General features: G+C 47.1%; 1 protein-coding gene across 1 annotated transcript; it reads right to left on the reverse strand.

The window, feature by feature from the left end:
- Positions 1–15,764: 15,764 nt before the first annotated feature.
- On the reverse strand, positions 15,765–49,550 carry LOC100276350 (CASP-like protein 13). Its single transcript, NM_001150159.2, has 3 exons — positions 49,231–49,550; positions 42,834–42,966; positions 15,765–16,273 (listed from the first exon to the last, which is right to left on the reverse strand). Exons 1-3 carry the CDS (start codon positions 49,359–49,361, stop codon positions 16,073–16,075), a joined length of 465 nt encoding a protein of 154 aa, NP_001143631.1. The 5' UTR covers positions 49,362–49,550; the 3' UTR covers positions 15,765–16,072.
- Positions 49,551–72,089: the final 22,539 nt, after the last annotated feature.

A 72,089-nucleotide genomic window follows, 5' to 3' on the forward strand; every position in this document is an offset into this window, starting at 1 on the left:
GGGTATGCACGATCTGTCGATTCGTCTTGCACGCACCATGGTCCACCGTTCAGTGAGTGCGGGTAACTGTTGAGCGGGTACAGGCGACTTGACAATTCACCTTCACACCTACATCACTATATAAACAGACGGGTAGGTGTGAATTTACCACAGCATTCATTGTCATTGCGATGTTGTGCTGCTAAAAAATTTAACCATAGCCGAAGCTTTCTCATCGCATTTTCAAGCAAAGCATCACTTCGATCTAGCTTCGTCATAAGAAGGAGCTTCGTCAGAACTACAAAAATCATCATCAAACTGCAAGAAATTCAACACCTGATGGTCAGAGTTCGTTCAACTGCTAGGGTGACCCGTGATGCAGAAGAGATCGAAGCCACAGAGACTGCCCCGATCTCTGAAGTGATGAAACAATCGGGAATGGTTGTGACAAAGGGAGCTGCTAATGAAGGTGCATCTGCTGCCGAAGCTGAGTACGCTGACATTGAAGAAGATGTTATTGATGAAGAAGAGGAGGATTATACTCTCATGCCATCCAAACCCAGCCACTTGGACTTTGGAAAATCTACCGTTTCTGAGGCTGATATGCCCATGATGATAAAGCTAGGCTACTTCGGAGAAACTGAGAAGAAGCTGATTCGTTTTGGCAGGGAAGAAACACTCCGACACCGGAAAATGATGAGGTGGTAATTTTCAGTAGTTTCTTTAGAGCAGATTTGAGGTTTCCTTTAAATGAAATGATTGGGGAAATTTTGAAGGATTTTGAAATCTATCTTCATCAGCTGACTCCTAACGCTATCGTTAGGCTCAGTGTCTTCATCTGGGCACTCCAAGGTCAATGAGTAGACCCAAATGTCGAAGCTTTCTGCCAAGTGGACGAGCTTCACTATCAGACGAAGGCTAGAGAAGATGGTCTTCATGAGAATTTTGGTTCTTACAACTTCGCCTACCATAAATATATGAAGACTCTGGTAGTTAGCTATCGCACCAAATGGCCAACTGGTTGGAAAAATGAGTGGTTTTATGTGAAGGCCGATGAGAAGAAGAGGGAGAAGCTCAAGACGCTAGTACTGAGCCCTCTGAGCTTAAGCTTTGGGTTGACTAGGCCTCTGTGCGACATGCTGCCTGGGTCACCATACCGACAAGCTGTGGGAGAATTTAGAGTAGTAGCTGAGCAGATCAGCACCAAAGATCTAGTCCAAGAATATCTGGCCTATAAAGTGTTCCCGATGTTGAGTGAATGGAACATGCCGAAGCTAAAGGGGACAAAGGAGAAGAATGAGCTTGTACGACTACTTTATAGGTTCAAATTCGAGAAACAGTTCAAAAAACCATGCCAAGAATGGTTAGAGATGATAGAAACCATGTGCAATGAAATTTTGGGTAATTTCACCAAAAAGAAAGATCAGTTGATGACAGCGGCCTTCGGCACCCGACCAAAACGAAGGTTGAATCGGGTGATGGATGCCCTAAACTTTGAATATCCTAACTATGAGCGATTGAACAAAGGTGCCGAAGGGCAAAAAAGAAAAAGGATTGTTAGCGTTCTGAGCAGACAAGCTGCTAGAATGGTGAAAGAAGACAAAAAAATTCTGAAGAGGAGAAAATCGAGCCCTGAACCGAAGGTGGCTGCTCCGAGGAAGAGGAAGGTTGTGGCTCCGAAGCCAAAAACAACTGAGATTGAGGAGGAGACTCCTTCAACACCCTCTGCTGCTGACGTGGAAGAAATTCTTAAGGTAATGACTGAATCCTTGCCTATCACGCAAGTCCACTGGGGCCACATCTGACGAAGCTTTTACAGAAGAAGGGGGAGCTCTCGACAGCGAAGAAGTCTGCTGGGCCAAAAAGGTTGAAGATTATTACTGTGATTGAAGCTATTGAAGAAACACCACCGCCGGCCTCGGCGTCAAAAACACCAACTGCCGAAGACGCTACACCTACCGAAGCGGCCCCCGCCGAAGCTGCAACGGCCAAAGATACAAGCCTGGAGGGCACATTTTCTGATATTGATAATATGCTTTTGAATATGGCCGCGGAAGAAGCTGCTACAGCTGCCGAAGAGACACTGGCCACAGTGCCTGGGAAAGAGAAGGAGATTGCCGAAGATACTACGGAGCAAAAGATTTCAACTTTCAAAACATAATTGGTCAAAAGTTGTCTAAGGCTAAGAAAGAAGAGCTGAGAGATTATGCAATATCATGCGGCTATCAACCAGGACCATTGCTTTTTGGCGGTATTGACGATGAAAGCTTAGGATGCCTCTGAGACCGAACTAGAGCGAAGGTTATCAGTACTCTGTCAAAGAGTATTGGTTTCCCGAAGCTTGAGGCCGACATCAGCCGCTACCGACGACAACATATCGTCGGTAGTTTATTCTATTCTAACTTCAAGGTGAATTTTTTTCTTCAGCTTTTCGTTGTTTTAACGACGAAGGTGTTTTCTAACGAAGGTTGTTTTGCATAGAGTATGCTATTAAGTAAAGCCTTAAGGATGCAACAGGACCTTGAAGATAAAAAACATGAGGTTGTAATTGAAGGCTTAGAGAGCAAAATAAAAGATCACGAAGCTGCTCTTGAGAAGAAGGATTTTTAACTTCAATCAATGGAAGGCTTACTGGCGGAAGCCCAAGCTAAAATTGCCAGATTGAATAGTGAAAACTCGTCGGAAAGACAGAAAGCTTCGAACAAGAAAAGCAGAAATTCGATGCGAAGTTTGAGGCTGAAGTTGAAAAAAGTTTAAATTTACAGAAATCATTGAAAGAGCTTCAAGATAAATGTTTAGACTTTGGCAACCGATGCGTGCAGCGGCTGAAGCAGATCTTCAACTCAGTTGGGGCCAGTTCTGAGAAGTTCAAACCTTCAGTTGAAGACCTGCCAGGGACCTTCGAACACATTGAGGGCAAAGTTGATGCTCTTGACGAAGTTATAGCCGGGCACGGCGATTTTTGTGCCCTGCTAGCTTCTTGGGGCACAGCTGTTGCCTTCATGAAAACTAGTTGCATGCATGGGAAAATCGTTAATAGACCAAACTTCAGTTTATCACCAGCAGATTTAATAGATATCCCCAGTCTGGCTCGAAGCATAGGAAACAGATTCATAACACAAATCTAGACGAAGGGTGGATGAAGCTTAGCTGGTGACGAAGCTCGAAGTCACCTCAAGCTAGCAATACACTCATACCTGATGCTCACCTTCTCCTTGAAACTTGAGTTTACCTTATAATGCTTTGTTATGTACAGGATGATGAAGCCGAAGAGCAATGACCCGAAGCTTGGCGGATGATGATGAAGCTGAAGACACTACTATGAAAAAACTCTAGAGAAATTCTTGAATTGTCTTTGTAAAAAATATTGTAATCAGATACTACTCTGTAAATTTGTCCGTACCTTGTAATATATTTTTACCTTTCCGTCCATGTGTGAACTGCTTTGATGTGGACGAAACTTGTATTTTTTTGAGCCGAAAGCAAAAAAACACCTTCCCTTCTTTTCGTACACAACGAAGCATGAATCTACTTTTTTTCTCGTCGAAGCATTGTCATTAGAGCCGAAGCAACTGTCTATACTTCTTATGATATGATAATGATGATCCTACGAATGTCTAAATGAATGTATATGAATGCAATGAATGATGTGATGTATTGTGCAAATGAATGTCCAGACACACGATTACGAAGCCATATCCAAACCCTTCATTCCCTTAGAAATGACTGAAATCTCTTTGTCGTTTATTTTTCGGCTGCACCACTTATTTTTCGGTGTAAGTTCTGCATCCCCTTAGGAATGTCTTTTGAACTTCTTCGCCTTCTATTTCGGTGGTATAAGTTCTGCATCCCCTTAGGAACGTCTTTTGAACTTCTTCGCCTTATATTCCGGCGGTATTTTGGCTCTGCATTCCCTTAGGAACGACTTTTGAGCAGAAAACTTACGCTGCGCTCCCTTAGGAACGACTTTTTGTAGCTTCGTCGTGCTCTGCATCCCCTTGGGGATGACTTTTGAGCTTCTCCTTGTTTTTTTTCTCTCTGCACTCGATGGTGCCCGCTCAGATGTTACATTTTACATTCTTTTGGGGGATTTTGCTCTCGTAGAGCTGAATAAGAAAAGAAAAATTACAAGCTATGGCCCCATTAAAAACATTTCTCCCCCTTTTGGAAAGGAAAAGGGTGCTGTAGGGAAAAACGAAAAAAGATTACATCAAATTACACATAATAACGTCGGATCTCATCCGCATTCCAAGATCTAGGAATGTTGTTGACGTCCATATCCTTCAACCTGTAAGAACCGGGCCTTGATGAAGATACCACCAGAAAAGGTCCTTCCCACTTCAGCTGTAGTTTGCCTACTATGTCTGGATTAGCAACTCTCCGAAGCACCAAGTGCCCTGGTTTGATATTTTTCAACCGGACTTTTCTGTCGCGGCATTTTATTGTTTCGGCTTGATATTTATTGATGTTTTCCACAGCCTAAAGTCTGGTCCCTTCTATAGTATCTTTTGCCACATGATAATCAGCTTCGTCTTCTGCCGAAGCTGCTGTTCTTATTGACCCCGCTTTAGCTTCTTCTGGGGTTATAGCTTCGTCACCAAACAATAACTTGAATGGCGTAAAACCTGTTGATCTTGATACGGTCGTATTGTGGCTCCATACCACTTTAATCAACTCATCTGGCCACTTTCCTCTAGGCTGATTAAAGATTAGATTCATTATTCCTGTCATTATAATACCATTTGCTCTTCCGACAAGTCCATTTGACTCTGGATGACTGACTGACGCAAAATGAATTTTCGTGCCAATTTGATCACATAATTCCTTGAAAGCTTCGGCATCAAACTGTGTTCCGTTGTCCACAGTTATAGCCTTTGGCACGCCGAAGCGACAAACAATGTTTTGCCAGAAGAATTTCTGGACTGTGACCGAAGTTATTGTGGCCAAAGGCTTCGCTTCAATCCACTTGGAAAAATATTCTACAGCTACCACAACATATCTTAAATTGCCTTGTGCTGGTGAAAGTGGACCTAACAAATCCAGGCCCCATCTTTGCAATGTCTAGGTTGGTTGTATTAACTAGGTTAGCGACGAAGGTTGCTTCTTGTCTCTTGCACATTTTTGACAATTTTCGCACTTTTAAACCAGATCTGCTGCATCCGAAGCTGCCTTCGGCCAATAAAATCCTTGTCTGAAGACCTTCCCCAGCAAAGGCCTAGACCCAATGTGAGATCCACACAAACCTGCATGTATTTCCTTCATCAGCTCTATACCTTCGGTTCTGGATAAACACTTGAGAAGTGGTGAGCACACTCCATGTTTGTATAACTCCCCTTCTATTATCACATATGGTCTTGTTCTTGCCTCCATTCTCTTATTATAAGCTTCGTCATCTGAAAGACAATTACCTTGGAGGAAAGATATAGTTTCAGTCCTCCAATCTTCACTATGTACCGGAGAAATAATAAGCACTACTCTCTCCATGAGTTCAACCGAAGGGGCCTTTATTGTTTCAAAAAATACTTCTGAAGGTAGAGGGAGCCCCTGGGCAGCCGATTTGGCTAGTAAATCTACGTGCTCATTTTCACCTCTTGGGATATTCTTGACAGAAAAACCTTCGAAAGAAGCCTCCAATCTTCGAACTGTATCCAGATATCTTTCAAGATTCGGATCTCTTGCCTTGCTACTTTTGTCCACATGGCCAGAAATAACTTGAGAATCAGTTTTCAGAATGGCCCTTTTTATTCCCATTGCCCTTAACTTCCGAAGCCCCAACAGAAGTGCTTCGTACTCAGCAATATTATTTGTGCAACTGAAATTAAGCTTTGCTGCATAACATGTTTTGACCTTTGAAGGTGCCACTAGGACCACAGCCGCTCCTGCACCGAAGGTTCTCCAAGAACCATCACAGAACACTGTCCAAGCTTTGGCATCTTTGTTTACTTCTTCTTCATGAGCCCCTGGCGTCCAATCAGCGATGAAATCTGCTAACGCTTGGGACTGGACTAAGGATCTATGCACATAATCAATGGTGAATTCATTAAGTTCTGCAGCTCATTTCCCAATCCTTCCAGCAGCTTCTCTGTTCCTCATAATATCCTTCAGAGGCTGTGACGAAGGAACAATTATGTGATATGCTTGAAAGTAATGTCGAAGCTTTCTGGAGGCCATTAACACAGCATATAGCACCTTTTCCAATTCTATGTAATTTTTCTTTGACAGACTCAAAACTTCGGAGACGAAGTACACTAGAGCTTGCTTTTTGACTTGGCCATCTAGCTTCTCCTGTACAAGTGCCACACTTACTGCAGAATGTGAAGTTGCGACATATAAGAGCAATGGAGCCCCTGGCGAAGGTGGAGTTAACGTTGTTAAATCAATCAAATATTGCTTCAACTCTTCGAAGGCCTTTTGCTGAACTAGACCCCATTGGAAGACTTCGACTGACTTTAGTATTTCAAAGAAAGGTAGATTTCTTTCTACTGATCTGGATATAAATCTGTTCAATGAAGCTAATCTACCTGCCAGCTGTTGAGCTCCTTTCTTTGTGCTTGGCGGTTCCATACGAAGGATAGCTTCAATCTTGCTTGGGTTAGCTTCAATTTCCTTCGTTGATACTAAACAGCCAAGTAACTTGCCCTTCTTTACCCCAAAAACACATTTTTTTGGATTCAACTTCAAACCAGCTTGTCTGAAGTTGGCAAATGTCTCTTGCAAATCAGCAATGTGATTTTCTTGCTTTGTGCTTTTAACTATGATATCATCAACATAAGTCAACACATTCCTACCTATTTGAGAATGAAGGACTCTGGCTGTCATTCTGCTGAAGCTTCCTCCAGCATTTTTGAGCCCCTCAGGCATCCAAAGATAGCAATATGTGCCATTGGGGGTTATGAAGCTAGTTTTCGGCTAATCTTCCTTCTTCATCAAGATTTGGTGGTAGCCTGAGTAACAATCCAGTAGACTCATGAGCTCCAACGAAGCTGCTGCATCTAGTAGAGAATCTATCCTTGGCAATGGGAACTCATCTTTTGGACAAGCTTTGTTAAGATCTATAAAATCAATGCACATTCTCCACTTACCATTGGCCTTCTGCACCATAACAGTATTAGCTAGCCACTCTAAGTATTTGACCTCTCTGATAACTCCAGCGCTAAGAAGCCTCTTTACTTCGGCCCAAGCACCTTCAACTTTGTCATCAAACATTTTCCGAAGCCTTTGTTTTCTTGGCCTGAAAGATGGATCCACATTGAGTGAATGCTCAATGACATCTCTGTTGACACCGCAAAGATTATTAGCTGACCAAGCAAAGACATCTTTGTTGTTGAATAGAAATCTTAGCAAATTCTTTTCCTGTTCTTTACATAACTGAGACCCCAGCAGTACCTTTTGTTCTGCTATATCTTCACATAGAAGCATAGGCTTCGGCTGATCCGCCGAGGCAGCCTTCTCTCTTTTGTATCGATACTGCTCACAGGCTTCGGCTCCATCTATGTTATGGATTGCCTTTGAATCTGTCCAGTTTCCTTCGGCCTTCCTGGCAGCTTCTTGACTGCCATGAACAGCAATGGGCCCTTGTTCCAATGGTATCTTTATGCATAGATATGCTGGATGAAGTATTGCTTTGAAATCATTAAGTGTCCCATGGCCAATGATTGCATTGTAGGGGTACTCCATGTCAACAATGTCAAACACAACCTGTTTAGTCCTTGTATTGTGAACAAAGCCGAAGGTTACTAGCATTGTGATTTTGCCAAGTGCTACAATTTGCCTTCCTCCGAAGCCACATAAAGGATGTGTAGCATCATGAATCTTATCTTCTGGCTCTTGCATATGTCTGAATGCCTTAGCAAATATGATATCCGCTGCACTGCCTGTATCAACCAGAACATTGTGGACCAAAAATCCCTTAATGACACAAGATATGACCATAGCATCATTATGTGGGTAATCTTTGAGCTGAAGGTCCTCCTGGGAGAAGGTGATTGGGATGTGGGACCATTTTGACTTGATGAAGGGTCCCTGCACCCCAACATGCTGCACCCTTCTCTGTGCTTCCTTCTTCTGCTTCTTGTTAACCGGCTCTGAACCTTAGCCGCCTGTTATCGGGAGCACCAGCTTCATAGCCGAAGATGCTTCGGCTTGGTTGCTGAACGAAGCCATCAGCTCAAGAGTGGAAGTGAGTTCACCGGAGGTGGGCGCCAATGTTGTGGACTTGTTCTCAAATGCTTCGGACCAAGAACAAGGCAACACAGAATGTTAAATGTTAATGCCCTTCGTCCTCCAAAGCATTATCTCCTTTAGGATATAATGATCTTCAGACGAAGGTCATGAAGGACATACCTTCATCATCGTAGTATATGTTAATAAGAGAAGAAGTGTATGAAATATAAGAGACAACATAAACGATCATATAACATTATTAATTCATCCTCATTAACGATCATCTAAAGGGTGCACGATTAGCTCATCGTTCTCACGGACACCTTCTTTGTGCCATCGCATGTGCATAGCGGTTTTTTAGATAGAAACAACTGTTTCACTCGAGGAGTTAGTGGCAAGTAACGAAGCTGCTTATGTGCAACATCTGTCATCACCTTGTCACCCTCATCATTAACAACTTCCACAAATCTAGATTGTCCACATTTCAGACATTTTTTCTCTCCCACATGCTCCTTCATGAAAAGCATACAATTATTTTTGCACACATCATTCTTTTCATAATCCATACCGAGACCTTTGATAATTGTCTTTGAATGGTACATGTCTTTAGGCAACTTATTGGGATTTGGCAGCATGTCTCCTAATAACTTTAAAATCTCGTTATAACAGTTGTTCGAGAAAAAAAATACTTGGACTTAATGGCCATGAGCCGGGTCACAAAGCGAGTATACTCACATCTGTGTGTTCATGCAATGGCTCTTCAGAGTCTTTTAGTAGTTTAAAAAATATGGAAATCTCTGGTGTGGCAGGATCCTCGAAGCTTAGGTTTAACTCTGGACGTAGCGAATCTAGCATCTCATGCATCGCATAATCGATAGCCCAATCATTGTTCTCCTCCTCTTCTACATTCAGGTTGGGTACTACATCACCATGATGTTCCCACACCTCATATCCGGGCATAAATCCAAACTGACAAAGATCTATGCTAACTCTTTCCTTATTAAGAAATATATTGTTTTCGTGCTGCCTACAAGGGCATCTGACAGTGCATGTTAATGACAAGAAGAATATGTGGTCCACAAAATCTTTGGTCTTAGCTACCCAATCATCAGAATGACATCCATTCGTACTCCAGCCATTGTACATCCATGCACAATCTTCATCCATGCCTGAGACTATTAAACCGGACCATATCGTGAAAACATTATTCAACTTTGTCAAGGGTATCGGTCCTATATGTATAGGCAAGGATAGATTCTAAACCCACAGCAAGCTAGCAGGACCCAAAAAACTTTCGGCAACATAACCTCGCCGCCACTGAACAATATATTACTTATATATAAAACAAAGAATGATATACTATTAATCAAATCAAACTAAGTACCACATTCCCTAATAATATAACTATACTACATACCAATATAATGTACTTGTAAAACTAATAATATAATAGTACCACATATTAATATGAAATTAATGCCACAAATACAATATGCTCCTAATCCCTAAACCACATATACCACTAATATATTAATGAAATCGAACAAAACAATAATACTAATTACACACACTAATCAAACAAACGCAATTACAAATATATACTAATTTCGGTGGTAATTAAATAACAGCCGCCAAAATATAGAATAAAATACGCAAAAAATTAACCTTTTGATAGGGAAGAGCTCGACGACGACGGCTGAGTGGTGGCAGGAGGAGGGCTCGGCCGCGGTCGGTCGACGGGAACCAAGGGCGGCGGCGCGGGGGCGGGCGGCGTGGCGGTGCACGGGAGCTGGGCCGGGCGACGGCGCGGAGGTGAGCTGAGTAGCGAGAGAAGAGAGAAACAGAGAGCAGCCCGGTGGCCGTTTTAAAAGGCTTATTTTTGGCAGCTAGGGTTTGGCCGCCGAAAATAAGATATTATTTTAGGCGGCAAGCTTGGGCCGCCGAAAATAACATTTTATTTTCGGCAGCCAAGCCGTGGCCGCCAAAAATACTCTTTGCAACCGAAAATAGTGTACAGTGCTGTTGTGAGATCTAATAAAAGGCAAACACTCGCTTGGATAAATTGTTTAAAACGGTAGTAGTCATGAATATCTGGTCAAAATGACATAAACCTTTTTTTAGCTAACTGCTGATTAGTGTTTAAAATAGTTTCATGTGCAATGGAAGAGAAAAAATTGAAAACGCCAATGGCAGGCCATACATGTTAGATAGATGCAAATATAACTAAGTGTATCCATATGCAAACAATACACCTACTACTGAGACATCTAAACATACATGTTAAATCAGTTGACGAACATGATAAACTACAAAGAATCTTCTTGAAAAAAGCATAAGACAGGTAAAAAGATGCACAACACAGGTAAAAAATAGACATATATACTTACTGATTAGACATATTGTTGATATTGCACGCTGCAAAAACAAAAAAACATATTTATGATATAAACCTGAAAAGGGAGAATTAATAGAAAAGGCAAAGATAGGCAAAATAATGAAAATAATACTAACGAAAAATGATTGTCCTTGCTTAAATTGTTATGGTATAGAAAAATTGAGGCAACAAGGAATAGGAAGGTTTTTGGACTGACAGTTTACTTTTGGTGACTAGTTTAGTACCCTGGAATTTTTTAAAAAGGTCTTTCCACCTTCGTTCATGTGTCATGGTTACACGGTTGCACCAATTACCTTGGTTGCATCATACATTCCAAAGGAAACAAAGACAAATATACATGCATTCAATCAAAATCAGTGGTTTAATTTCTATATTCTGGCTACCAAAGAACTTAATCCCATAAAGTTGGAACTACCACCATGTGAAAAAAATCAATAAAATAGTAAGGCAATCCACTAATAATCATCAAAAGAAGCTAACTAGTAACACGTCAGTAGCTTTCTAGGATATTCGACAAAGGATAGTATGCCTTACAAAATTTTAAGCCTCATGCTTGACCTTGCGTGAAATGTTTTCCCCCATTTAGTCGTCGTACAGGACTGCACGACAAAGATTTCCACACATCCTATTATGTTATTGTAAGATATCATCCATGTTATGTAAGGAGAACAATTCATGCATGCTAGCGTTTTTCATGAACCAAAATAGGCGCAAAATGATGTTTAGGAAATTAAATTAAAACTAGTGTGTTGCCTTCACGCGGATAAGCCATAGTGGTATATTGGATGAAGTGTGGCGCCTTCTCTTGCTCTTCATCGGCTTGTTGCCTCGCTGCTTGTAAAAGCGCATAGCGTTGGAGAGTTGCGACAGTGGTTTGAGAAGCTTAAGCGGGAAAAGAGATGGAAAGTTGGAGGTTAATATACGACGACAACGGCGAAGAGGAAGACTAATGGGGAAGGTCGATATCCTCTATAGTGGTGTGGAAGAGAGCCGATGACGGAGAAAGAGTTGTGGGTTAATATACAATGCCAACAGCGAAGCAGAGAGGAAGCGCTCACGGTGGTTGCATGATTGGTTGGGCATCCTGATAGAATGATGCGGCCTAATCTTCCTAGAGGTACGATAAACTTGATTGGGTGAAAGTCTCGACATTGATGATCTAAGGCTATGACAAATGGCTCCTCGCAAGCACTACATCATCACCGCTCTACTAGTAATCACCGGTGACAGACGAGTGACCTCGCCATGAAGTCTTATCCCTGCAAACGCAATCAAGAACACAAGCAAGAACAGAAAAGGCGCAATCAAACTAGTATTGATCACGAGGTGGGGTCTCACAAACTAATGAACAACGACACTGTTCAAAGACATATTGAATCTAAAGCAAAACCCAACCTAAATGGTGGTGGCGTCCGCTGATAAAATAGGGTTTAAGGGTGTCCAAAACCCCTAGACGCACTTCTAATGGGCTACAACACGATACACGAGCCAACAACCCAAAAGATGGTGTTGCACCATCGAAACAAAATTTGGACACAGACTTGTTTCGACAATTCCCGTTGACTCCAAAGGAATTTTGAGATGAGACCAATTGGATTAGAAAGATTATCTCCTTAGCTTTCCATTCATATAAAGAACGTCAAAATAAAGTCTGTATGTGTCCTTGGCTTCAGTTTTAATGCGAGTTGGTCTTGGACTCCAAGATGAAGTCTAAGTTGAGTTGGACATGAACTATCTCTTGTTGTGGACGTCCTAGCTTCTCGTCCTTGTCGCATAGGCCCTTTCCAAGTCATTGCTGGTCTTCTCCAAGATTCCTAATCATCAAAACATCATTGACACCAAACGTAAGCTCTGAGACACAATTCACTATGTTAGAACGAACCTGAAGATTCAACTACGTGCACGTGCTCGTGTTATCGGTTCATGCATTGTATGTATATGAGTGATGTCCTCATCACGTACTAGAGATAAGGCTCATCAGTGAGACAAGGCTTATCGGTGAGATGTGGGGAAAAAGATATATATATGCAAACAACGTCGATGAGTAGGGTTGGATATTGAGTCAGCTCTGCTTGGCTCATTCGAGCTCAAGCTGACTCGTTAATGTAGCGAGTTGGCTCGGCTCGTTAAGGAACCAAGTCAGAGAACTAGCTTGACTCAGTTCGTTTGCAAGCTTGAGCTGGCTCATTTAGCTCGTGAGAAAAAAAACTATATATATATATAATCAATTGATAATTAATTATAAACCAATTTAACACTAGAAAAGAGTAACATTGATCATAATTTCACATACCACATAAATTCAACACTAAATTAATATAGTTCATCACTTTTTAGTTCATCGAATATAAGTGGAGGCTTTGTTTTTTTTGAAAGATCAGGAGGGGGGAGCCCCTACTGTAATTTTTTTTTATTAATGTTAAATTACAACACATCGTATGTACAAGAGATAATAATGCGCTAGGAAATTCTAATTATGACTGCCATTGAACAAACCAGTTCGGGATTGAGGTATCATATCTTCCTCTCGCTCTATGGATGATCAAGAGTAATTCCTTTGCGAATTTATTCTTGCAGTGTTGCACCGTTGGGTCCTTGTTCTCAAATAACCATGCATTTCGTCATTTCCAGATACTCCAAGTCATGAGGATAATTATCTCCATAGAGAAAGAAACATTGAGTTGCTGCTTTAGGTTGGTCGATGCCTCCTCCGGATTAGCAATTCTGGGAGGTGTCAAACCAATGGAATTCCAGCAGGCCTTTGCAAAGTTACATCTAAGAAATAGGTGATAAAGTGTTTCTTCCTTTTGCCAAATACAGTTTTCACACGAATACGACTCCAGGGTCATGTTTTTCCTTCTCAGTAGGTTTCTTATGTTCATTATCTTTTTGAGCCATAACCAGTAAAAAACTTTATGCTTTGGCTAACATTTGCTTTTCCACAGTGACTTATAAATAGAATGAACGTGGGCATGCCCCATTAGGTGTATGTAGGTCTTTTTTGTTGAATAAATATCAGAACCCCAAATATATCTCCATCTGTCCTTCGATTTATTTATGGTAATTTGATCCCAGGCTTCATTTAACTCCAAATACTGCTCATAAGCTTGCTCAAAGAGGGGTAGCTGAAAAATTTGAGATAGGTGCTCTTGTAGTTTAGCCTCTGCGATAGAAAGTTTTGTGTTGCATGCAAAAGACAATAATTCTGGGTATTGTTGTGTTGGGATGCCCCTATTCCATATGTCTTCCCAAAAGAGAATGGTTATACCATTGCCAATGATTGGAAATGCCAGGCCCTTGAAATTTTGTAGAAGTTTTAGTAGACTTTTCCACCAAAAAGAGACAATTCTTCTATGCCCAGGAAGTCTGTCTGTCGTATAATAATTATTCCAAATGATATTTACCCATGGCAAGTCATGATTGTTGAAGAACTTGTGCAAATATTTCAGGAGTAGTGCTTCATTTTGGGTCTCCAATCTAATCACCCCGAGGCCTCCATTGTCTTTTGGCCTAGTAATCATGTTCCATGCAACTAGTGGTGGCTTCTTTGAGGTCATGTCATTCCCTCTGCAAAGGCAATGTTTCCTGAATATGTCTATCTGCTTAATGGTAGTAGCAGGAATTTTAAGCATGCACATAAAAAGGTTGGTAAAGATGAGAAAACCGAGTTTACCAACTCTAATCTCCCAGCTTGGGAAAGGAAGTTAGAGAAACATGATAGTCTCTTTTCAATACTTTGGATTAGGGGTAAAAAGTGTTGAAGTCAAGGTTTTGCAAGGCCCAGAGGCATTCCAAGATAAGTGAAAGGCATTGACCCTGTCTGACAGTTAAAGGTTCTTGATAGAATCTCCATTTTCCCAGGGTTAACATTGATCGCGTACATACTTGATTTGTTATAATTCACCCTGAGACCAGTTAAAGTTGCAAAGGAATTGAGAATGGCTTTTAAGAAGAATAATTGCTTTGGACAGGCTTCAATTATCAAGAGAGTGTCATCAGCATATTGAACAATAGGAAAATCTTGCCCACATCTTTCAGTTAGAGGTAACTGAAGCAAATTCAGTTGTCTAGCTTTATTGATAATGCTCTGAAGAAGATCTGCCGCCAAGACAAACAACAGAGGTGATAGAGGATCTCCCTGTCTGACCCCTCGCTTACAATGAAAGGTTTTCCCTGGGACACCATTGAGCAATACCGATGAGGTGCCAGATTGAAGGATACTTCGAGTCCAGTTAAGCCATTTGGGTCCAAATCCTTTATGAGTTAGTACTTGAATAATTAGCTCATGCTCTAAAGTGTCAAAAGCATTTTCAAAATCAAGCTTCAGCACAATGATTTCTTTTTTGGAAGAGTGACATAAATGAATGTATTCATAAGCCCAAGCCGGACAGTCTTGAATGGTTCTCCCTTTTATGAAGCCATATTGATTCTTATGAACTAATGAAGTCATCACTGTCTATAGGCGATTTGGCAGAAGTTTCGTGATAATTTTCATACTGTTATTTAGAAGCGAAATTGGCCTGTAATCTCCTACCTTTTGTGGATTATCCTTCTTCGGAATCAAGACAATGAAGAACCCATTAATGCTTTTTAAACAAACCTCTTTTTGATAGAACTTATCACATAAATCATAGAAATCCTGAGAAATGATATGTCAGCATTTTTTTACAAAATTGGTGTTGAAACCATCAGGACCAGGGGATTTATCCGAAGGAAGTGCTTTAATAATGCTATCAATCTCTTGCTTAGTGAAGGGTGAGTCCAACCATTGTAAATCATCATTCCTATTTAAAAGATTTGGCAGATCGAAATCAATTCCCAAGAAATTAGAAGTTCCTACTCCTGAAGGCATTCCACATAAGGTCTGCTTTGTGATCGTGCTCCGAGAAGTTTGTCCCATTATCATCTGTAAGCGAGGCGATTGAATTTCGCATGTGCTTTAACGTTGCATGTGCATGTGGAGGCTTTGTTTGCTGACAAATGTTAGCTCGTTCGAACTCACGAGCTGGCTTTTGTTCGGTTCGAGCTGGCTCGTTAACAAATCGAGCTGAGATGCTAGTTCAGCTCGTGACAAAATTAAAACGAACCAAACCGAGCTGGTCACGAGCCGAGCAAGCTAACGAGCTAGCCCTATTGAGGAGGAAACACTCGTGGTGATTACATAGTTGGTTGCATATGCAAACTGTAAAATTCATCTTATCTTGTTTATGGTTGTTAAAGACGTGGGGAAGAAAAACACAGATATACACGACAACGACGCTCGACACACAAAACTTGTGTTTAAGGAGTAGAGATAGAGAAAGATGATGGACCACATTCAACATCGAAGGTAAAAAAAGAAATAAGAAGATAAACCACCTCATTGTTTTAACAAATACACTAGATAATTTCTCGTCTCCAGCAGAGTACATCCGGTTAAGATCAGGATCCTGATAGTTACTTAAGCACACAACCCAGAGCGACCCAGGGCATCAACCAGCTGCTGAAGCAAACGGATCTAAACAGGACGACACGGCAGGCTCCTTCCGTGCCACATCAGAGCGACGGCAGCAACCAGAACATGGAGACAGCAGAAGTTGCGATGAAGGACCAGGTGATGAACGCCAGCACCACCGAGAGCGCGTACCGGCCGCACGACAACTGCGGGTACATCCTGCAGAAGTGGACGTCCCTCTCGAACAGGATGGTCACGCCCGCGGACGCCGACGCGGCAGCAAACGACAGAATTGCAGTGACCTTGCAAAGGCGGGCACATCATAATGTTCCGTTAGAGTTTTCTTTAGATAAATGTTCACGGTAGAATTGAAATCAAGTATAATAATGCCACTACAATTCAGTTGCCCCTTTTCCCAGAAGAAATGTACACTTGTACTGAGTTCTCTAGAAAAAAAATAGAATTTTTTGCAAAACGTTGAAGACCCAGGATAACAAAATGGCCTAATTCTTATGCATTCCTTATCAAGTTGATTTTGAATCTTCTCAACATGTATCCATAGTTGCATACAAAGAACATTCCATATCTACAAACTGTGCGTCATATGGTTAATATTCATTGTCTTGTATCTAAAAAAGAAAAAAATTCTCGAACCGTTTAGGACGCGCGCCTGTATCCCTCTGTAGACATTATTACACAGTGAGGGACATTTTCTAGTGCAACCCAGGATTTGAACCCAAGTTGGCAACATTCCAACTAGAGGACCTACCACCACGCTATAGGCACGTTTGCATTCATTGTTTTGTATCATGTCATGCCATCCAACCTAGGCCACCGATCTTTGGAATCTAACACCGTATATCCATTTTTCTTTTACCTCCCTTTACTCCAGACCACAATTGCCGGAGTTTCTTTAAACCTTGAGACAACTGGATTTTACTAAATCTCAATCACTCCATGTCCAGCTCTAGAGAGACAAAAATCTTAAACTCTATTAATACTACAATACTAATTGAAGTAATTTACATTCTCTGGTAACAAGTGTCTCGCAATGCCTATTCCATGTTCCCATTAATACTTTAAAGTAACGGCAACCATTGGTCCAACAGGAGGAAAGGCCGTTCCAGAAACAAAAATAATGCCAAACATGCTAACAGTTTGTTATCTCTAAGGGCTTGTTCGGTTAGCTCTCAATCCATGTGGATTGAGCGGGATTGGATGGGTTTGAATCCCAAACAAGTCAAACTTCTTCACAATTTTTTCCAATCCCATCCAATCCATGTGTATTGGGAATAACCGAACAAGCAATAATGTGGAAAGGAAAGTTTAGGGAATGTGCATTACTTATTCAAGGCATACTTTCCTCAATATTATATTCTCAAACATGCAAGGGAGCTGCATGGACGAACAGGTAAAATCATACAACACTCGAAAGAAATTACATGCACACTGCTAAGAAGAATAGTTAGAGAATGGAAACCCTAACCCTAACAGGGGTTGGGTGATCTATTAATAGACTGGAGTAACTGGGCCAGGCCCATTACAGAGGGGTGAGACAGTAATTACACGGGGAAAATCCCAAACCCTAATCGAGTATTCTAACACCCCCCGCAGTCACAACTCTATTTTATACAGATGTTGAGACTAGAGAGAAAGTCTAAAAATACATTCGACGGTAACCCTTTGGTGAAGATGTCGGCGAACTGCAGCGTGGTGGGGACGCTGAGAACCCGAACGTCACCGGCGGCGACACGCTCCCGGACAAAATGCAGGTCGATCTCCACGTGCTTCGTGTGCTGATGTTGCACGGGATTGGTGGAGAGGTAGACTGCGCTGACGTTGTCGCAATAGACGAGGGTGGCGCGCTAGAGGGGACTATGGAGCTCGTGGAGGAGCAGTCGCAACCAGGAGGCCTCTGCCACGCCGTTGGCCACGGCGCGGTACTCGGCCTCAGCACTGGAGCGAGAGACGATGGGTTGCCGCTTTGCGGCCCAGGAGACGAGGTTGGCGCCCAGGAACACGGCGTAACCGGAGGTGGATCGACGCGTGTCTGGACAGCCAGCCCAGTCGGCGTCGGTGTAGACCACGAGTTCCGACGTCGAGGATGGTCGGAGTAGGAGGTCGTAGTCGAGGGAGCCGCGGAGGTAGCGCGGGATCCACTTGAGAGCGGTGAGATGAGGCTCCCGCGGGGTGTGCATATGCAGGCACACATGCTGGACGGCGTAGGCGATGTCAGGCCTGGAGAAGGTGAGGTACTGGAGCGCGCCGGTCAGGCTCCGGTAGGACGTCGTGCTAGACGGCGTAGGCGATGTCAGGCATCGGCGACCGGGGGCCCGTCGTCCTCTGAGAGCTTCGCCTGAGTGTCGACAGGCGTGGAGCAGGGCTTGCAGTCGGACATGCCAGCCCGCTCCAGTATGTCGATGGCGTACTGGCGCTGATGGAGGAAGAGACCCTGGGACCGGCGCTCGGCGGTGATGCCGAGGAAGTAGTGGAGGGGCCCCAGGTCCTTCATCGCGAACTCCCGCTGCAGGGCGACGATCGTGCGTTGTAGAAGATCGGCGGTGGATGCCGTGAGCACAATGTCGTCGACGTAGAGCAGAAGGAAGACGGTGTCGTCGCCGCGGCGGTAGATGAAGAGGGACGTGTCCGACTTGGCCTCGACGAAGCCGATGGAGGCCAAGTAGGAAGCGAAGCGACTGTACCAGGCCCGCGGCGCCTGCTTGAGACCGTAGAGGGAGCGGTTCAGCCGGCAGACCAGATCCAGATGAGCTTCGTCGACGAAGCCAGTGGGCTGGCTGCAGTAGACAGTCTCCGTCAGAGTGCCGTGGAGGAAGGCATTCTTGACGTCGAGCTGATGGATCGCCCAGTCCCAGGAGAGGGCGAGGGAGAGGACGGTGCGAACAGTGGCGAACTTGACGACGGGGCTGAAGGTCTCGTCGTAGTCCACTCCGGGGCGTTGGGTGAAGCCCCGAAGGACCCAACGGGCCTTGTAGCGGTCGAGGGAGCCGTCCGAGGTAAGCTTGTGACGAAATAGACACTTGCCGGTGACCACGTTGGTGCCTGGTGGGCACGGCACCAGGTCCCGGGTGTGGTTGACCAGGAGGGCAGCATACTCCTCTATAGCGCGTCGCCAGTGTGGGTCGGCGAGAGCGGTGCGAACGGAGGAGGGGACCGGGGAGGCGTCTGGTGGAGTGGTAGCCGTATCAGCTGCCAAGATCAGCCGGTCGACAGGTCGAAGAACGCCAGCGGCGCGCCGGGTCACCATCGGGTGGACGTGCCCAGGGTCGCGGTGGATGGCGACCGGGTGGTACACCGGTGGCTCAGGGCGGTCTGCCGGGACGTCGGGGGCCGCGGGCGTGGCCGACTCACGGCGGTGATAGACGACAACGGGGTCAGCGAAGCGCACTGGGCTCGTCGACGGGCTCGGGTCAGCAGGTGCCGAGGTAGTGACGTGACAGCGGTGGTGGTAGACGAGCGAGGGGTCGGCGAAGCGAGTCGTGGGCGTCGACGGGGCCGCGCATGGTGCAGGAGGGGTCGACGGGGCCTCGCGAGGCGCAGGCGTGGGCGACGGGGCCGCGCGTGGCGCAGGCATGGTCGACGAGGCCGCGCGTGGCGCAGGCGTGATCGACGGGGCCGCGCGTGGCGCAGGCGTGATCGACGGGGGGGTCGGCGGGGCCGCGCGAGGCGCACTCGTGGTCGACGGGGCCGCGCGTGGCGCAGGCTTGGTCGACGGGGCCGCGCGTGGGTGCGGGTAACGACGCAAGGCGGGGCACTTGGGATCAGGGGGAGACCGGACCGGACTCGAGGAGGGAGTCAAGGTCGGTGGGTGGGGAGGGGCCAGCAAGGGGAAACACATCCTCGTCGAAGACAACGTGACGAGAGATGATGATGCGGTGGGAGACGAGGTCTAGACACCGATACCCCTTGTGGTCAGAGGAGTAGCCAAGGAAGAGGCAGCGGGTGAAGCGAGGAGAAAGCTTATGAGGGGCAGTAGCGGAAGTGTTAGGGTAGCAGGCACAGCCAAACACACGAAGGTGGTCGTAGGTGGGGGCTGTGCCGTACAGGGCGAAGTAGGGAGTAGGGTGGCTCACCGCCTTGGAGGGAAGACGGTTGAGGAGGTGGGTGGCGGTGTGCAGGGCCTCTGCCCAGTAGCTGGCAGGGAGAGACGCCTGGAAGAGAAGGCAGCGGATCATGTTGGTGGTGGTGCGAATCATGCGCTCTGCCCGTCCGTTCTGGACAGAGGTGTAGGGGCACGAGAGACGCAACTGAATGCCACTGGTGAGGAAGAATGACCGAGAGGCGTGGTTGTCGAACTCGCGGCCGTTGTCGCACTGCAGTGCACGGACCGGGCGCCGGAACTTGGTGGATACCCAGGCGAAGAAGTGAGTGAGTGTGGTAAACGTGTCGGACTTCAGTCGAAGGGGGAAAGTCCAAAGAAAATGGGAGTAGTCGTCCAGAATGACCAGATAGTATTTGTAGCCGGAGAGGCTAAGGACAGGAGACGTCCAGAGCAACCTCTAACCGTCAAGGAACACGAGGTTCCAAGAGTAACAAATCCGCACAAGGTTAAGTTTGCAACGAGCTCAAGAACAAAGAGAATAGGAGAATCGAGATGAAATTAACAGCGTGTTAGTTCGAGTTCACCTCACACCAAGGGTCCTTCAAATGATTGAAGGAGAAGCGATTGCGGGTGTGAGAGGTGAAATGAATGCACTTGTTGAGAGTTTGGTCAGCCAAGATTTCGTGGGAAGGGCAGAAGTAAATAAGAGAGAGAGAGTGTGGGGGTATATAAAGGATCCCCCAAAAGCTGGCAGCCGTTGGGAGAAAAGGGGTAAAAACCGGTTGAACCGGTTTTCAGACCGGTTGAACCGGTTTCCACCAGGAAGATCCCGGTTCACTAACCTACTCAGCCGGAGACTCGACCGGATTCAAAACCGGTTGAGTAGGGAAAAAATCCAGTTGAACCGGTATTCCCAAAAGATCTGTAACGACTTTTCTGACAGCTCTGACTGTTAGACAGGTCAGAGCAGGGATGGCAGAGGAGCAGTCCCAAAACCAGTTGAACCGGTTTCTGGACCGGTTGAACCGGTTTCCAGGGCTGAAAACCAAGTTTTGAATATTTTGAAGAGAACAAAGGTGGAGTTTTTGTGGGAAGTAAAATGGTTTTTCTCAAGGGCATTAATGATCTGGAAAAATGTTCTCGAAGATGTTTTCAAAAGATTTTGAACTTAGCTCATTGCATAACTTACTTAACCATTGCGGATCTCTCTTAATTGCACGGCGATTCCTATAACTCAAGAATTATAAATTGAGCACTGCCGATGTTTCTAAGCACTTGGAGCACGCCATTTGATGTAGAATTTTAAATCCGCTGTGCTTTCTATTTTTATGCTCGTAAGATATGTGCTTCTCCTGTCTGTAAAATTACTGTGTACATGCTAGTAGCAAACTTGTTAGAATCTCTATTTGTTTTGTCATTTAATCACCAAAACCCTCAATTAGGGTTGATTGCACTTACAATCTCCCCATTTTTGGTGATTGATGTCAAAACAAACTAGAGTGGAGATAAAAATTAAAAATTACGAATACTTGCAAGATAAAAGCATTTGTGTATGTGTAGCTCCCCCTAAATATGTGCATGAGTTTTGTGATATTAATATTAACTTGATATGTCAATTTGCAACATATTTAGAGAGAGTGAACAATCAACACCATACACAAAACAATGAGGGATTTAACACAATTATAGAGTGTGATGATAGAAAGAGTAAAATTACACATACAAACTCATTATTGCAAAGCATAAGATATGAAAAGTTACTACTGCTATTACAATAATGATATCACAGCTCATCACATCATTAAAAAAGTTTATGACTTCAGAGCCATGCATGCATCACAAGATAGACTAATAATTATTACAAACCGATGTTCATTACATAAATAGAAGGTACTGTCAAGATAAGAAACCTTCTCCCCTTTTTGGCAACAAGAACCAAAAGAGCAGAGAGCCACCAACACAAAGATCACCAGTTAGGAGGAGGCTGATGCGGAGCGAAGAAATGGTGCGCCAGATGAGATGTGAAGTGTTCTTCCCAGACTAATCCGGGGGAGGAGCACTTCCAGAAGGATCCTGGGGCGGAGGGTGAGAGGATGATTGACCCGGATCCCCATGGTAGAGAGGCGGGGCAAACTGCTCGCGATCACCAAAGTAGGCTTCTTCTTCTTCGTCGTCGTCTGCTGACATAAATGGCACCCCGTAGGCCTGCTGGTGCCACTCATTGATCTCCGGGAGAGGCGGATGGAGAGGCACGTCAGGCGAGCGAGGGGCAAAGGGCATACCCATAGTGGAAGCTTGACGACGAAGATTGTCGTCAGTCTCCCGCTGACGCCTTGCCAGCTCATGTACATCAGCAGAAATGTTCCGGCACATAGAGAAAAATGCCGCAATCCTATGGGCCAAGTGGGCACCCATCCCTCGGCCACGACCTCGACCACGACCACGACCACGTGGCGTGGGAGATCTGCGGCCAGGGGAGGGACGCGAGACACCGGCAGCAGCAGCAGGACCAGCAGACGGACCAGCAAGGGTATGTGTACGGGAGCTGGAAGGGGCTTTCCTTAAGCGCCCTGCTGGATTATTGGGGTCAATCCAGAAAGGGGTATAAGATTGATGTCTTGTACCTTTATCATATCGAAACTATGTCACAACTTCAATCATCTTCATGATAAAAGGTGCATGAAGACATCCCTTCAGTGAAAAGCAGGCAGTATGGATGATTTCCTGCCAGATCATATCAAAGACGTTGATGCTCTCTGAGCTGCTGGGCTTCATGAATGAGAGCAAAACCTTGCTCTCTCCAAGAATATTCATCTAATTATCCCCTTTAGGAATGAGGGTCATCCTGCTGAGGGAGTTGATGTATCTGTAATACTTGTGCATGTTGGTGGACTCCCAATATTTCCCAGACTCAGAGAGATGAAGATCTCTGGCTTCATCTTTGGTAGGTTGGCGGAAATCATGGATCTTGATCTTATCACCAGAAATATCATTGTCAGTGAATCCAAGAATGTGAGCAAACCGACGGTAGCTCACCTTATACCAGCTGCCTTCGATGTAGAAATTAAGATAAGCAAAGTTGTAGGGACTTTCCTCATCGGCCAGCTTGATCCACAGAGTTGAGTAAAACTGGGCAATGACTTCATCATTCCAATCATATTGGAATGTCATTATGTTTTTCATCTTCTTGCTTTCACAGGCCCTCAACGCCTGTGTCATCTCCGGGTCCCCAATAGCCTCACATCCTTCCCAGTTGATGTATCGTTGATGTAGTATGGGCTGATGTTTCTTGGGGAGGATCACTGAGTTGTAAAAATCCACATGCTGGAGCGTCCAAAAACGGTTCCCATCAATCATGGCATCATGAATTCGCAATGCAGGATTCTGGAAACGGATGTCCTGCAGAAGAGCAGAACCCCCGCTAGCAGTAAAATCAGTCACTGGCTCATTGCCAGCGCGACGGGCCTCCGCCCGGTGGAGGACCAAACCTCGAATAACAGGGGCGTGGGCAGGGGGGAGATAATTCTCATCATCTTTCCCACCTTCATCATCACTTGTTGCTTCCCAAGCCTGGGGATTTGTCGCGGGTCGGGACCGACCGGAGGGATTCCGGGTCGTCCGACCGCGAGCTCCTTGAGACCCGGAGGCCTCACCACCTTGCATGACGTTGCCAGATCCTCGCCCACGTTTGGATCTGGAACGTGGCGGAGTATCTCCATGAATCTCTACCTACATTAACAATCTCCCAAAGACTAGGATGCACACCGATTAAATGCGACTTCATCTTGTCGGCCCACTCGTCATAGTCACGCTGGCAATGAGCCAGTGACTGATTTTACTGCTAGCGGGGGTTCTGCTCTTCTGCAGGACATCCGTTTCCAGAATCCTGCATTGCGCATTCGTGATGCCAGGATTGATGGAAACCGTTTTTCGACGCTCCAGCATGTGGATTTTTACAACTCAGTGATCCTCCCCAAGAAACATCAACTCATACTACATCAACGATACATCAACTGGGAAGGATATGAGGCTATTGGGGACCCGGAGATGACACAGGCGTTGAGGGCCTGTGAAAGCAAGAAGATGAAAAACATAATGACATTCCAATATGATTGGAATGATGAAGTCATTGCCCAGTTTTACTCAACTCTGTGGATCAAGCTGGCCGATGAGGAAAGTCCCTACAACTTTCCTTATCTTAATTTCTACATCGAAGGCAGCTGGTACAAAGTGAGCTACCGTCGGTTTGCTCACATTCTTGGATTCACTGACAATGATATTTCTGGTGATAAGATCAATATTCATGATTTTCGCCAACCTACCAAAGATGAAGCCAGAGATCTTCATCTCTCTGAGTCTGGGAAATATTGGGAGTCCACCAACATGCACAAGTATTACAGATACATCAACTCCCTCAGCAGGATGACCCTCATTCCTAAAGGGGGTAATCAGATGAATATTCTTGGAGAGAGCAAGGTTTTGCTCTCATTCATGAAGTCCGGCAGCTCAGGGAGCATCAACGTCTTTGATATGATCTGGCAGGAAATCATCCATGATGCCTGCTTTCCACTGAAGGGATGTCTTCATGCACCTTTTATCATGAAGATGATTGAAGTTGTGACATATTTTCGATATGATAAAGGTACAAGACATCAATCTTATACCCCTTTCTGGATTGACCCCAACAATCCAGCAGGGCGCTTAAGGAAAGCCCCTTCCAGCTCCCGTGCACATACCTCTGCTGGTCCGTCTGCTGGTCCTGCTGCTGCTGCCGGTGCCTCGCGTCCCTCCCCTGGCCGCGGATCTCCCACGCCACGTGGTCGTGGTCGTGGTCGAGGTCGTGGCTGTTGAAATGTTGTACATGGGCCACATGAGCCTAGACACATAGCACATATACTCTAACACCCCCCCCCCCCCGCTGTCTGAACTTCCGTCGCAGCGGAGTTCACAAACAGGACTCAAAAAGGAAGACGTAACCACACCGTACAGTACACCATAGGATCCCCCCACAGCCGCAACTAGCCACTACTGATGTTGAGGCTGGAGCGAAACTCGGCGAAGGTCGAGGACGGAAGGCCCTTGGTGAAGATATCAGCAAACTGGGAGGTGGTCGGGACGTGGAGGACCCGAACGGCACCGGCGGCGACATAATCGCGGACGAAGTGTAGATCGATCTCTACATGCTTGGTCCGCTGGTGCTGCACCGGGTTGGTGGAGAGGTAGACGGCGCTGACGTTGTCGCAGTAGACCAACATGCTCCTGGAGAGGGGACTGTGGAGCTCGGCGAGGAGCTGCCGGAGCCACGCAGCCTCCGCCACGCCGTTGGCCACAGCACGGTACTCCGCCTCGGCACTCGAGCGGGAGACGACCGGCTGGCGCTTCGACGACCAGGACACCAGGTTGCCGCCTAAGAAGACGGCGTAGCCGGAGGTGGAGCGCCGAGTGTCCGGGCACCCGGCCCAGTCAGCGTCGGTGTAGACGACCAGCTCGGAGGAGGTAGATCGGTGGAGAAACAGCCCGTAGTCGACGGTGCCCCGGAGGTAGCGAAGGAGGCGTTTGAGAGCCGCGAGGTGAGGCTCTCGGGGGTCGTGCATATGGAGACAGACCTGCTGCACGGCGTAGGAGATGTCCGGCCTAGTGAAGGTGAGGTACTGAAGGGCACCGGCAAGGCTCCTGTACCCGGTGGGGTCCTCGACAGGGTCACCTGTGGCCCCAGAGAGCTTCGCCTGCGTGTCGACTGGGGTAGAGCAGGGCTTGCAGTCAATCATCTTGGCCCGCTCCAGAATGTAGGGCTGGGCATTCGGTTTATTTTAAAAATTCGGTTCGGTGTTTCGGTTATTTAAAACTTCGGTTTTGCATATAAAAGAAACCGATCGGTTTACATAAAAAGAAAAACCGACAAGTTTGGGATTGGTTTTTTACTTCGGTTTATCGGGAAAACCCAAAGTAAAAAACCTACGCTTACAAGGTGTCTGTTATGCCAAATAAATAAAAGCAGGCCAATAGCTCACACAAATATAATCAACACATTTACATGTCAGGTACACAAAATTCAGGCAATCAGCTCACACAAATATAATCCACACATTTAGTTGCAAGGATTTAGGAATAAGTCATACATCACATAAATAATAAGTTCATTGTAACACACGCATTTAGTTCACATAATCAAATGGATAAATCTCAAATCAGTGTACATATGGCATGCAGGCTAGCAGCAACAAGAGCACACGCACAAGGCTTCCAGCCTGCAGTCCAGCGCACATCCAGAGTTGTAGGCACTAGCACATTAGCTCCATGCCTCCATACCAGCACCAACAGTCCAGGTCTCCAGGCGTCCAGCACCAGCACCGTGCTGGAGAAGCGCCGCCGGACGCTGTGCAGCCCGTGCTGGAGAAGCGCCGACTGCCGCGGTAGTCTTGCTGGAGAAGTGTCGCCGTCCGTCGTAGTCTTGCTGGAGAACAGGAGAAGCGCCGCCACTGCCTCAACCGAGTCTAGACGCCGCCGCCGACCCGCCGTCACTGAGTCACGGACTGTGTTGTGTGACTGTGTCCTAGGGTTGGAAGTTGGGACTTCAGAGTTCAGACTTGACTACTTCATGTCTTCAGCGTGGTGGGTTGGATAGTTGGATGGGCTCACGTGGTTAATTTGGATAGTTGGATTAGATGGGCTCACGTGATAGCCTGCTGGGTTGGATAGTTGGAGAACAAATGGACAGATGACATTTACGTTATGTGGGCTGACGGACTTATGGTTACATGGGCTGTTCGGTTTTCTTGTAATTCGGTTCGGTACAGTGTGAAAACCGAATACAATACCATATACCGAACTTCACAGTTTTAAAAACCGAAACCGAACCGAATTACCATAAAAACCGACTTTTCGGTTCGGTTCGGTTCGGTATGGTTTTTGGTATACGGTAAAAAATTGCCCAGCCCTACCAGAATGTCAAGAGTGTACTGGCGCTGGTGAAGTAGGAGTCCTGAGGGCCGAGGCTCAGCATTGACACCCAGGAAATGGTAAAGCACGCCCAGATCCTTGACCGGAAACTCCCGTTGGAGCGCATCGACGAGGCGGCGAAGAAGTGACTGACTGGAGGCGGTGAGGACAATGTCATCCACGTAGAGGAGCAAGTAGGCAGTCACTGCTCCATGGTGGTGGACGAACAGAGACGTGTCTGACTTTGCCTCCACGAAGCCCAGTGTCACCAGGAACGTAGCCAGTCTGGAGTGCCACGCCCGGGAGGCCTGCTTGAGGCCGTAGAGGGACCTGTTGAGCCGGCAGACCATGTCAGGGCGAGAGGAGTCCACGAACCCCACCGGCTGACAGCAGTAGACGGTCTCGGTGAGGGCGTCGTGCAGGAAGGCATTCTTGACGTCGAGCTGGTGAACTGGCCAGGAGCGAGCAAGGGCCAGCGAGAGCACCGTGCGGACGGTGGCCGGCTTCACAACCGGGCTGAAAGTCTCATCATAGTCGACTCCAGGGCGCTGAGTGAAGCCCCGAAGGACCCAGCGAGCCTTGTACCGCTCCAGGGTACCATCGGCCCGCCGCTTGTGCGTCCAGATCCACTTGCCGGTGACGACGTTGGTGCAGGGCGGACGGGGCACCAGATCCCACGTCTGGTTGGCGACGAGCGCCGCGTACTCCTCCTCCATCGCCCGACGCCAGTGGGGGTCCAGCAGGGCGGTGCGGACGGAGGAGGGTACCGGAGAAACCTGCGAGTCTCCGGTCGTGGCCGCCAGGACTCGGGGCGGCAGGGTACCAGTCGCGTGCCACGTCACCATCGGGTGGACGTGACGCGGGTCGCGATGAAGGAGCGGTGGGTGGTACACCGGCGTCTCGACACGTGCCGCGGGTGGCCGCGGCGGAGGTGTAGGTGTCCCTGGCGGGGACTGGGCCACCGGCGGTGCCACCGGAGGAGAAGGCACCGGTGGCGGTGGCGACGACGGCGGCGGTGGAGGGGCGAACCCCGGCGGCGGTAGTCAGCGCTGGTAGACCCGCACCGGCTGCGCGAAGCGAGCCGAAGGGGTTGGTACCGACGTCCCCGTAGGCGGTGCAGTCCCACCACCCCCGCTCGGCCCGGGAGCGATTGGAGACGGGGCTCCGCGGAGAGGCGACACCACCGTAGGCGACACCACCGGACCCGGGCAAGGCACCGGGCCGGGAGGAGAACCGACAGGCGGTGAGCGAGTACCTGTAGAGAGAGGAAGAATAGGTGGCTCGACCACCGCGTCAGTCGGAAAGAGAGTGAAGAGGTCAAGGTCAGGGTCGGAGGAGGGTGGTGTGGTGGAGGAGTAGGGAAATGCGAACTCATCAAACACCACATGGCGAGAGATGAGGACCCGACGAGAGGAGAGGTCAAGGCAGCGGTAGCCCTTGTGGTCCGGGGAGTACCCGAGAAACACACAGAGGGTGGAACGGGGTGCGAGCTTGTGAGGAGCAGTGGCAGCGGTGTTCGGGTAGCAAGCACACCCAAAGACACGGAGGTGGTCATAGCGTGGAGGGGAACCGAAGAGTGCCTGGTGAGGAGTGGGGGCAGGGCACGCAGTAGAAGGGAGACGGTTGAAGAGGTAGAGGTGTGGAGGGCCTCAGCCCAGAAACGTGCCGGTAGGTGCGCCTGGAGAAGGAGAGTGCGGATGGTGTCGTTGGTTGTGCGGATCATGTGCTCAGCCTTGCCGTTCTGGGAGGAGGTATACGGGCAAGACATCCGCAACTGCATCCCGTGGGAGAGAAAGAAGTCGCGGGAGGTGGAGTTATCGAACTCCCGACCATTGTCACACTGAACGGCCTTAATGGGGAGGCCAAACTGAGTGGACACCCAGGCGAAGAAGTGGCGGAGGGCGGGGAAAGTCTCAGACTTGGCACGCAAAGGAAAAGTCCACACATAATGAGAAAAATCATCAAGCACCACAAGATAGTATTTGTAGCCTGACATACTGGTAATAGGTGAAGTCCACAAATCGCAGTGTACAAGATCAAAGGCATGAGTAGCATGCGAGGAAGAAGAATAAAAAAGAAGACGAACATGGCGGCCTAACTGGCACGCATGACAAAGATGCTCATCATGGGATCTAGTACATGGGATAGTGGCACTACGAGTAAGCTGAATCAAGGCATCGCGTCCGGGGTGGCCAAGGCGACGATGCCAGGTGGTAGAAGACGTGGCGGCAGCAAAAACAGCAGCTGGGTCAGGTGACGAAGACGAAGAAGATGTGTCGTGCGGAAGCCGAAGGGTGTAGAGGGGGCCGGTGCTGTCACATCGGAGGAGGGGGCGCCGAGTTGCCGAGTCCTTCACAGTAAGACCAGAAGAGTCAAACTCGACAGAACAAGAATTATCAGCAGTAAAACGACGAATAAAGAGAAGATTGTGGACCAAAGAAGGAGCGACAAGGACATCGGGAATGCGAAAAGAGCCGGGAGGGCCGGCGGCACCCACAGATGTGACAGGAAGACACGAGCCATTCGCCACCATGATGGACGAAGGGAGAGAGGAAGAAGGAGGGCGAATAGAGGTCAGTATACCAGGGTCGGGAGTGGTGTGGTAGGTAGCACCGGTGTCTGCGATCCACTCGGGACCCATCGACGGAGTCAAAGTGGGAGTCTGGAAGGCAGCCAGGGCGGCCGCGTCCCAACCAACCAGCCCGGACGGTGGAGTAGCCGGCGGCGTGGTCCACGACGAAGCGGCAGGCGTCGAGGTCCAGGGCGACGGAGAGGCGAAGGCGAACCCCGGTTGCGCACCAGCGAACATGGCCGTCGGGGGACGAGCCTCAGAACTTGAAGCGGCAGGCGTCGAGCTCCAGGGCGACGGAGAGGCGAAGGCGAACCCCGGTTGCGCACCAGCGAACATGGCCGCCGGGGGACGAGCCTCAGAACCTGGCCCCTGGAACGGCCACATGGAGATGCGCCCTAACCATGGGTGGTGGTAAGTGGGCCAAGGCGCACCCTGCAGGGGTCCCGGCGCCGGTGCGTTGCCACGGGCACCACCGTCGGAACTGCCACCACCACTGCCACCGCGTCCACCACGGCGTCGACGACCACCACCGCCCCCACCTCCGCCACCTCGACCCCCGCCGCCCATACTCGGCCCGGGAGGACGATGGCCAAGGGCAGACTGTGACGGAGTAGGTGGACGGGTCGGGGTGAAAGCCGCCAGTGCAGTCGAGGAGGACGAGGACCCCGGGCCGGAGATCGATGCAGCCTGAGCACCCAGAGTGATCTCCTCCAGGGCGAGGTCGTCGCAGACCTGGAGAAAGGTAGGGAAGGGCCTCTGGCGCATGATCAATGACCGTAGGTGGGTGTAGCGATCGCTGAGGCCGCGGAGGATGTTGAGGACGAGGACGCGGTCCTCCACGGGGCAGCCCAGATCACCAAGTGAGTCTGCCATGGTCTTCATCTTGCGGCAGTACGCACTGACACTGAGGTCCCCCTGGACGAAGGTGCGGAAGGTCGCGTCGAGGCGGAGAGCACGGGCCTCGGCGTTGCCCAGGAACTGGCCCTCGATGGCCAGCCAAACAGCCCGAGCGTGAGGAAGGTTCCGGAGGAGGCTATGGAGGTCGACGGCGATCGTCCCCACGATCCAGGTGAGCACGATACTGTCGAGGCGCACCCACGCAGCAGTCGGCGCCACGCCGGTGGGGTCGGAGAGGACGTGATCATCCAGGGCGTAGCGGCGAAGGGTGAGGAGGAGTAGGTCCCGCCAGCGTGCGTAGGACGGCGACTCTGGCTCCAGGACGACGGGGACCATTAGGCGAATGTTCTGGACACTCCCAGCCTGAAGGTGGAGCTGAGCCACGAGCGGGTCAGCCGGGTCATGCCAGAGCATCGTGGTGGTGGTGCGGGGCTCGGTTCCGTACATGCCGCCCACGGTGTCAGAAGAGGTGGTCCCGCCGTCGGACGCCGCAGGCGAAGCGAGGAGCTGTTCCGCCGCGGCAATTTGAGCAGCGATAGCGTCAGCGGCCGCACGCTCGCGCTCCCACACGAGGGCCGCTTCCCGCAGACGGGCCTGTCGCGCCGCATGTTCCGCACGGGCAGCGGTGAGGGCGGCGACGGTGTAAACCTGGTGGGAGGCCGGTGGAGGAGGCGGCGGATCGACGACCAACGGAGGGGGGATCGGAGGGGGAGGATCCTCCGGACCGGCAACTCCAACCGGAACCGCACCCGCCACAGCAGTAAGGACAGAGGCGGCGCGCGCGGCGGCGAAGGCCCCAGCAGCGGCACAAGGCCCTGCTGCCCACGCCGGCCCGAGCGCAGAGGCAGCGGCGGCTGCAGGGGGCCGCGCACCAGGGGCAGGGGAGGCAGCGGTGGCTGCTGGGGGGCGCGCGTCCCCCGCGCCGGCGGCGGCAAGGGCGCCAGACCCCGCGCCTGCGCGGCCTAGAGGAGCAGCAGCGGCTGCGACAGCGCGTGCGCCAGGGGCGGCAGCGCGCGCCCAAGAGGAGGAAGAGAGGGGAGGGAAGTGGGGGTCGCCGGCCATGGGTTCAGGGCGGCCGCGCACGTCGGTAGAGGGCGGCGGCGGCGACGCTGGCCGCAGCAGGGCAGGCGGGTTCCCTGGCGCGGGGCCCTGGACGCGCGCGTGGCGGGGCGGGCTAGGCGGCGCGGCGCGCGGGTCCGGGCGGGGCGGCGTACGGCCGCGGGCGCCGGACGGAGCGGTGCACAGCCGCGAGCGCCTGGTGGGCGGCGCACGGCGCGCGGGCGGCCCGGCGAGGTGGCGCACGGCCGCGGCGGCGCGGGCCCTAGCGCGAGCGGAGGCCGGCGGCGGCGGCGTGCCTGGCGGCGCTGGAGGGCAGAGGAGAGGAGAGAAGGAAAGAAACCCTAGCTGATACCATGTTGAAATGTTGTACATGGGCCACATGGGCCTAGACACATAGCACATATACTCTAAGGGCCCGTTTGGCACAGCTCCAGCTCCTGATTCTAAGCGAGGATCTGGAGGAGCCGTGCCAAACGGGTATTTTTTTAAACTGATTCTCGTGTGGAGCCGAAAGATCGGGAGTCGTTTTTGTGAAGAAAGGTGGGATCTAAAAAAATCTGCTCCACCCTCCCTTAAAACAGCTCCTCAACCAACCAAATATGGACCTCCTCTTAAATTTTGATCGAAATTACCCGCAATTGCCATTGGACAAAAACATAACGAGCCAATTTATGGATTAAACATTTGAGACTATTTTATGCACTACTATGATGGGAATATTTTATATGTTATTGTTTCATTTTTTTCCCATATATGCATCCTACTTATTGGTTTGTAATAAAGTTGAACTGCAAAGAGTAAAACAGACAATCGTCACAGACCACCAACTCTCAGAAGACAAGAATCCGTTTACTTGCCAAACGGTTTTAAAAATGATTCTGATTTTCTAGGAGAATCAGGAGGATCAGCTCCTCACGAGGATCAGGATCTAGAGCTAAAGAAGCTGGAGCTGGAGCTTTGCCAAACGGGCCCTAACAGTGGCCGAGGGATGGGTGCCCGCTTGGCCCATGGGATTGCGGCATTTTTCTCTATGTGCCGGAACATTTCTGCTGATGTACATGAGCTGGCAAGGCGTTAGCGGGAGACTGACGACAATCTTCGTCGTCAAGCTTCCACTATGGGTATGCCCTTTGCCCCTCGCTCGCCTGACGTGCCTCTCCATCCGCCTCCCCCGGAGATCAATGAGTGGCACCAGCAGGCCTACGGGGTGCCATTTATGTTAGCAGACGACGAAGAAGAAGAAGAAGCCTACTTTGATAATCGCGAGCAGTTTGCCCCGCCTCCCTACCATGGGGATCCGGGTCAATCATCCTCTCACCCTCCGCCCCAGGATCCTTCTGGAAGTGCTCCTCCCCCGGATCAGTCTGGGGAAGAACACTTCGCATCTCACCTGGCGCACCATTTCTTTGCTCCGCATCAGCCTCCTCCTAACTGGTGATCTTTGTGTTGGTGGCTCTCTCCTCTTTTGGTTCTTGTTGCCAAAAAGGGGAGAAGGTTTCTTATCTTGACAGTACCTTCTATTTATGTAATGAACATCGGTTTGTAATAATTATTAGTCTATCTTGTGATGCATGCATGGCTCTGAAGCCATAAACTTTTTTAATGATGTGATGAGATGTGATATCATTATTGTAATAGCAGTAGTAAATTTTCATATCTTATGCTATGCAATAATGAGCTTGTATGTGTAATTTTACTCTTTCTATCATCACATTCTATAATTGTGTTAAATCCCTCATTGTTTTGTGTATGGTGTTGATTGTTCACTCTCTCTAAATATGTTGCAAATTGACATATCAAGTCAATATTAATATCACAAAACTCATGCACATATTTAGTGAGAGCTACACATACACAAATGCTTTTATCTTGCAAGTATTCATAATTTTTAATTTTTATCTCCACTTTAGTTTGTTTTAATCACCAAAAAGAGGGAGATTGTAAGTGCAATCAACCCTAATTGAGGGTTTTGGTGATTAAATGACAAAACAAACAGAGATTCTAACAAGTTTGCTACTAGCATGTACACAGTAATTTTACAGACAGAAGAAGCACAGATCTTACAAACATAAAAATAGAAAGCACAGCGGATTTAAAATTCTACATCAAATAGCGTGCTCCAAGTGCTTAGAAACATCGGCAGTGCTTAATTTATAATTCTTGAGTTATAGGAATCGTCGTGCAATTAAGAGGGATCTGTAATGGTTAAGTAAGTTATGCAATGAGCTAAGTTCAAAATCCTTTGAAAACATCTTCGAGAACATTTTTCCAGATCATGAATGCCCTTGAGAAAAACCATTTTTACTTCCCACAAAAACTCCATCTTTGTTCTCTTTAAAATATTCAAAACTTGGTTTTCAGCCCTGGAAACCGGTTCAACCGGTCCTGAAACCGGTTCAACCGATTTTGGGACTGCTCCTCTGCCATCCCTGCTCTGACCTGTCTGACAGTCAGAGCTGTCAGAAAAGTCGTTGCAGATCTTTTGGGAAAACCGGTTCAACCGGATTTTTTCCCTACTCAACCGGTTTTGAATCCGGTCGAGTCTCCGGCTGAGTAGGTTAGTGAACCGGGATCTTCCTGGTGGAAACCGGTTCAACCGGTCTGAAAACCGGTTCAACCGGTTTTTACCCCTTTTCTCCCAACGGCTGCCAGCTTTTGGGGGATCCTTTATATACCCCCCCCCCCACACTCTCTCTCTTATTTACTTCTGCCCTTCCCACGAAATCTTGGCTGACCAAACTCTCAACAAGTGCATTCATTTCACCTCTCACACCCGCAATCGCTTCTCCTTCAATCATTTGAAGGACCCTTGGTGTGAGGTGAACTTGATCTAACACGCTGTTAATTTCATCTCGATTCTCCTATTCTCTTTGTTCTTGAGCTCGTTGCAAACTTAACCTTGTGCGGATTTGTTACTCTTGGAACCTCGTGTTCCTTGACGGTTAGAGGTTGCTTGGGAGTCTCCAAATTTGTGGACGACCCCAAGAAGTTTGTATCACCCGCTCTTTGAGCTTATTTGAGAAGAGATTGCCTTGACCTTTGTGGTCAGCTTGTGGAGGATTAGGGTTGGAAAAGACCCGGCCCTTTGTGGGCTCCTCAACGAGTAGGACACCTTTGTGGTGGTTGCCGAACCTCGGGTTATATTGCGTGTTCTTGTGTGTTCTTGTTAAGCGTTTTAAATTCGTTTGTTGGTTCATATTATCTATTCGAGTAGATTTTGTGTAGGCCAAGTCTTTAGCAAAATTCTTCACTACTTCATATTTGTTTAACAGATTATCTAATCTAAGTTGAGCAAGTTCAAACTTGTTCAGTTGTAATCAAAATCAACTGAACCGGTTTGCACCAGTGCAACTTTAATTTAACCTATTTCGAAGTTTTTAGTGAAAAATTTCAGGTGTAGCCTATTCACCCCCCCTCTAGGCTACTTTCAATCGTTCCTTTCCGGCCTTCTAGGCGGGGCCGGAAAGCTTTCCTGGGCTCTGGATTTTGTATTAATGGGCTGATGCATTGCATAGTGTGATGGGAAGTGTTGCTGGGACGGGTGAGGATTCAGGTAACAATCCTCCTCAAAAAAGTCATGCGCGGACTGTCCGGACATTGGCCCGGACCGTCCGTGATTATATGCGGACCGTCCGTCGTTGTATGCGGACGTCCGACTGGGTAGGTTAGATTATGTGCCATACGTTGTGGCTAGGGTGTATGTCTGGGTAACTCATTAAAAATGGGCCCGGCCGTTGCTGGCCCGAACGGTCCGCGCTCACGTGCGGACGATCCAGGCATGTGCAGATCGGCTGATTTACTGCCGATTTACGGTTGCTCAGGGTATGTATCCATCGGCATCCCATAAAGGGGTTGTGACTGGCCGTGACAACCTATAGCCAATGTATTACGCGTGTTACCCCCTAATTCAACCTCGTGCGAAGGAAAATTTGCAATACTAGATTTATTTTTTTCTCGAAAAACGCAGGAGAGCTGCGCATCATTAAATTAAGAAGGGAAAATTAAGGTCCAAGAGGACCAGTACAAAAAACCACCCTATGGTGGCCAGCAACAAGCATAAATAAAACTATCCATAGGACTAAGATACAAAAAGACGACCAAGGAAAAAATTAAGTCGGGCCTGCTGCGCCTAGAGCAGCAGCAAGCCCAAGGCTTCCGAGGTGTTTGGCACCAGCCAGCACCCATGAGGAAAGCTCGTCGATGAAGCTTCTATGCACCTTGCCAATGGTCGGTAAATCTCCATCGAAAATAACTTTGTTTCTATGCAACCAAAGGCACCATGCTCCCAAAATAATGGCACTGTTGACTCCCTTTCTCTTGCTTTTGTGCACCTGAATGGTCACTAGTCCCCACCAATCAGCAAAATTAGTATTCTCTGGTCCTGGAGTTCAGTGGCCCATACCAAAGGGGGAGAGGATGCTATGCCAAAACTGCCTGGCGAAGACACAACCAGTCTCCTATAATCGTTTTGCACGTACTAGTCTCCTATAATCGTTTTGCATACCCCCTATGATATTTTGCATTTGTTCTCGTTGTTCATCTACATAATTCTTAAGAGATTGTAGCTCGTTTGTATTACTTACATTAGGGATATCTAGTGTGGGTCGGAGCGAAGCCGGATCCGTTGCCCGTTGTCGGACGACTTTATTGTTCCTGTCCACCTTGAAGTTGGCCAGGAACTTCGCCCTCGCCTCTTGAATCAGCTGCTCCTTATGCTCCTCGAACCGGAGCTGTTCGTCAGCCGGCAAGGTTTCCCAAGTCGGCTCTATAATGTTGTTGGGGGAGACTTTAGAATTATCCCTTTAACCGGCCATTGAGGGCCGATTTGATGGGTCTAGACGTGTGTTCCCCAGCGGAGTCGCCAAAAAGTATGTTGACACCTTTTTGGGGCGCCAATCACTCAACACGAACCAGCGGCGGTGCTCTCTGCACAGGGCCGGACGGTCCGCGGCCTGGCGTGAGGCTAGGGTTTTCTGCCTGACGGCCGAACGGTCCACGCCCTAAGGCCGGACGGTCCGCGCGTGCGCAGGGGCGGCGGAAGATCGCCGGCGGCGTCTGGATCTCACTCCCGAGAGGGACCCCATCGGGGAGGAGAGATCCTAGGTGATGTCTAGGCTCGGGCAGACCGACCTAGACTCCTCTAATCGACGTAGAGTCGAAGAGAAGCGGAGAATTTGGGGGATTGAGAGGCTAAACTAGAACTAGACTAGAACTACTCCTAATTGTACAGGAAATAAACGCGAGATAGAAGTGTTATTGATTCGATTGATAATTACAAATCGACCGTATACCTCTCTATTTATAGAGGAGGGGGGCTGGACCCTTTACAAACTAATTTCCGAGCTAATTCCGCGAATCTAGCTAACAACCGTAGCACAAAACTCGGAACCCTAATTTGCTCTGCGCACGCGCGGACCGTCCGGACCGCGGACCGTCCGGCCTCAGGGTCGGACCGTCCGCCGCTCAATTTAGTGCTCAACAATATCCAACATGGTATCAAGATAGGGTTTCTTCTCTCTCCCTCCTTCAGTCGTCACCTCCCGGCTTCTCTCTCCTTCCCCTGACGTCTTCCCTTACAGCGACACCTCCCCTGCTCACGCCCGCCGAAGGAGTGGCCGCCGATGCAGCCCACATCTTCGCCGGAGCAGCGCCCACCCTCGGTCGCCGCCAGGCCCTTGTATTCCCAGGCACCAGCGCCACCTCCCCCCCCCAGACCTATCGGCGAGGTCTTCCCCATGGCGGCGCCATACACACCCTCCCCTACAACACCCCCGCCCTACCAAGGTAGCGTGCTCTCACTACCCAGCGACAGCTCCATCTCATGGGCAGCCACCTCATCCCTCTACAGCCAACACGCCACCGCCACCTGGCCCCCGAGCCCTTCCAATGTGCCTACTGCCAGTGGCGAAGCCACCAGGGGGGCCGAGGTGGGCCTGGCACCCCCCCCCCCCCCCCAAATTAAGAAAGAATGCAATTAGAGTGCCAATTGCCATATTTTCAACTTGATGTTTGCAACCGTCCACAACTAAAGGGTTTATCATCTTTGGCTGATTTAACAAGTGTAGTAGTTAAGCTGGGTAAAGATTCTATTTATCCGATGATAGATAAATTATTGAGATTACTCTTTACTCTCCCTGTGTCAATTGCGACCACAGAGAGAGCCTTTTCAACTATGAAATTTGTGAAGACACATCTTCGAAGCAAAATGGGAGATGCCTATTTACGGGATTATCTGGTCGTTTATATTGAAAGGGAATTAGCGGCAATGATTAGTTCTGATGATATTATCAAGGCCTATGATATAGCTAATACACGTAGAGCTAAATTCAAAATAAATGAGGTGTAATTTTATTTTGTTTGACAAAATAGATGTTGTTTTATTATATTGTTTTTTAATGAAGATTATATATCAATATATGCATTGTGGTTGGTTTCCTTGCCATTTTTATATTGTGTCCTTGCTGATTTGGTCGCTTGGAGGCTAAGCCTACCTCCTCTGTCTTCGGATCCTAGCTTCGTCCCTGCCTACTGTCATCCTCCAGTCCATGCTGCAGGTTCGCGCCCAGTGCCTCTCCAATAGTGCACCCCTCCCATGTCCACACCGCCACAACCTACAACCTACTGCTCCTTCCCTCTACTATGTGGGCCTTCATGGCGAATGTGTCTGCTGGATCTACCAACAACATTCCACAACCCCCGTCCTCCTAGTTACATCGAGCCTGTCGATCCCACAACCTCCCACGCTTCCCACTGCGGCTTCTTTGGGCTTTGCATCCCCCCCTCGACATCACCATTGCTCACTCTACTTTGGTCGCGGCTCTCACTACCACCAAGGCCACCATGGTCGCTGCTCAGGATCGCAAACGTGTTGTGGCCCTCGCCTAGGAGCACGAGCGCACCACGGCGTATGCTCTTGCCTCCCAATTGGCAGACTTCGAGCACCACATCCACGGCTCCTCGGTCGTTGACCCCTCTCCAGCGGCCCAACCCCCTCTTCGCTCTGAGTTCGACACAGCCGTCATCGCCAACCTCCATGCTCAGGAGGCAGGTGTCCAGAACATCCGGTCGCTTGTCCCCGTCGTCCAACCACTACACTTGTTGGCATGACTAGGTGTTCCTCACGCTTCAGCACTATGCCCTCGACAACCACGTCATCGTCGACGCCACCTCCCAGCAGCTCCCGCCCTAGCACCGAATGGACAACATGATCCTCTCGTGGATCCTTGGCACGCTCACTATCGAACTTCAGGATATCGTCCGTGAGTAGGGAGGCATCACTCGCTAGGCCTAGGTTGCCCTTGAGGCCCAGTTCCTCAGGAGTCCCGTGTCATCCACCTTGATGCCTCCTTCTGCTTGTTCTCCTAGGGGGACCTCTCGGTCAATGAGTACAACCGCAGGATGAAGGGCAGGGAAGACTCCTTGTGCGACCAAGGCGAACCCATAACCGTCCACACGCTTGTCCTCAACATTCTGTGTGGTATTACTGAGCGCTATGACCACCTAAAGACCTTCATCAAACGGTCTGTGTCGTTCCCATACACGGTGTTCGCAACAACCTACTTGAGGAGTGTCCTCCATTGGCCAGCCCCCTCACCCTCCGAAACACGGGGGGCTGCGCGCCCTCCTACCGCCCCTGTTGTTCTAAGAGCTCATTGTCAGGCTCACAGCTCCGGCGACGGTTGCCGGCACTGCAAGGGTGGTCGCGGGGGTGATAGCCCAACCCATGGTGGCCCCACCGATCGCGGCGGCGATCCCGCGTGGTCGTCCTTCTACAACCTCTAGATCGGGACCATCTCCATGTGGTCGAGCCCATCCATGGGTGCTGCCTCGCCACACCCACCTCAATTGGCTCTGTTGACCACACGCTCCTACGGTGTCCCACCGCCTTCAATGCCCCCTCTTTCGCACTCGTCACCATCTCTGCCTCTCCTCCCACTCTCCGGGACTCCTGTCTCAACCACTTTGTCCCTATTGAGTGGAGGTTGGGACCAGTGTCCTGCCCCCGTCGCATCGTCCAGCACCATGGCGCTGACACCGCCTCCCACCTCACCTGATCGGGTGGTCGACTCAGGCGCCTCCTACCACACCACTCCTGATGCCGACACGTTACCTCACTCCTATCATCCTCATCCTTCCCTTCCATCCTCTATTATTGTGGGTAACAGTTCCACCCTTCCAATCACATCAGTAGGTGACTCAGTTCTTCCGAGACCGTTCTACTTCAACAACGTTATTGTTGCTCCTCACATAATTCAGAATTTTCTTTTTGTTCATCGGTTTACCACTGACAACTCTTGTTCCATTGAGTTTGACCCTTTTGCTAATATATGTCATGCTTGTTAGCTAGGCTACCATGTTCGCCTACCTTTCTCTAGTTCTTCCTCTTGGGCTGATCAAGCCTTTGACCTTGTACACTTTGATCTATGGACATCTCCTATTTTTAGCCTTTCAGGTTATAAATACTACCTGGTAACTATGGATGACTTTTCGTATTTTCTTTGGATTTTTCCATTGCGATTGAAATCTGATACTTTCACGACTTTCACACTTTTTCGTTTGGGTCTCCACCCAGTTTAGCCGCCCGGTCCGTGCTCTCCATTGTGACATTAATCACTAGTTCGACCACTCCACCTGACGCTCTTTCTTTTTGACGAGGTTCAGTTGCAGCTCTCGTGTCCCTACACCTCCCCCTTAGAACGGTCGGGCCAAATGCATGATTCACACCACCACCAACATGATTCGATGCCTTCTTTTTCAGGCGTCTCTCCCTATTAGCTATAGGGTGGAGGCATTGAACACTGCCACACATCTCTTCAATCACCTCCCCTCCAAGGCGATCAGTCATCCCACTCCTTTCTTCGCCCTCATCGGCACCACACCTTCCTATACGCACCTCCACGTCTTTGGTTGTACCTGCTATCCTAACATCTCTGCCAATGCTCCCCACAAACTTTCACCCCGATCTACTCGCTGTCTTCTCCTTGGGTACTCCTTTGACCACGAGGGGTACTAGTGCCTCGACCTTTTCACCCATTGCATCATCTCTCTACATGTTTTTGATGAGGATGTTTTTCCCCTTGCTGACCCCTCAGCCTCCCGACCTTGACAGTCTCCTGTCTCCTCGATGTCGATCCCATCGGTGTACCTCATCTTCCCCTACCCTCGGTCCTGGTAACCTCTTCCTCACCATGTGTGACCCCTTCGCCTTCGACCACGCACGCGCGTCCCCGTCGCTTCTATCTACACCATGCATGGCCCCGTCGCTTCTGTCCATGCCACGCGCGGCCCCGCCACTCCGACCACCTTTGGCTCGCTTTAACGATCTCGCCCGCTTCTACCACAGGGTGTGCGGCCTAATCCCCCGGTCCCCTCCTCTGACGAATCGGGCCGTGCCTAAGCCCACTCATGTGTCAAGCCACCGATGAACCATTTGGTCGCTATCCACCACGACCTGCACCATGTCCACCCGATGGTGACGTGTCGATCGGCCAGTGTTCTCTGACCAGTTGACCGACTGGTGCTCACGACCGCCGCTGCTCTGACTCCCTCACATATCCCCCCTTCGTCCGTATCGCGCCCGCCAATCCCTACTAGCGCCGCACTATGGAGGAGTACGCAGCCCTGCTAGCCAACCACACCTGGGACTTGTCGTGTCCCCCTAGCGCACCAACGTGGTCACCGACAAGTGGATCTTCGGCCATAAACTCAAGTTCGACAGCTCTCGGGATCGATACAAGGCCCGTTGGGTCCTTCGAGGCTTCACTCAGCTCTCCGGAGTGGACTACGACGAGACCTTTAGTCTTGTCGTTAGGCCCACCATCATTCGGATCGTCCTCTTCCTCGCCCTCTCCCGAGACTGGGTGGTCCACCAATTGGACGTCAAGAATGCCTTCCTTCACGGCACTCTGACCAAGATGGTGTACTGTAACAAGCCCGCCGACTTCGTCGAATCCACTCACCCAGGTATGGTGTGTAAGCTTAACCGCTCTTTGTATGGCATCAAGCAGGCGTCACAGGCTTGTTACAGTCACTTCACCCCCTGCTTGGTCTCCCTCGGCTTCGTCGAGGCCAAGTCAGACACGTCCCTATTCATTCTTCAGCGCGGCGACGACACTGCCTACCTACTTCTCTATGTCGACAACATCGTGCTCACGGCGTCCAGTGCTGCCCTCCTCCAGTGCAGCGCGACTTCGCAATGAATGACCTAGGTCCTCTCCACCATTTCCTTGGGGTCACCGTGGAGCGCTGCCCCAAGGGCCTCTTCCTTCACCAGCGATAGTGTACCATCAACATTCTAGAGTGGACTAGCATGTCCGACTGCAAGGCCTACTCCATGCTTGTTGACACTAAGGCGAAGATCTCCGACAACAATGGAGCCCCGGTCGACGACATGACGGCCTACCGGAGCCTCATCGGGGCTCTCCATTACCTCACCTTCACTCGACCTAACATCTCCTACGTGGTCCAGCATGTGTGACTTCATATGCACACCTCACGAGAGCCCCACCTCACCACTGCCAAGTGGATTCTTCGCTACCTTCGTGGCACCCTCAACTACAGTCTGCTTCTTCGACCTTCTCCGACATCTAAGCTGATCATCTACACCGACGATGACTAGGTCGGCTACCCTACACGCGTTGGTCCGCCTCTGGTTACGTTGGGTTCTTGAGCACCAACCTCGCCTCCTGGTCATCGAAGCGACAACCCGTCGTCTCCCGCTTCAACGCTGCGACCGAGTATCGCACAATGACCAACGGCATGGCCGAAGCACCCTGGCTTCTTCAGCTGCTCCAAGAGCTCCACAGCCCCCTCGCGCGCTACACTCGTCTACTGCGACAACGTCAGCACGATCTACCTCTCCACTAATCTCGTACAGCACCGGCGCATGATGTACGTCGAAATCAACCTCCACTTTGTATGTGAGTGTGTCGTTGTTGGCGATGTTCGAGTCCTCCGAGTCCCGACTACTTAACAGTTCGCCGACATCTTCACCAAGGGACTTCCTTCTTTAGTGTTCTCGGAGTTTCGGTCCAGTCTCAACATCTCTACAGGCTAGAGTTGTGACTACAAAGATGCTAGCTTGTTGTGTTCTGTATCATTGTACTGGGTCATGGCCCATGTACATGTACTGGTATATATTAATATACCCCTGCCCAAATTAGGGGTAGGGTTTCAGTCTATCCAACAAATGGATACACAGCCATTGCAATGACTCTAGGATAACTACTAATTATCAAAATTAAACCAGTGGATCAATCTGTTCAGTAGATCAGGAAATTTTTCATAATAATATAAGTATAAGCACTTGGCTAACAAACACGAAAATATCACTTACCCAGTCCCCAACAACAAAAAGGCTTACAAGCACAGGGTTGTGAAGATCTCTTTTAGTCTTCAAAGAGTAGACATCAAGACAAGCAAGGCCAAAACTCCAAAGAAGTTGTAGGCCCATTGAAGCAATCAAGTAGCTGGAAAGGGAAAAGAGATCGAAATAAATAACCAGAAGCAAAGTAAATGAGACCAGTAGTGCAAATTGAGAATTGAGCTCATGCCCAAGCGAGTCATTTTGAACATTACAACTTTCATATGTGATTCAGCAAGTACAAAAGTCGAGTAGGAGAAATAAAACCAGTTATGCATCAGCACAATAGTGAAGAAATGTAACACATTGAAATACAAGTCCTAACTTACACATTCGAACTACCAAAAGTTGGGCAGGAGAAATAAAACCATTCATGCATCAATGTGTGGATGTATTGCATATTTAAATTGAGCCTCTTAGACAGTATATACAAATTACAAAGACTTGGGGACAAGAAACCTCCATGGATAAATACTCAGATTACAACCTTAGCTACCAAATATACTCTACCAATATGTCCCCTTTTGCTACTTCTTGCCATGGGATGCCTCCATGCAAGGCATCGCTGGAGGACAAGATGTAGACAAAGAGGGGGAAGGGGGAGGGGGCAGGGTAAGGACTTATGGTACACTTATCTGTCAGCTTGACAAGGGTCGCATGTGGCCTCACCATGGAGCAGCACGAGTGTTGCACTAGTGTGATACCAGTGACTGATGGAGCACTCATGGTTTTTAAAGCGGTAAGGCGGTCCAAGGCGTTGGAGCACCGCCTGGACGCCTAGGCGGCGCCTAGGCGAGGTAGGCGGGCAAGGCGCCTAGGCGTTAGACCACACCGCCCGGACGCCTAGGCGACGCCTTAAGAACAGAGAGCACCAACCACCTACGTGAGTGCTCACGGTGGCCACCTTCGAGGAAGATGATTACAATCTAAATAGAGGTTTAAGTACTCCTCCCTTACATGGCCAACACGGCCCAACACCTGGCACACACCACAATGATTCAATCACCACCGCCCAGATTATTTCTCTCGCTCACCTTCTGCTTCTTCCATCTTCCGATTATTCTCCTGAAGAATCCACGTGTCTAGCATCTTCCCTGCCGCCAAGAGTTGATTGCCCCCAATCAAGGACGTCTGGAAAACGTCTCTTCAAAACCTCATAATCTTCCCATGTTGTAGCATCAACTGGAAGATTAGACCAAGCCACACAAATCTGGACCATTGGTTTGTTGCCTTTGTGAACCAGATACCTCTCCACAATTTGTATTGGATGAATATTCACCTAAGACAAATCCACCAACAGAGAAACATCCGAGAACACCAGTGTGAAATTGGGTGTAAACGACTTCAACTGAGGAACATGGAAAACATGATGCACCAAAGTTGTTGCCGCCAAATCCAATTTGTATGCCACTGAACCCACTCGTTGAAGCACGGTAAAGGGCCCAAAAAAACTTGAAAGCTAGCTTTGGGTGAGCTTGGCTGACCACAGAATTCTGAACGTAGGGTTGTAGTTTCAGTAAAACACGATCAGCCACTTGAAAGACATGATCATGTTGGAACTAGGGTTGCTGGTAGGGGAAGCGTGGTACTGTTCATGTAATGAACAGTACCTGCCGGTGAACACTATCGCGCGTGAACAGTAGATGAGTTGGGGTAAGCACGGGCAAGATACTTACCTGCTTGCTTTATTCCTTAGCCAAAAGGAGCTATATATATGGCTGAGATAGCAGCCTCAAACTCTATTCAAGACAAATAACCTGATCCTAACAAACTCTATCCGACCTAACAAACTAAGCATCTAACAAACTCTATCCTATCTAACATACTCTATCTGATCTAACAAACTCTATCCGATCTAACAAACTAAGCAAACTAACAAACGGTGGTATGGGATGTCAGTCATAACATCTCTCCCGACCTCCAAAATCAGCTCGTCCTCGAGCTGGAAAGTAGGATAAGAGGTCTTGAACGTCTCCATCGGTTCCCATGTAGCTTCAGCCTGAGATGCTCCGTTTATGATGGGGATCTTTCTCAACAGCCACCCCATCTATTATGGTATTTAACTCCATGTTGTTGTCTGAAACTATGATATATTGGTATTTTCCTATGTTGTTTAAAATTACGTTTAAACTTCATTTAAACGTCTATAAGTTAAAACTTCACCAATGAGTGTTTCAACGTTTTGTCCTTTTAATAACCTTGTTGAAGACGCACTTGCTTGCTCCTTCGGTGATAGCCATGTGATGGTCCTGGAGATAACAGCTAGATGCTTCTCCCTACGGAGAGGCTTCACCCATCGGCGTGCAAGAGTTTACATGCTTCTGGTTGTAGGCGTAATGCCACTAGGTGTTCAGGTCCTCCTTCGCCTTGAACAAGGCCATTAAGCAATCCAGCATTGTGAACATATGATAGAGCTGCTCAGACATGTGATGATGCCCTTCAACAAGGGCATGTAAAGCGTCAGCAAAAGCCATGGGAATGGATCAAATTTCATGATACTTAGACCATTTGGGGCACAACTGAAAGGGAAATGTGCCCTTGGGCCATTTCTAGTTGTTTTGGTGATTAAATACTCAACACACCACTTTGAACTAACTCTCTAAATATAAGCATGAGCACAGGTGTATCAAAAGCAAATTGAAGACAAGAAGTTCAAATGAGTTGAATTTGAAGACCAAAAGTGCGACTTTGAGTAAGGCTACAAAAACATGAGGTTTAAGTACTTGAATAATTGCACATATTTTATACAATGTTTCTTGCACCTTTGTTTGGCTACTAACTCCTTTGTGCAAGAAAAGTGGAATTTGGACTTAGTTATGGACACATTGGAAATCCTGGAAAAAAGGAATGAAAGAGGTATGATCCCAACACTTAGTAAATTGTTTTAGTTGCTACTATGTTTGTCTAAGTGCTAGGAAACCTCTCAAGAAAAGACAAAAGAAGTTGGAGAAGTTTGGCTCAAAAGAGCCAAACTTATGCTAGTCTGGGAGCCGGCTCCCGGACTGTCCGGTATGCATCGGACTGTCCAGTATGCACCGGACTGTCCAGTGATGCGTACGGCCGAACTCGCTGCTCTCGAGACCTCTGGCTCGGATACCATGTTAGAGTGCATGAACTAACCAATTCAACGCAAAAGTTTAAACTGATGGGAGAAGGTAGTCAATCCACTTATACACTTCAACACCCCCACTCACGTGCAGCCAAAGAGAAAGGCACAAACGCAATCAGAGAGAGGCGCAAATGTGGAAATAAATGGGTGGAGGCACAAATAAAACCTCTGTCAGGATTCGAACTCGAGGCCTCTGGATTTGGTACCATGTTAGAGTGGACGAACTAACCATTTCAACCCAAAAGCTTAAGTTGATGGGAGAAAGTAGTCAATCCACTTATACACTTCAACACTAAGAACAGAGTTGATCAAGATGAACCACCCACCATAATTCAATGTGGAAGATGGAGTGAGAGTTCAATTTTGGGAGGATAAGTGGAGAGGAAACATTCCACTTAAAATTTTCATTTCCCAAATTTGTTTAGTATTTATTATAATAAGTCAATATCTGTTGCAAAGGTGTTGGAATATGACCCTCCTTATTTAAGTTTCAGAAGAAATTCGAATTCTAATCTTATTTTAGAATGGCAACACTAATCAAAAAAGAGTCTTTTTACAGTGAAATCTATCTGGGTCAAGGAGGAGTCTCACCTCTGGTGTAGTGTTGGAGCCAGTGGATTAGCTAGCATCCTTTTTGCTCCAGCGCACTAATCGGTGACCTTTTGTTTTTGAGTTTCCATGGTCATGGGTCTAGCTGTTCATACTATTGTTGTATTTCTAACTATCATCTAGTGTGTGTGGGTTTGTGCGGAATTGTAAGAGGTTTCCCCTTTTTACCTCACATTTTCTTCTTAATATAATGATACGCAGCTCTCCTGCGTTTTTGAAAAAAAAAACAGTGAAATCTATGTATAATACTCTTTTGAGTTGTGCTTTTATTCCTGTCTTTAATAAGGTTTGGAAAATAAAGTTGCCTCTAAAGATAAAGGTCTTTCTATGGTTCCTACAGAAAGGAGTTACACTCACCAAAAGTAATCTAAAAAGGAAAAACTGGAAGGGAAGTGATAAGTGCTGCTATTGTAACTGTACTGAAACTGTTGATCACTTGTTCTTTAAGTGTGAGTTTGCAAAATTTATATGGAGAATTATTGAAACAGCAACTGGATTGCAAGCCCCACTTGATTCAGTACAGTTCTTTGGGCAGTAGCTGAATGCTTTCAAACCAGATTTAAAAAGAATGATATTTGTGGATGCGGCTGCTGTGACTTGGTCTCTGTGGCTGTGTAGAAATGATCTGGTTTTTAATAATGTTACAATTCAATCACCTCTACAGGTAATTTTCAGGAGTACCTTCTAGATCAGGAGCTGGTCTGGCCTTCAGAGAGAGGAGGATCAAGGACGGCTAAAGATTGTGTGCTCAAGTCTGGAGATTATTGCTATGGAGGTGTTTGCCAAAATGGCTGGAAGTTTAGTAACAAGCTAGAACTTTGAGTCTGTCCTTTTTTTCTAGCTATGGTGTTTATATCTGAATGGTTGGTTGTTATGGGTCCGGGTCGTTTCATAAGCTTAATGAAATAAATCCCTTATCCAAAAAAAGGTGCCATACTTCGACCATGAGAACTCATTTGGAAATCTTGGGACCCAGAAAAATGTCATTTCTTCCTTTGGTTGGTGGTGTACAATTGGTGTTGGACTGCGGATCGACTAGCTAGAAGAAGGATTGTCACATCCATAAAGATACCCCTACTGTGATCAAGAGGAGACAATTGATCACATTCTTGTAAGTTTTGACTTTGCAAGTTTTGGTTCACCCTGTTGCAGCGATTCAGCCAGCATTCAGTGGCACCCATGCACCGAGGGCCAGCCTGGAGCCTTGCGACCTGATCAACAAAGCTTCAATTCACTCGTCATTCTTGGCATCTGGACTACTTGTAAACATCAAAACTGGTGCATCTTGGATGGAGTTGAAGTCTGGCTGGCACCTTGGTTCTGGTTGTAGAGGAAGTGCGACTTTGGGGTTTGCTGTTGCAAGTGGGTTGCCTCTGTGACTACCCTTGGAGCTGGTGTTTAGTCCAGTTGTGGCTGTATTAAATTTTTCCACAGTTGTGCATGTGTTCTGTATAACTAAGGGGATCTTCTTATTTATATAATGGTACACAGCTCTACTATGTCTTCAAGGAAAAATATTAGTGTAACATGCAGGTTTCACTGTCCAGTTGGACAAGGGGCACTTTATTTACAAAAGATCATATACTCATATGGCATGTCACTTGGCATGGGCACATGCTAACTTGCCAACACTTTTGTACTGTCATACATACTATGGTCTTCATAACAAAATATTTGGTAAGAGAGCCTTGGACATATATCAAAGTTCAAGTTCAAACTTCAAAGTTCAAAAGCAGTAGATGTTTCCTGAATATGTATCATCAAGTAATATGTGGATACATATATTCTCTACTCAACATAGATTTGTTAGTAGACAGAAGAAAGTGTCTTGACGGAGAAGATTTATGGTACTCTTGTTAAAACTGTTTAGTTTGTGAGTGTAAAGTAGTTTCAAGAAGAAAAGGAATTATCTGAAAAACAAATTTATTGCCCTTTATCCTGTTTTCAATTAGGACTCATGAAAGACACAATTCATTTTCTTAAGTAAATTCTACGAGCTTGTTTGGGAGTAAGGGGAATAGAGGGGATTGGAGGGGTTAAAATCCTCTTGCTATTCAATTTTGAATAGCAGGGTTGCTTCCAGACATGTTCTGCATGTTTTAGCCAGCCCATCCGGACTCAATTCATGGCATAAACAAGAAAATAAATTCGACTCTACACTTCAACCATCAAAGCCTAATGGGAATACAATAACATAAGGATTGCCTAAGCTTGCAGTGGTCATGATTTACGGGCGAAACCCACATCAAGAACTAATCCAAGCTGATGACGACTCAAACTGCCAGAAGACATACTTCAGAGACATGAAATATTTAAATCGCCAGGAGCATCTTCCTGTCACAGATTATTATTAGGAGTGTGGCAACAACACCATCGGATAGAAGTGTGGCAACGCCAAGAACATCAGCTAGCAGCAATGGGCCAAGAACAACTTATTCAAGGCACATGTACATTGTGCTCAATCAAAACCAGAATTGCGCACTTCGGGCGGAATTCCAAGAAACCGGTGAGTTTCATTCCAAAAAGGCTTACCAAAGCCAGGAAATCTATAGTTTTACCTAACCGCCAGAGCTAGCTAATAACCAATGCAGCACACAAGAAGCAACTAAGCGGAGCGGAGGAGAGAGGGGCAGAGAAGGTAAACGGCATTACCAGAAAGCAGTGTAGTTGGAGAAGCCGTACGCTGTGGCCATAGCGCCCATGGATGCGCCAGCGGACACGCATTGCGACAACCGCAGCGCCATGCCACTCCAGGTCCCCGGGCTCCCTACCACATCCTTCATTCCCCCAAGCCGGTGAGTGGGAGCGAATGGAGAGAAGCGCGCAAGAGACCGCGGTACCAGAGAGATAGCAGCGACCGCCAGTCGGAGGTCCGGCGAGACTGGACGCTCGAACCCGGATCTGTTAATACTGGCTCCAGCAAGACGAGGAGACAGGAAGAGTGAGTAGAGAGATGGCCGGGGTTTTGGTTTAGTGACTAAAGGCTAAAGAGGCTCTAGCTTAATGGGCGTTTGGTTGAGGAGTGGAACGGAGCGGTTCCATTTCAGTTTCTAGACATTGAACCATTTTATTCTGTATTTGGCGAGCAAAATAGAACCGCTCTATTTTTTTGTTTGGTTGAAGAGTAGAATAGAGCGGAGCTGCTTCATTCATTGTTTGATTGGAGAGCCATATGAGTGTGAAGTGGAGGAGAGGAATGAGAGCGCTCGCGTCCGCGAGAGCGCTCGCATCCGATCATTTTAATGGAGCGAGAGCATCCCAAATATTTGTCATATATAGACTCCAGGAGCCGCTCCGCTCTCCTCCATTGGAAACCAAACATCGAAAAAATAAGAATGGAGTCGTTCCATTCCTCTTCGCTCCTCAACCAAACACACTTTCTGAGGAGCAAACGTCTCGGTTCGAACACTCTTTAGGGAGATTTTTAGGCTTTGTTAAAAAGAATCCTTTGATATGCCTCTCTCTATTAGGTTACATCCTGCGTGGTTGCATGCCACCCTCAAGTTGGGGCGTTGTAGAGTGGACGGTGACGGCCCACTAGTGATACGGCCAGAATTCGGGGATTCTCTCGAGCGAGATCATATTTGGGTCTCTTCTTAATATAATACCATGAGAACGATCTTTCTCTCCCCGAAAGAGTTTATATTATATATTTGAATCAAAGTTATTAAAAGATGAGCCGATTTCGAGCCCTCTACGGGCTTCCCGACCTCACACCCATCCCCATCATGACACGTGTGAGGAGCGCGGATGCGACTCTTCCTCCAATCCAGCTGTCACCGATGGCAGGCATCGTGTTCTCCATCCCATGCTACTTCCTCCTTCGACACCGCTTGTGTCCCTCCGGATCCCATCGCCCCGCTCGCCTTCTCCTTCGTTGGCCCGACTAGCATCTCCTCTACCCTCTACCTCTCACTTCCTCCTCCCGTAGTCACAGTGTGCAGCTCTGCCGGCCCAGGTTTTGCGCTCCTGGCCACCACGGTGTCCCTCCGTCGACTCCTACCACCGTGTCCTGTATAAGTGTGTCTCATTTACCAAAAACTCCCGCTGTCGGTACGCTGCAATCCGACTCCGGGATACTCGCACCTCTTTCATGCCTGACAAGCGCGCTCCACGGCACTGCGATGCCAATCGGGGCTACCTCCTCCGTAAGACCGCCCTCTAGGCCCTCCCTAGGTTTCGCTCCTTCTCCTCCGCCAATCTCCCTCCCTAGGCCTACTCCTCCGCAAGACCTTGTACTAATGTCAACAAACTTCCATTAATGCGGGTTGAGATATGTGCCTCCATTGGCCCAACCTATTAGCTATAACTCCCTCTCCCTGGTCTATAAAAGTGAGAGGGAGACACCCTTTACGAGGGATGGCACATCGATCCTTTTTCGGACACCATTTTTCCTGTCTTTTTACACAACCTCACACATTTTACTCTTTCAGGCTCTCGCAACCCTCCTGTAATCGGCACTTAGCCACTTTCCTACAATCCAATACACTCAAAGAAAATATAGGGTATTACGCTCCGATGGCCCGAACCTTTCTAAAACCATCATATTCCTCGTTGTGCTCATGGGTGTTTGCAGTGTTCACCTCCCAATAACCGGACTAGGCCCTTTAGTCATGGTAGGCGATAGTACATCAAACCAAGATCCTTTGCCGAATCTTTATGGGGGTATACTCTCTGTATCCCTAACTGTCAAATTGTGATAGTTGTGTGCCATGTAGGGGACATCTTCGTGTAATCCAGCATCCTCCATGGTCAGCCGTGGGTCAACACCCACTAGCGACAACCGCAACATCAACTCTGGTGTTCCCTCCTATAGCGTCATCTCTGGTGTTGCCTCTTGCAGCGTCTACTCTGGTGGTGCCTCTCGCGGCTCTGACCAATAGCCCCATCGGATACATCCTTATGCGCCAGCAAGCCTACACCTAGTCGTCTATTTCCTCCTCTTCTGCCACTACGCACCCAGCGCACCATTGCCACTTTTGTGGTGGCATGGTCAACCCTACATTTAGGTATGACATGTAGTCATCACGCTGTGACATTCTCACCATTGTTCTAAGGCCATGGGACCTAACCCCCTTGCCTTGCCCTCCACCCACGTCACCTTCGACCTCTCTAGCTAGCCTAATGATCTACCTAGGGTTAGAATCTTCCCACTCGTCATCACCCCGACCCTCGCCAACACCATCTTGCAGCGGGTCCTCATCGACGGTGCGGTGGACATGAATGTCCTTTTTGTCCATGCTTTTGGGGGGATGCAAATCCCCGACTACAGGTAGACTCCTGGGTACCCCTTCTTGGGGGTCACCTCGAGTCATGTCCACTCCAGGTGCGCCACTGAGACTGATGGGAACTGAGTGTTAGCACGTGACAGACCCTACCTGGCATGCCAACTATCGATGTTTGGACCCGTGGACCTAACCAATTAGTGAAATAACGTCGTGTGCCCCAGCCCAGATGGTGATGCAAGTTGACACAAGTATTTTATCCTAGTTCGGGCTACAAGAGGCCCTACTTCCAGCAGAGGGGGATTAGACTTATATTACTCGCACCTTGGTGCTTGCAAGAATTATGAGACTGAAAAACTGCTATAATCAAACTACCATAACTCTCTGATCTGATGTCTGATTGAGGTGTTCTTCGCGGCCATGGAAAGATCTACAAATTATCTACGACCCATATATAGACTTTTTATTTTTTGAGGCCACTAAGACCACAGAAAACTGGCATGAACAGAAACTATCGAATTTGTCATTCTGCAGAAACTAAATTCGAGATCACAACCGAACCCCACATCTAATCCAACCTCTAATCCTTTAATCCCCATGATCTACAACCTCCAAAAGCACATAATTACAGGGAGGAACAAGGATCTCATCCATACCTAGGGTTTCCCCAAGGAAATATGCAAGAAAAGATGGAGTAGAACATCTCCTTGATCCTCTCTTCCTCTTCAATTCAAGGTGCTCCTCCTCTTCTCGATCCTTGCTGCGTGGGGGAAGATCTCGGGAGGAGGAAGCAATGGAGAGCGGCTGCCGGCTGCCATGGGAGGAGAGGGGCGGCCAGCCAAGGGAAAGGGGGAGGGGCGGCCAAGTGTCTGGGGGGTTGGCGGCCAAGAAGGGCAAAAGGGGGAAAAGGCCACCACTAGGGTTTCTTTGCGGGAGAAAAGAAATGACGCCACAGATGACTCTGACTTAGCATCCAATGGCACACAACCCTTTTCCCACATCCACGCACCGAAGATCAACCTTTGGCAACATTTTTTTGGGATATTACACCTTAGCATTTTATTCCATTTCTCTAGATAAATGAGTGCACAAGCATACCTTCGGCTCCCGCACACAGGATGGCATGAAGGTTCTTCATAGGCTAAGTAAAACAAAGTGATGTCCCTAAAAAATGTGCTTTATGCAGGGCACTGTTCACCTATATATAGGTAAGATGAACTGCCGTTGTACAGAATTACAATCATGCCCCTCAAGGTTTTACACACATTGTTTACAAATGACATCAGGGCAATAATGTATTTACTCCATCCGCATCTACACGGGTTTAGGTTCTCGTTGTTTTGTAGCTTCTCCTCTGGCTTATGTTCGAAGTTCTTCTGTTGTTACCAAAGTTTTCGACTTTGGCTAACACCTTTGCCACTTGTGCGTACAGGCGAAGCATCTTTGTATGCTACCTCGGCCGAAGATCAATTTTGTCTGCTAGTAGAAATGTACATTCATCTTTGCTTGGTTCATTCTGAAGGTGGTTTTTACCGAAGCACCTATAATACTTTTAGAGATGTATCAGGAAACAATGGTTAATTAGTGTTTTGAGGAGCTTCGAAGGACGAAGGCCCCAAATAGGTGTGAATAGAACAATGTTTAAATGGAAATATGATAGAAAACGACATAAAGGACTCATATGGTATGGCTTAGTATTTTTATTCCATCTTCCTTCATATCAAATACATTTACAAACATACCTTTGGATTCTTAGCACAAGATACCTTAAAGGTGCTTCAAAGGCTAAGCAGAACGAAGCTAGTGCCCTCTAAAAAGTACTTTATTCAGGGTACTGTTCACCTATTTATAGGAAAGTTGAACAGTTTCGTAGGTAATTACAACTATGCTGATAAAGTTTACACACATGATTTACAAATGACACAGGGACATTGCTATCGTTTCTCTTGCTTTCTTGCTGCACAAGTCTTGAACTCCTTCCCCTTCATCACTTTGCATCCGAAGTTTTCTCCATGCCAAGGCTAACGGCTTTGGCTTGTGCCTTCGCCGCTGGTATGCATGTGGATGAAGTTTTCTTTTCATTGCTTCGGCCGAAGTCTAGCTTCGTATGTTCTTCACTTTATGCCTGAAACACATTAGTTTACACCGAAGAAGAGGTGTCTTGAGGACCTTTGGCAAGGTAGGCCCCCAACTGTAGCCCCTTGCGGGATGAGTTCGTTCGTATAATGAGCTTAGATCGTAAATAACACAATTTGGAGTCCATGCGCTGGAGGTCCAAAAAAACACCTTCTTGGAGCTCGTTATGAATCGTCAGTCTGGGACCATAACAACTGGTGGGCTCCGATGTTCAGTGGGTACAACGATTGAATTTCGGATGTTGCACGTATAAAAGGAACGATGTCCAACGGTATTGGCATGGTATTTGTTGCTTGGTCTCATTTGTTGCTAAGGCCTACATTGCCTTCGAAGCCTACTTTGAGTGATTTGACTGCATTCAAACCAGCCTTAGCTAGTTGCAAAGCACATGCTTTTTCATTAGAGATGGTTGGGGAGCGATCTGTCCTAGAGGTGGTCTTGTCACCTTCATCAGATGTGTCAGATGCAAAGTTTGAAGATTTGCCGACAGCGACCGAGGTCTCTGTCTGCCAAGCCAAAATTGTTATTGTGGATCCTTTTGAAGACAACGATGACGTCAACATCGAGGAAGATAGCACCATCATTCAACCAACAAAGCCTAGCCATTTGTTAGATACAAGAGTTGCATTTTCAGACAAAGGCAACTAGGGACCTTCACAATAACTTTGGTTGTTATAATTTTGCCTATCGGAGAGGTGCTCTATTTCCGACTCTTGCATACCGAAGCAAGTGGCTGAATGAGTGGGTAAAGGAGTGGTCTTACATGAAGAATGATTTGAAAGAGCGACCTGGCATAAAGGGAATCATTCATACTCCTATTCTTACTTGCTTCAGTTATAAAAAACCAGCTTGTTATATCAACTTCAATGCTCAGGCCGATATGGTTGCCTTCAATGCTGTTTGTACACATATTGGAATAAGGGAACGTGTTCAAGAGTATTTAACTTTTAAACCATGGTTGTCGATACCCTGAAACTAGGGTACGCTCTCCTACAATATCAAAACGCAGTACCCACACGATTATCTCTAATCATGTGCAAAGGAACTGAGTAGCTCGACTCAAGTCATGACTCGCCCGAGGCTAACTCTAGGCAGGAGACATAGTCACGACTCACCCGAGGCCAACCCTAGGTAGGAGACGTAGTCGCGACTCGCTCGAGGCCAGCCTCGGGTGGGAAGCGCATCCCTAACTCGCCTGAGGCCAGAAGAGCATTTCTGATTCGCTCGAGGGCATCTTAGGCAACGCTTTGGGAGCTATCCACCTCGGCCAACCACTCCAATTCCAGAATGGCGCATGTCCCTGCCTTATGTGTGGGTCCGGTGCTGCCACGTGTCTAGGGAGGCGATATGCTCAAGGACTTCACCAACGAGTCTAAACCCCCATGGGTGTGTCCCAGACCCCCATGTGCACAATGTGGACCCCCCTGGAATGTCTAGGACATCCACGTATACAAACTGGACCCCTGAGTAGGGATCCGAACCCCCCCATATGGGGTCCGGGTCGCGAACAAGGGCTCCCGGTGCTCCAAGGTAGAACATCCCTACATGCCCTACTCCGGACCCAAGCAGGGGTTCAGTGACGCCACGTGGCCACTGGGCGCATGGTGCAAACCTTCGCATGGAAGGAAGGCCTCAAGCCGCATTAAATGCAAGGCAGCCAAGGCATGCTCTGACCAAGCGTAGGGCATTGGTAGGCTTGTGATAGGTCTCTATAACTGTCCCGCGTGTTACCGAGGCGTACTATAGCATGGCAGTGCCTCATGCATTAAATGCCCACTCAGAGCTCCGCGCGTTACCTAGGTTGTTGTGCCACGCGCATGGAAGACACCATCATGAAGCGTCGTTCGATCGGGTATTGAGTCTGTTACAGTTACCGACCGAACGTGACAACATAGGCGACTATGCACGCACCTACGCATATCAGCGTTCCAATCTACGCTGCATCCCATACCAGAGCCTTCGCCCATACGCTGACAAGACAAGGCAAATTATAGGCTAGTTAGGAAATCTGCACGATGACCAAGAGAAGATCTCTGTTCGCCAAAGACATTACTTGTTCCATGTAGTATGTGTTTATTACTATATTCCTAGGCCCGCCTATTGGGGCTCAGCTTCCTTGCATGTTCTCGCTTGAGCTATAAATGGGAGGGCACATACAATTACAAAGGACATACTCCCTAAGAGACCCTCAGACACAAATAAAGACGCATGTTCCTCATGCAATAGAACTCACAGTGGATGTAGGGTATTACGCTCCGGCGACCCAAACCACTCTAACCCTTGTGTTCTCGAATTCATCCAACTAATCAGAAAAACCATAGGCTCCCCCTAGTTCATAGGATTAGGCAGGTGCATTCCGCCACCCAGTTGATGTTTTCTCTTTGACATTTGGTGTGCCAGGTAGGGGCACTAGGCTTAGATTTCTTGCATATTTTCCTTACTCGGCATGATGGTACAGATTGTCGAGCACCATGATTCGTCCTCCTAGGACTTCCGATGGGGGAAGAGGTGGCGTCTTCCGCGCCACGGGGCTCTTACTGTCGTGTATCTGGTGCTAATGTGCATGATGCGCAGTAGTACACGCATGTGTATGGGACCCCCTCGCAGACTACTCCTGGTTGGGCGCTGTCAGCAGGCAGGGAGTTGCTCCGCAACCTGCCAAGCTCTATGGCCTCACCGAGGGCCATGGGGCAATGTTGTGAAGACATCGACCGCCTCCTCAGCGTGGCTCAAACCGCTCCTAGCTCAGCTAGAACTGGGCCATAACTATGTCGATGTCAACATGAGGATTCAACATCCGTGCGGTCACCCTTAGTGAGGTTCACACAACTGATGACCTACGGGCAGAGCTCAACCGTAGGCGTGCGACCGAGGATGCTCATATCTCCCTAGAGAGGGCGCATGAGCACCACAAAACGTTGAGGGTTGCAACCTCGACCAGGACTTCGGTGCAATTTCCCCACAAACCCCAAGGGGCGCTCAAGTCTAGACAGGTGTCCCATTGGCTGGTGTGGGCTATGTCGCGCTTACGGATCATCTCTACATGGAGACTTGGCCACCAAAGTTCTGGCCGCACCTACTAGAAAAATACGATGGTACATCAAACCCATCAGAATTCTTGCAGGTCTACGTCACCGCCATTACGGCAGCACGCAGAAACGCCATCTTGATGGCAAGTTACGTCCATATAGCCTTGACCGAGCCAGCCCAAGCTTGGCTCATGAACCTCACCCCAGGGTCGATCTACTCTTGCAAAGAGCACTGTGCTTAGTTCACCGCCAACATCGCCAGCGCTTACCAGCAGCATGGCATGGAGGCCTATGCAGTGAGGCAGGAACCTAGGGAAACACTTTGAGCCTTCATCTCCCGCTTCACCAAGGTACGAGGAACCATATCTCATATCTCTAATGCTTCCATTATCACTACTTTCTAATAGGGGGTACGTGACGAGAAGATGTTGTAGAAACTAGCGACACACGATGTGGAAAGTGTCACCACGCTCTTCGCTCTGGCCGATAAATGTGTCAGGGGCACCGAGGGCCAAGCAAGGCACTCAGCACCACAAGCCAGGGTTACCTAGACAAGCGGCTCGAGTGCTACTGCTCAGGGCAGCGGCAAGAAAAAGAAGAAGAATCGTAGTGGCGAGAAGCTGTTGTCCTGTGCTCCGGTTGCCGCAGTTGTGCCTTGGGGCCAGGACGCCTGTGGCAAGCACCCATGCCAGTAGGGCGGTGATAGTGGCACATGTCCTATCCATTCCACAAGCTCACAACATACCTCATTCATGTGAGGGAGCTAGAGAAGGACTTTGACGCCTTGGAACTGCAACATGTTCCTCATGGCAACTCAGTGGCAGATGAGATCCCTACAAGGGTATCAACTTGGGTATCCATTCCTAAGGACTTCTTCAAAAGACAGATGCTGAGACCATTCGCCCAGCCTGCCGAACTGGGTGAAGGCGGTGAGACTAGCACCTCGAAGCTAGCGGTCTCAGTGGCGTTCCATCCGTGGAGCCCGCCAAGGATTGTGTGTGCTATTGAGGATCCTGCCAACCTCCTAGTGCCACTTCTAGTTGCTCAGGGTAGTCCTAATGCATGGATCTCCGAGATCCGGGACCACCTAAAAGACAACATCCTTCCTGAAGATCATGTATCCGCTGAGCACATTGTGTCTTTGACTAAGCGATACACCATGGAAGAGGGGGACCTCTATAGTCATGGTGCCAATGTCAATTTCATGCGGTGCATTACCCAAGAGGGAGGCCACGAGTTGCTCACGGAGATCCTTGTAGGCAAGTGCGGAAGTCATTCTTCATCCCGCACACTACTCCGTAAGGCCTTTCGGCATGACTTTTACTAACCAACCGTCCTCCAGTGTGCAGCCGAGCTGGTAAAATCTTGCAAAGCATGTCAGTTCCATGCAAAGCAAATACACACACTAGCTCAGGCTCTGCAAATGATTACATCCTCTTGGTCATTTATCGTATGGGGGTGGATATCCTTCCCCAAGGCTAAAGCCTGCCCTCCCTCGGATATCCTCGTGGGCTCACTGCGAGTCCAAGCTTTTGATGAATCCATGCAGGAACAACTGCGGTGTGAAGGTGTGGATCTCGTCGACGAGTGAAGATTCATGGAACATGAAGCAACTTTGTAAGTTTATCTGTAAAGACAGGATCACAAATAAATTTCTTCTGCTATAATTAGGTAGCACTTATGTGTGGTCTAGCCTGATGAGGTCCACCCTCATAAACCCGATCTCTGGCGTTCATCACACATAAATGTGCGGTCCAACCCAGTGAGGTCTGCCCTCATAAACTCGGTCACTATCTTCCAGCTCATAGCTCATATGCATCAGATTATAAAGGACAAATTGTCACACCCAGTTTTAGAAGGCAAACCGAATGCGAATCATGTACATGCCAGGACCAGCAATTCACGTACACAACAATTACATAGTTGGACATCATCACACAGTGCTCAAATAATAACATAAAAGCGTATTAATTTGATTACATCATGATGCCCAAGACATCCACATAGTATTAAACATAAATAAAAGTGCAAAAACAAAACGTAGCAACACATGACCTTCATAGGTAGCCGATTGGGGGTTTGCCGCTAACCCATTCCTAGAACTCATCATAGTCTTGGAACTCCTAGAAATCCTCCACCACGACTTCATCTTCTTCTGAGCAGTGGTTGGAATGTGGACAACCTGGTGGTTTTGGTGTTGTAAAGCAAGGGTGAGTACACATCAATGTACTCAACAATTGTCCCGTTTGGGTGAGGTGGACTAGCTGTATGTGGGGTGAAGCTCAGAGCGATTGCTTTTAGTTGGTCAGGTAATTATTACTAGTAGAGAGCTAGGTTTTAGCATTAAACCCAAGTTATTAACCCAAAAGTACTCCTTCCAAACAAAAAGAATACCAGAAACCATAATCATAATCATCACCATCAAAACCATAATTATCCATATCATCATCTGTAATCATAGTATCTCTAATCAAAGGAGCTCCTAAGGCTGCTCATAACTGTGAGCACGGCTGATATATCGGTTTCATAACACTCTACAGAGGTTGCACACTTTACCCATGAGTCGTGATTGCCTCTCTAGCCTGGGCTTACAAGACCCTTGTTCACTCCCGAGGTGAATGGCCAGGGATTCACTACGAAGCCTTTACAAAGATTCCCTGAGATGTAGCCACTCGTTAGGTTTCTTAAATGTACCGCACTCCTCCCCAAGGGGCAAACCACCCTTGGCAGAGCGAGCCGCATACACCAAGCCACATTGGCGGCACGACGGCGAAGCAAACTACACCTTAGTTCCTTTAATTAATTAGCTAAGGGCGTCCATACCACCCTCATGGCTGTACTATTTTCCCGGTGGCAATCCAACGAACCAGTCCTTACGAAGAGGCACTCGAGAAACTGCTCGAGTCCCCTTAAATGTCACAATGCCATCATCATAATCAAAAGTAAACCTCGTGTCATAAATAATCTCATCATATTCATTGATTAAAGTAAAGCGCTAGCATAGAGCTAATCAAAAAATGATCCAACCCAAATAGGTGAACAAGGACAAGATAAACAAAGACTAGTCAATCCTTAGGTATAAATTATGTAAATGCGGGGAGGTGAATTCTGAAATGTATAGGACATAAATAGGTCAGAGGACACTTGCCTTCACCAACCAGCTGCTGCCCAAGGTCTTCGCCTGCAACTCCTTCAGACTCCGCCAACGAACCGTTACCTATACGAGTTCAAACATACATTCCACAATCTTAACATAGAAAGAAAGAATACACCACACAATAAAATATTACAACTAAACAGATGCGTGGCGCAGGGATCGTATCTACGACTATGCTAGAAAAGAAACTACAACAGTCGAAGATACAGCCTAGAGACATAGCGATTACATCTAGCAGTTATGGATTAAAATACTTATCTCGACATAATCACATTAATTGATAATAGTGCAATGCATAAATAAAATTGGCACTAGGTCCTGATTAGTTTGGTATTTGATTAATCGTCATTACACTACACACTTAAATTAATATACACAATTCTAGGTGAAATGAAAGGGTTGTCGCGCGGCAAAGCGCGCGACACAACACACTATTCGAATGAAATTAAAAAGGATTGTTGCGCGGCGAAGCGCGTGACACAACGCGTGATTTAAACGAAATTGAAAAGGATTGTCGTGCGGCAAAGCGCACGACACCACACGCTACTCGAACGGAATTAAAAAGAATTATCGTGCGGCGAAGTGTGCAACACAACATGTGACTCCAACGGGGTTTAAAACGTTACGACGCGTGCTGGGCTGCGCGCACGGGGCCAGACCGTGCTGAGGTGGGGGTGGGGGCTGTGCAGGGGACTGGGAGCTGCACCGGGGCTGGGGGAAGCCGCGCCATGCCCGGGGCCTAGGGCCGCGCTAGGGGCAAGCCGTCGCGTTGGGGGCCACGCCGGGGGCGCTTCGCGCCTGGGGCGAGCCGCGCCGGGGGGTGCCACGCCAGGGGCAGGAGAGGGCGCCAGGGAGGGCAGCCTCGGCAGGGCCGCGCGTGCTAGGGAAGGGACTCGGCCAGGGGGCGCCGTGCAGGGGGAGGGAGGAGAGAGAGGGGAGGGGAACTCACCACGGTCTCGATGGACGGCAGCAACCGCTCACCGGGATCCACCCTAGGGATGGAAGAGAGGTGGAGAGAGGGAGACGGAGGTTACTTTGTGTGGCAAAGAGAGTGGGGGAGGGGGTGCATGGGGGTGCAGGGTGGGGGCACTTGGGCCATGCGCCGAGGGCCAGTCTGGACCGCGGGCCAGGCCGACTTCCCTGTACTCGATCGCACCTGCTTCTAATCAAGATCATTCCGCGAATCGAACACCAAAACTAGACGAACGCACGCCTAGGCACAACATCAAACAAAATTAATATGCTCCGGCATGATGCAACAACATATCAACTTAGGTTTTGGTTACACGCGATACAACACACCAGTCTCTAAATTGCTTTGAAAATAGGAGGAAGGAGCGAAACAGGAAGAGAAATAGAGAGTAACGCGTGAATTTGGCGAATATTGGAGGAGATAATTTGTACCCCCAAATTCAGGGCATTACAAACCTATCCCCTTAAAAGAATCTTGCCCTCGAGATTCAAGGTTGGCTAGCAAAGAGCTCAGGATACTTGGCCATCTGATCATCTTCACGCTCCCATGTTGCTTCCTCCTTAGAGTGGTGACCCCATCTGACTTTGCACATCCTGATAGTGTTCCTCTGGGTGACCCTGTTTGCAGTCTCCAAAATCTGCGTTGGCTTCTCTATGTAGGTCAAGTTCTCTTGAACTTCCAGACCTTCCACTAGCAACTGCTTTTCTGGCACACGCAAACACTTCTTTAACTGAGACACATGGAAGACACCATGCACTGCTGACAAACCTTCCGGTAAACTGAGCTAATAGGCCACTTCTCCATGCTTTGCGAGAATCTTATACAGACCAACATATTGAAGTGCTAGCTTGCCTTTGACTCCGAACCTTCTGACTCCTCTGATAGGCGATACCTTTAGGTAGACAAAATCTCCCACTTCAAAATTCAGCTCTCTTCTTGTGTTAGCATAACTTTCCTGCCTTGACTGCGCTATCTTCAGATTCTCCCGAACCATCTTGATGTTATCTTCGGCTTCGAGCAAAATGTCGGGCCCAAACACATGCTTTTCTCCAGGTTGATCCCAATGCAATGAAGTTCCACAACTCCTTCCATAAAGTGCCTGAAATGGGGACATCTTCAAACTGGCCTAGTAACTGTTGTTATAGGAGATTCTGCATAAGGTAGTCTCTTGTCTCATCTTGACTTATCTTGCAATGCACAAGCTGTCATGGAACCTCCCAAGGTATTAGGCCCACCTATAGATGTCCTTGTCCTAAGGACCTCGAACAACCCTGTAGATGCACATAATCACTCGACAAGTTCGATCATTTGTATCATCATTATCATATCGCCCAAGAGCGCTTCACCTATCACGCATACATTACACACAAAACCGGAGTAAGAATAAGCAGAAGGGTTACAATAACATAATTTACATTCACATATAAAATATAGGGAGAGTATTTATTACAACACCGGGTGTCTGAGTGCATAACATAATATTACATATCAGGGAGGTAAAACATCCTCCCACCAACAAGTTCACTGATTTGCCTCCTCCTTTGGCACCACCTTCGAGCAGAAACAACAAAACTCGACTGTTTCATCACCTACAACAACATGGGTTCGAAAACCTTGAGTACGGAGGGTACTTTCCCTAGTCTTACCCGACAAAGGAAAAGACTCTCAAGGATATGCTGGCTCGTGGGATTCAAGGTAAGCTTATCAAGAATCAATGACTCTGTTTGCAGAAATGCTTACTAACAGTGGATACTTAAAAATCCAGTTTTATTATCAGGTTAAGTCATTACCTGTATCTAGAGTTCCTTCTATCCTAGTTCAGGCACTTAGCCTATGCTAGCCGTCTTTTATCAACCCTTCACTTTACTAGATTGCTACGTGTAGGGCAGTGACCAAGTCTTCATGTCCGAGAAGTAGCGGCAATCCGAATCGATTAATACCTAGCTGGGGATCTCCAACCACACGACATATGTAGCACTTAACCCTTGAATATGTCAACTTGCCACCGGGTTTCTCAAGACCAGAATGGGTTCACGCCAACCAAGAGCATAGATACACTACCGTCCAGCCTCTTGCCACGGAGGGTACACACTACACTTGCCATCTCTCCACTCCCATTGTGTGGTGGCCTTTCTGGTATTGGTCCGACCGAGGCAAAGCTTGCCCATGACGAGGCATGTGGCCAGTTAAAAGGCACAAGTAGAGATCTTATCATCGATGATGTTCATATTGCGTCACTGCATGTGTATATATTGTCACAGATAAAGGTTTGTGACGAATTTGTGACGAGCTCGATTTGGTCATAGGGGTCGCGTCACATTTGTTGTGTTGTGACAGACTACCCATTTTCGTCATCGATGTGTATACATTCTGTGACGAAAGCCGCATTGTCATGGAAGTGAATTCATTCTATGACGATCAGTTGTGGTCATAGAGGAAGGCACTTTTCCGTCATAATTCGTCGTCTGCCCGAGCAAACTGACGGCGTTGTTAACGCCGTTTGGTTTCTGTGACGGTACGGTATCGTCATAGATAGAGTCGTGGTTTGGTCATTAACAGCCGTTTGGAAGGTGCTGATGCGTATGACGTCAGCGCTGACGTGGCTAGTGACGTGGCAGCTGACGTCAGCGTTGACGTGGCTAGTACAGTGGCAGCTGACGTGGCATATGTTTTATTATATGCCACCAGTTTGGTCACAGATGTGCAGAGAATAATTTTATTGGAAATTGCAAAATATACTAGAACAGAGGAATGAGCACACAATTCTATATTCCATAGATGAATACAACTAGTATTCCAGTGCGCATACATACTAAGTGGACAACACTAAACTCAGTTCACAGCATCACCACTTGACTTCACATTTCAGTTGAGTTTGCACAAACATAACAGCATATAATCAAAAGTTGACACCCACGAGCAAATAGAGTTTTTGGGTACCCTCATGTCAAAGAACAGGCCAAAAACAGCAGCTCTGACTAGCAGCCGTCATGTCGAAGAAGAGTTACCATGCAAGGACAAGAGCTTCTTGATGAGCACATTGGTCTCCTCCATCTCCTTGCTGTTCTTCTCTGTTATCTTCTTGTACTCCTCCAACTCCCTTTGTGTCCTCGCCTGCTGTTCCTCAGCTTCTTCACATTTCTTCCTGAGCTGGTCGAGTTCACCTTGAACAACAGCCGTCGCTTCAGCTGCAAGTTGTTCCCGAAGCTCACTATGATTTGATGATGATGCCTTGGAGGTTGCCGATGTTTTGATGCCGACGCTTTTCAGGAATTGGTGTGAGCTGCTCTGGGACAGCACCTTCGACACAAGGTGCACACTGGATGCTGGCATCTCACCTTCAGCAACAGGTTCAACCCTCAAAGCCTCCATATGAGACTGAAATATCATGGACAGAAACAGTTACATGTTAATGCTAATGAGCAACAACAAGATGCCAATTGTTAGTTATTGCAATAATTTGAGGCATGTAGAGATGACAAATTATAGCAGATTTGTCGCTGACAATAATGTGAAAACAGTGACTTTCATTTCTAGTGCACGGGTGCTACAAGGCATTAACAAAGACTATGAAAAATAGACTGACAAACTCTAAAAGCTATACATTTGATGGCAAATTATAGCAGATTATAGCAGTTACAAATTATAGCAGATTTGCTTAAAAGCTATACATTTGATGGCAAATTAAAAGCTATACATTTGAAAGACTCTATAAATAGACTACGAAAAATAATGTGAAAACAGTTACAAATTATAGCAGATTTGCTTAACAAAGACTCTAAAACCTATACATTTGATGGCAAATTATAGCAGATTATAGCAGTTACAAATTATAGTAGATTTGCTTAAAAGCTATACATTTGATGGCAAATTAAAAGCTATACATTTGAAAGACTCTATAAATAGACTATGAAAAATAATGTGAAAACAGTTACAAATTATAGCAGATTTGCTTAACAAAGACTCTAAAACCTATACATTTCTAGTGCACGGGTCCTACAAAAAATAGACTATGATATTTACTTTCATTTTAGAAATTTGATGGCAGACAAATGGCAGACAAAATAGACTATGATCTGAACTCCCCTGGGATGGGACAGGCGATCTCACTCATCGATCTCACTCCCCTTCGTTCCATCGACCCACAGCCAGCCTCCTTCATATGATCTCATAAAAATTACACTAAATAAAGCAAACAAATGAACTTACAAGTGCTTCTCTTGCCGGTTCACTCAGGCCACGTTTGGAGCTGGTATGACAGGTCTTGAAGGCGTCCACCGCATCTAGTTCTTCAGTCTGATCTAAGCTGGGTTCTTCTCGGTTTCTCTTCTGCTTCTGTTTCGTGGATAAACAATCACAACGAAGTTTGCTCAGATCAAATGCAATAGAAGTTGAGTGCAAAAGTGCAGGTAGTAGTACAAGGTAATAGTTACTTACATATGCATGTAAGTGTGCCACATAGCAGCGAGAACCCGTAGCCTGATGAAACTTGACTTGACTGCGGTTCTGCTTGTTCTTTTCACTTATTTCCTACAAGAGAATGAACATGTCAGATTAGATCATAGGTTCAATATGCGAAGATCCTTTGCAAACTTATAGTGAAAGAACAATATATGACAAGATACCCATACCATGTTCTTTGGATCAGACCACTTTGCAACTAATGCCCTCCACTGTTCATCAGTCATGTAAGATACAAGAGAAGTTGTGCTAATCTCATTTGCAGGTACACCATTGAAGTATTTCTGCTTGAGCCGATAACGCTGGTTTTTTACCGCAGAGCGTAGCATATCGGTGCAAGCTTCCTTTGTTGCCTTGTCCTCAGTGTTAACGGACAAGCGCCCCTATGCATATGACAATTCCATAGTTAGTCAATTCAGGTTAAGCAGTATACAAGTGAACCATAGAATCAGTAATGCACTTACATTTAGCTGTGACACAAAGCTGTTGTAGTATTTCTGGTCGTCCTTGTAATCTTTCCAACGAGTTAGGATAGGCATGGTTTCCCGAATAATGATGCCAGCCTCTGATGCAAACTTGGCAGCTTGAACAGGTTCATGTGGCCTTTTTTTGCCTTCCTCAACAGCTATGGGCAGTATCCTTTGCATAACTTTAGTCATCCCGTCTAGTTGTTTTCCCTTGGTTGCTGCCCTGGGTCTCCTTGGTGCTCGCTGTGTAGGAGCTACGAAATATAATTCGCTTTTATTGAATAATGAAATTGTTTTGTTTCATGCAAATCAGCAAAAGAGATGCCTTATTTGACTGAAAAATGCCATTAAAGTTTAAAATGGTTTGGAGAAAGTGGTAGTATAGATCCATCACAAGCATGAACATCTCTCACTTAGTAATTAGCCTTATATGAGAATGTATGCCTTTCTTAGGATGTGTGTCACCACTTTGTCCGAATGAGTTGAAACTATTTTGTCAACATTGTACACCAAAATGAATGGTCCATGCAAGTTTTTAGATTTTTCTAGCTAGGTTATGGTATTGTAACAAATATCTTTACGAAATACAACAAATAATTACAGTAATTAGTAAACTAGGTCTGAAAAATGCATAACTGCACACAACATCATAGGTTGGTTCAATAAACATGCCATTAAAGTTTAAAATGATTTGAAGAAAGTGGTAGTATAGATCCATCACAAGCATGAACATCTCTCACTTAGTAATTAGCCTTATATGAGAGATGTATGCCTTTCTTAGGATGTGTGTCACCACTTTGTCCGAATGAGTTGAAACTATTTTGTCAACATTGTACACCAAAATGAATGGTCCATGCAAGTTTTTAGATTTTTCTAGCTAGGTTATGGTATTGTAACAAATATCTTTACGAAATACAACAAATAATTACAGTAATTAGTAAACTAGGTCTGAAAAATGCATAACTGCACACAACATCATAGGTTGGTTCAATAAACATGCCATTAAAGTTTAAAATGATTTGGAGAAAGTGGTAGTATAGATCCATCACAAGCATGAACATGTCTCACTTAGTAATTAGCCTTATATGAGGGCTGTATGCATTTTTGTAGGATGTATGTCACCACTTTGTCAGAATAAATTGCATTTTTTTGTCAACATTGTACACCAAAATGAAGTGTACATGCAAGTTTCTAGATTTTTCTAGCTACCTAAGGTTTTTTAGCACTTATTCTTTAGTAAAATAACAAATACTTACATTAATAGTTAAACTAGTTCTAAAAATTGCACCGGCACAAAACATCATGGTACACCTCCATCAACATCCCAAAAAAGGTTGAAATGATTTGGACAAACTGGTGCTATACATGTAAATAAATAAAAGAAAAATTCAAAAATGATTGAAAAATGTAAACAAAACCAAAAAAAAACCTACCTATCCCAAAGCTCGAACACAAGACGCCAGGGTTCACAGTAGCAAGGAGTTACCATTGGACTAGTCACATTTGTTCATTAGTAACAGAGCGCAGTTATATTTAAGCATAAACTGTTCTCTGTCCAGGATGTAACCGAGCGCCCAGTTCAGAGTTCTGAATGCCCAGTTCAGTTTGCTGCCCAGTTATATTCTGCATTTTCAGATTGTTCAGTTCAGAGTAAACTCTGCTGTCCAGTTCAGATTGCTGCCCAGTTCAGATTGTAAACTCTGCCCAGTCCAAAGTTCAAAGTTGCCCAGTCCAAAGTTCAAAGTTCAGATTCTAAACTGCCCAGTTCAAAATTACATTATATGCATAAAAAAATCCACAAAACCAGTTCTGCCAAAACCATTTTTATTTGTTGGTTATCTATTTTAATGAATATGTAACTACAACCAGTTGATGTTGCTAACATGTAATGAGATATAACTCAAGCCTTCTGTAGGATGTCATAAATTCTCACTTAGTAGTCGGTTCTGCCCAGTTCAGATTATAAACTGCCCAGTTCAGATTATAAACTGCCCAGTTCAGATTGCTGGGTGTTCTGAGAACTCTGCCCAGTCCTCACAAGCAACCTGAGAACTCTGCCCAGCCAAAGTTCAGAGTTCTGCCCAGTCCAAAGTTCAAAGTTCAGAGTACACCTCCATCAACACCCCAAAAATCAGATTCTAAACTGCCCAATTCAGAGTACACCTCCATCAACACCCCGAAAATCAGATTCTAAACTGCCCAGTCCAAAGTTCAAAGTTCAGATTCTAAACTGCCCAGATGGTCATTTCATTTTCAGAGTTCAGTTCAGAGTTCTGCATTTTCAGTTTTCTGTTTTCATTTCTAGCAAATGGTCATTTCATTTTTTAGATTTTTAGATGGTCATTTTTCAGATTTTCAGATGGTCCGTTTTGACAATAAACCCAGCTTAGATTAAAACCCAGCTTAAATTTTGACAATAAATTAAAACTTGCTTAGATCACATGAACTGAAAATTGTTTCCCATAAACCCAGCTTAGATCACATGAACTGAAAATTTTCAGATGTTCAGTTCTGAAAATACAGAAAATACAGAATACACATTCAGTTCACCACAAGTTCAGTTCACCCCAAATTCAGTATTTCAGACACACATTCAGTTCTGAAAATACAGAAAATACATTGTATCATCTAAACATGAACTGAATTTCAGACACACATTCAGTATGCTGTACTAATCTGAACTGAACAGTTCATAAATCAACTATCAATACTAGAAATCCTCATCTTCATCTTCTATGGACATGTCATCATTGTTGTCGTCGCCACCATCATTAAAATATTGAAACATTGTATCATCTTCCTCCTCATCCTCACTATCTTCAAGAATAATAGCAGCTTCCTTCTTTTTTGTTATTAGTTCCTCTAAATTGCCTTCAATTAGACTGGCTTCTCCACCTTCAACATTGTGCAGAACCTGATTATCATCACCTTCTTGCACTATATGGTCTGTATCAGAACAATAATCATCCTGATGCACATCATTACTGCCCTCATATTTTTCAGCCACATCATAAATATTCCTATGTTCAAATTTCTGCACAACTCGGAAATCTTTACATTGTGGAGTTGTGTCTTGCAGGTAAAATATCTTTTTCGCTTGGTCTGCCAAGATAAAAGGATCGGACTTGTACCAAAATGACTGCACATTGATAGATTTGAAATGGCTGTCATCTCGAATGCCCACAGTCTTTCCTACTTGGTTGTACCAATCGCATCGAAATACAACCACCGACCGACGAACTTGATAATTCGAGTTATATTGTAACTCAATTACCTCTTTAAGGACACCATAAAAATCTATGTTCTCCCCATTATGTTCACCTTCAGTCATTACACCACTATTTTGTGTCTGCATGAACTTCTCTCGATCCACTGTGCTAAACCGCACTCCATTAATCTTGCAAGCTGTACTAGTCTTAACTCGCCGAGCTGGGCCACATGACAGTGCCCACAGTCCTTCGCTAACCAATTCTGGATTCTCATTATGCTTCTTCTCAACCTGTTGCAACAAAATTACTCAGCTGAGCAATTACATATGCATACCCAAAACTTTAGTAAACCTATAACATAAAAGTTTAGTGACTTACATGGGACATAAACCACTTTGCAAATCCTTGTTGAACCATTCGATCAACATCATTTGGACGTGCACCTTGCTGCGATAGCTCCTCCCTGTACAGACTGCATGGCATACTTTATTCATAAGCATATTTTCAAATTTAATAAACATAACATAAATTATGTAGCACATACCAAACTAACTTACGTCAAATATTCCTGTACTTCATCAGCATTATGTAGCACATACCAAACTAACTTATTCATGATAGCATCATCAATGTACTCAGTCTTAGTAGCTCCAACAAGAGTAGCACCATGCTTAAAAACAGACATGTCATTAGGCAATGGCATCTCTGTACCACTATCATCATCCTGGTTAAATCTAGTGTCAACATCCTTCATGTACCTAGAACAAAATGTTAAGGTATCACTTGCCATATATGCCTCAGCAATTGATCCTTCTGGCCTAGCCCTGTTCCTTACAAAAATTTTCAAAGTGCCTAGTCGCCTTTCTATTGGGTACATCCATCCATACTGAATAGGTCCTCTAAGCATTGCCTCATCGGGAAGATGGACACTCAAGTGCACCATGACATCAAAGAAGGCAGGTGGAAAGATTTTCTCAAGCTTGCATAGGATCAATGGAATATCTCCTTTTAGCCGTTGCACAACATCTATCCGTAGATTTCTACTACATAGTTCCCTGAAGAAGGTCCCCAGCTCTGCAATTGCTTCATATACATCCTTCCTCACCAGTCCTCTAAGGCCAGCGGCTATGATTCTCTGTAGGAGTATGTGGCAAGAATGTGTTTTCAGTTTTCCAACCACCTTTGAACCATCTTCACTTATGTATCTTGCTAGGTTATCCGCAAATCCATCAGGAAACTTGATACCTTTGAGGAACTTGCAAAACTCGACTTTCTGATCCTTCCCCAACACATATGGAGCAGGTGGAGCCCTGCAGGCCGAGTTGCCATCTTGTTGCAACTACAGTTCAGGTCTTATGCCCATATCATACAAATCTAGCCTTGCATTATGTGTGTCCTTGGACTTGCCTGGTATACTAAGTAGTGTGCAAAGAATATTTTCACATACATTTTTCTCTATGTGCATCACATCGAGATTATGTGGAAGCATCAAATCTTTCCAATATGGCAATTGCCACAACCCAGATTTCCGGCTATAAATCTTTGGACCGTCACTACTACGCTTCCTTTTATTTCCAGTAATGTCAGCCTGCTTCCCTGGCCTGACATCTTTCACCTTCTCTAGCTCTTGTAGGACCTCATCCACAGTGAACCGGCTAGGCACAACTTTGTTTTCACGCTTACCATTGAAATCCAAGCTATTCCGCCATGAATGTGTCCTTTTAAGGTAACGACGATGTCCAATGTAGCATAACTTGTTCCTTATTGCCATAGACAACAGATTCTTGTCGCAATAAATACATGCATAATACCCTTTTGTTGTTCGCCCAGATAACGTGGCCAGCGCTGGATAATCATGTATACACCATAGTACAGCAGCACGAAGGTCGAACTTCATACCAGTACATGCATCATAGGTCTTGACACCCTTCCATAGCTTCAGCAGTTCTTCAATTAGGGGCTCAAGGAACAAATCAAAATCCTTTCCTGGACATCTTGGACCTGGGATGAGTAAAGACATAAAGCAGTTTGTTGGATTCACGCATTCCCATGGTGGGAGATTAAGCGGTGTCACAAGCACTGGCCACATACTGTACTGGGTACTCATGTTGCCAAATGGATTGAATCCATCGGTAGCTAAGGCTAGCCTTAGGTTCCTCGGATCATTTGCAAAACCTGGGTACTTTCGGTCAAAGTCCTTCCACGCTTCCCCATCAGCTGGATGGCTCATCACATTGGCGACTGGCTTCCTCACTTTCTTGTGCCATTGTGTTTCCTCTGAAGTTTGTTTTGAAGCAAAAATTCTTTTCAACCTTGGCAACAGTGGAAAATGCCTCAAAACCTTATGTGGAACCCGCTTCGAACTAGTTTCATCTTTCCATCTAGACTCCGTGCATACTGGGCACTCATTCAATTTAGCATTAACATTCCGAAACAACACACAATTGTTCTTGCACACATGGATGTTTTCGTATCCAAGGCCCAATTCTTTAAGATATTTCATGGCCTCATTATATGATTTTGGCAACTCACTGTTAGGGTATCCATCGGACATCAGATTCATCATTGCTGAAAATGCTGTATTGTTGATTCGATAACGAGACTTCATATACAACATCCTCACCATAAAAGAAAATTTTGAATGGCTAGAACCCGGACTAAGTGCCTTCTTTGAATCTCCAAGAACTCCTGCAAATCATGGCTCTTCTCCATCAGCCTCTGCCACTGCAAACAGTTCACCGATCATCTCAGGTACTCCATGATCATCATCGTAAACATCATCGTCCACATCCATATGTATCCCAAAGTCATTATCATATCCTTCGACATCCTCCTCTATACCCTCAACTTCTGT

The sequence above is a fragment of the Zea mays genome, chromosome 7 (genome assembly GCF_902167145.1).
Source record: "Zea mays cultivar B73 chromosome 7, Zm-B73-REFERENCE-NAM-5.0, whole genome shotgun sequence".
NCBI lineage: Eukaryota > Viridiplantae > Streptophyta > Magnoliopsida > Poales > Poaceae > Zea > Zea mays.

Bases quoted from the DNA above. Each gene is read 5' to 3' on its own strand.
- LOC100276350 (NM_001150159.2), bottom strand. From the start codon at position 49,361: ATGAAGGATGTGGTAGGGAGCCCGGGGACCTGGAGTGGCATGGCGCTG. The intron at 42,967-49,230 runs GTAATGCCGTTT...TTCCCTTTCCAG, and splicing joins TCCAACTACACTGCTTTCTG to CTACTTGATTGCTTCAATGG. The intron at 16,274-42,833 runs GTAAGTGATATT...CGCCTTTGCAAG, and splicing joins TTTTTGTTGTTGGGGACTGG to GTCACTGCAATTCTGTCGTT.